At 38.3% G+C, this 72,089-nt stretch overlaps 1 protein-coding gene across 3 annotated transcripts; it reads left to right on the top strand.

The window, feature by feature from the left end:
- Positions 1-48,799: 48,799 nt before the first annotated feature.
- Positions 48,800-67,691, top strand: LOC148039456 (pentatricopeptide repeat-containing protein At2g33680-like). 3 transcript variants are annotated; one of them, XM_087690931.1, is made up of 4 exons: positions 48,800-49,156; positions 49,268-49,355; positions 62,385-62,523; positions 62,687-67,691. In XM_087690931.1, the coding sequence occupies exons 1-4, from the start codon at positions 49,016-49,018 to the stop codon at positions 65,172-65,174; spliced, it is 2,856 nt and encodes a 951-aa protein (XP_087547057.1). In that variant the 5' UTR covers positions 48,800-49,015; the 3' UTR covers positions 65,175-67,691. The 3 variants fall into 3 exon arrangements, with proteins under 3 accessions (XP_087547057.1, XP_087547048.1, XP_087547066.1); XM_087690922.1 differs by having other exon boundaries at positions 62,382-62,523; XM_087690940.1 differs by lacking the exons at positions 48,800-49,156; positions 49,268-49,355 and having other exon boundaries at positions 62,385-62,500; positions 62,687-67,689.
- The last annotated feature ends 4,398 nt before the right edge of the window (positions 67,692-72,089 follow it).

The following is a 72,089-nucleotide window of genomic DNA, read 5'->3' as shown; positions in this document are numbered from 1 at the left end:
TCCTCTAATCCATCATCCTATATATTTTTATTTTCTCTCAGTAGAGTCAAATTAGATAATAGGTTTAAATCATGAACTTGGGTCCATTTCAATCTTGTTCCTTCTAGGAGATCCCTCAGAGGCTTTAGGTTAGATACAAGGTTGTATGTTGATTCTCTCATTAGATACTTAAGGATTTTGTGGAGCTCTATTTTGTTCCATGGAATATAATAAGTCATGGATGATGGTTTCATGTTTGAGGTTTCGTGCCAACATGCACAGAGGTACCATATGCAAGGTGTCATCCTTTGGTACATGAGCTTTAGCTTGAGTAGTAAAGGTGCTTGCCTTTTCCACATCCCTTTTATAGTCATCCTTGTCATCAAAGAATAGCAAGTCGATGGTTGTGAGCATGCGCATCCAATCCTGCTCATCCTCTAGACATGATACATACTTTGTTAATGTACCGTAGTTGGGGTTGCTCTAGGATCCTCCTTTGAGCTTGGCTGAGATGGCATCAAGGTCAATGGGTGAGGTCTTCTAGGTGTCCATCTCCACTCACACTATTTCCTTTCTATTTCCAAATAATATTAGTTTGTCACCCCAATCCTCTATTACATGGGTATTTCTCATCCAAGGTCTTCCCAACAAGATATCATAGTAGTCCACAACTATCATCACAATGAAATTCAAAGAAAACTACACTTTGGCTATCGTTATTGGCCAATCCTTAAGCACTTCAAATGGGTGAACTTTCATACCATTAGCAAGAGTCACATTGAGTCTAACAGCTTCCATCACTGGACTTCTCCAAGCTTGTAGTAATGTGTCTAAGAACTCTCACTCCTACTCTTATGTCTACTATGCCTTTTTGAGTTATATCCCCCAATGCCATCATGGGTAGGATGGCATGCATCTTGATCCATTCCTAGAAGGCATTTATTTGTATTGACCTTGCCACTGGAGATGGTGTCACACTAGGTATGTGGCTATCACTATCAGCTCCATATGGTGGCTTAGTTTTCTCTTGTCTCTCAATCCACACCTTAAAGGTGTTCCACAACTCCCAATTTCGCCTCATTTGTTGCCCCAAGGGCAACAACACTAGTGTTGACACAAGGATTGATAGCAGTCCTACATCAATCTTGTTAGTTGTTCATTGTCTATAGGAGATTAAGTTCCTATGCCTAGGTTAGGTTCCTGCAAGGTGGCTTCCTTGAGTTGAGGGTTAGGTCCTTGCCCATGGCTAGTCACTTCTCTCAAGTAGGTTGGCAAGGAGGGCAGCTCTATGCTAGATATCTTATGTCCTCATGATCTGGTAAGGCTTCTCCCATGTGTGCCTGAGCCTCTTCTACCCATCCTCTCACTTTATAATTTCTATCTAATGCCTAGGGTGTTGAGGTACTCTCCTACTTTAGCACTCCCCTCTTCTCAGTCTTTGGTGTATATGTCTTTATAATTTCTATCTGATGCCTAGGGTCGAGGTACTCTCGTGCTTTAGCACTCCCCTTCTTCTCAGTCTTTGTTGCAGATGTCTTGAGTTTTGCATCGGGCACTTGCCTACTTGATGTCAACATTGTTACACTATCACTTTTTTAATTGATTTTTCATTTCACTCACTTATTATTATTATTGCCTATGGAAGACACATCTATGTTACTAGGTCCAGGCATTGTTACTCCAGCTTGCTTCGCTTGTACCCGGGTCATCACATTAAGTGGTATGGGCATCGCATCATTATCAAGAGTCTCTATCCCAAATAATCCTAGGGGAACTGATGGAATGTTAGAGCCACTTGTTGATGCCTTTCTTCTTGGGCAATCAATGTATAATAGTGGGTTTTTCAAATTTCTACAAATAGTTCATCATGCTATATGTGACACTCAAAGATAGCCAATACATCACTTTACTATATGGATGCTCCCAATTCTTCTTAGTCTTTATTTGTTTTGCAGCAGCATTTTGTCGAGGGACTTTAGATGCCACTAACATGTCTCCTTCATTGTAGTTCCAAACACCTTTGCCCTTCAATATATTAGTCATTCTAAACTTCCATGTAAGGTAATTATTCTTGAAAAGTTTCTTAGTGACAACTTGGTCAAATTGTCAGGCATTTTGATAAGATGAGCAACCTTGCAAGACCTACAATCTACAACCAAGCTGTACCATGAATCCTTATTCACAAATTTGTTAGAAATCAAGCTCATCGTCGGTGTGTCTTCATCTATGACCGACATCTATGACAGCTAGTGTGTACAGCTGTCTACATGTGACTACATTAAATAAGTCGGGTTAGTAGTCAGTTAGTGACCTGACTAGAGTTAGTCCGTCTAGTCTACATTTACACTAGGTCACTTTATCTTTTAGAGTGTGTGCTTTTCAGTTTAGTGTGTGGAACATGAAGGAATGAGCTTGAGAGCCTAAAGGCTCATGGATATGGTATTTTCCCTGTCTCTCTCTCCTCTTTGAACATGGTATCAAAGCCTTACTTGGTGGACCTCTTGGAGCAAGAGGGAGTGAAGATGATCTACAGCTGAAGACTTGTGTCATTTTCTCAAACAGGCTGAATGCCATTGTAAGCTGAAGGTATGCATTGAGTGATTACCTACTCTATGGGTCAAGCTACAGGTTGTGGCTTGTTCAGAGCCTTGTGAAGGGTGTATTGAGCACTAGTGTGTGCTCCATCAGCATCAAACTCAGCAAATAGAGTTGTTGGAGCAGAGGACAGATCTGCGTGAACTGCACATGTTTCCTGCTCTCAGTTGTTGGGCTGCACTTCATCAAATACTGGTGCATTTGGTCATCAAATGCTTGGTTATGACATGTATGAAGTGTTTTAAGATGGCAAGAGGCAAATGCTTGACCTTAAGCTCTGACATGAGCTGAGATCAGATTTGAAAAAAAAAGGGCAACACTGCTATATACACAATATACATGGTATATGCAACACATTGAAGAGCTTTGGAAGCTCTCTAACAAGCCCAGAAGCACTCTTGGAGCATAAATATATGCTGGAGATCATATGTACTTGTTGTGATCCATTGCAAGCTTATTTTTGTAATTGAAATACTTAGATGTGGAGCATTTCAGACACGCTGAAAACTGTCATTTAATATGGACAGCAAGCATTTCTTCCTTACTGAAGCATAGTGTGATATTTGGCGACATCTATGAGATGTATGTACTGACATGTGTATGTCAGAATGTTTATGGGTTGAGAAAAGCATTAAGTGCTACTGAATGCTGAAATTTTTGGAGCTAAAGCAAATGCAATCTTGTCTTGTTGGCTGAGTACAAATTGCAGAAGTAATGTATGACTTTGCTCATTAGAGACAGACAGTCTATGGTCACTACGTAGTCATGCATTGACCTTCCCATACTGGAGCAAATGTATGATTTGGTTTGAAGACACTTTGAAGTGGTTTGGAGCTTGTTATGCTGAATTTTGGTTGACTGCAACCTGCAACTGAATTTGTTGACACTTGTATGTGCTGGTTATGCACTGTTCTGTGCCTTTATGCTCATGTCTTGACTGCCAAATGTACTAGCAGCTATCTAGGAGATTTTGGAACATGTATGACATGATTACCACTCAGTTTTGGACTTGAAATTGCTGCTGGTTACTCATAGTTTATAGTTTTCAGACTGCATGTATGTACCCTTGCAGTGAGGTTACATAAGCTTAAGCTGAAGCAAACACATAGCTTATGTATTGACAGTTATATCTACAGTTGAGACCACTTGTTTGTGGGTTGTTTTGGGGTGTCAGTGGGCTGAAATACCCTGGGTTTTTTCTGCAATTTAGTGCAGAAAACTGTCATAAACTGTTACGGACTGAACTTAGTCAGTCATACTTATTGGTCTGTAGGGAGTCAGGCACTTGATAGACAGTCTATTGCATCATGGCTAATGCACATGGGACTGACAATATCACTCAGATAGTTGGAGAGAAGTTGGATAATAAGAACTTTGCATTATGGAAATTCAAAATGAAAAACTTTCTGGTTGGCAAAGGTTATTGGGATTTATGTACAGGAGATGAAGTTGCTCCTGAGTTGCCTGCACACAATCCAACAAATGAACATAAAAGAGCCTACAGGCTATGGAATGAAAGAGCATGCAAGGTGCTGCATTGGTTTTCCTTATGTATATCTGATGCTATGGTAATTCAAATCACTAGATGTGAGACTCCGAAGGATGCTTGAGACATACTGATGAAAAATTATGGAACCATGACACATGCAAGGAAGATCCAGTTGAAACAGCAGTTCAACAACATGTCTAGGAATGGCAAGAGCATCCAGACGTATACCACGGAGATTAAGACCATAGCTGATCAACTTGCTACCATTGGCTCAAGTGTATCAGAAGATGATATGATTGTTGTTGCCTTGAATGGCTTAGGCAAAGAGTACAAAGCTTTTGACACTTCCATTTCTGTCAGAGAAGAGCCCCCTAGCTGGGAAGAGCTAGTTGCTTTGTTGCTGCATGAGGAAGTCAAACTTGGTTTGAATACAGGTTCTAGTGCATCTCAGAGTAGAGACACTGTGTTATACTCTAGCCAGCGTGGCAAAGGATCTAGAGGTCGTGGTTCATTTCGAGGTCGTGGTGACACTCGTAATACTTATGGACAGCAGCAACAGCAGAGTAATTAGCATGGTGCAAATACACAAGGCTAGCGTGGATCTGGTGGGTTTAGAGGCAGGGGGAGATCACCTCGAGGTAGAGGTGGTGGATCTGGTTCATGGCAGTCGTCTGATCAGTCCAACAGGGACAAGGACTGCCATTATTGTGGCCGGTATGGGCATATTGCAAAGGATTGTTACAAGAAGCAGGGAGATATGAAGGCAAAGGGCAGACAGCATGGGCACTATGCATCTTCCAATGGTGCTCATGATGAGCCAATTGATAGACTCTTTGCCATGCAGCATGTATCTAAAAATGCATCGAGACATGATAGAGATGATAGATGGTACATTGAGTCTGGAGCGTCAAACCACATGACACCGCATGGAGAGTGGTTTGATGAGATGGTTGCAGGTACACATGGTCATGTATGTACTGGGCATGACACCCAACATGACATAAAGCATAAAGGGATTATTCCTCTTATGATGCCTGATGGCAAGAAGAAAGGCCTGCATGATGTATTACATGTACTGTCAAGATTGTGGGAGAGAAGGAAGGAGTCTCACTTGTAGCTTTCTTGCTTGCACAATGGGGGAATACACACAGAGGTGGAGGCTGAAAACAGTTTTCCTCTTCTTAGTTGTGTAAGCCAAAAGAACTCAAGTACAAAGAAATAGAAGAACTCTATATATGGGTCTCAAACCAAACTCAACTAACTAAGGTGGCATACTAACTGAGCCACGAACTAGAGTAGATAAGGATAGCTATCATGTAGCTATTATTCATGGGCGGTGTACCAACCGCGTCTGCAACTAACAAGTCGGTGACATAAATACACAACGGTCACCCTAGCGTATCACGAGTGGAGCTCGATATCTCAACACTCCCCCTCGAGCTCAATCCCAATTCCTGCACACCAAGTAAGTCTCTGAACTTGCGCAGCTTCTCTGCACCCAATGCCTTCGTGAATATGTCAGCTATCTGATCCTCTGTGCTGACATAAACTAGATCAATAAGACCTAGTAAAACCCTCTCTCGCACATAGTGATAATGCACCTCAATGTGCTTTTTTCTAGCATGATAGACTGGGTTATTTGCCAAGTGTATACTACTCATGTTGTCACAATAAATGACAACTGGCCCATCTGTAGACTGATGCATATCATAAAGTAGCTTATGCAACCAAGTTACCTCACATGCAGCCATTGCTGCACCCCTTTACTCAGCCTCTGTGCTCGACAAGGCAACTATAGGCTGTTTCTTGCTGCTCCAAGTGACTGCAACACTCCCAAAAGAGAACACATATCCACTGGTAGATCGTCTATCAGAAGTATTACCAGCCCAATCAGCATCAGTGTATCCATGCAACTGTATCTGAACCCCAGCCTCATAAAATAGTCCATACTACAATGTGGACTTCACATACCTGAGTATGTGCCTAGCCGCATCCAAATGTGGTTTCCTTGGAGCCTACATAAACTGACTTACCAATCCAACAACATAGCTCAAATCTGGCCTGGTAATAGTCATATAAATCAAACTTCCTACTATGTGTCTGTACATAGTAGGGTCTTCTAGAAGCTCACCTGCATCTGTGCTCAGCTTCACATTTTGCTCCAAAGGAACTGAAATAGGCTTATAGCCTGTCATCCCATATTTGGACAGCATGTCCAATCCATACTGTCTCTGCAAGAGCTGTATCCCACTTGGTGATCTAATCACCTCAATGCCCAAGAAATAACGCAGCTCTCCCAAATCCTTCATCTCAAACTTCTGCTTCAATAGCATTTTCACATGAAGGATATCTTCATCACTGTCACCTGTCATAATCAAATCATCAACATAAATGACAAGTAGCATAATACCTTTCTCTGTTTTTCTCACATAAAGTGAGAAATCTGCCTTGGAAATCTGAAAGCCAATAGTGACAAGATACTATCCTATCTTGTCAGACCGTGCTCTAGGTGCTTGCTTCAAGCCATACAAGGCTTTCTTCAACCTGCAAACAAACTCAGGATGAACAGCATGCACATAACCTGGTGGCTGCTCCATATAGACCTCTTCTTGCAAATCACCATGCAAGAAGGCATTCTTTACATCCATCTGATGTAAAGACCATCCCTTTGATGCAGCCATAGCAATGACTGCTCTTACGGTTGCCATCCTTGCAACCGGACTGAATGTTTCTTCATAGTCAATGCCATATGTTTGTGCATACCCCTTGACTACTAATCTTGCCTTGTATCTGTTCACAGAACCATCTGCATTGTGCTTCACCTTATAAACCCACTTACAACCAATTGCATTTTTACCTTCAGGCAAAGGTACCAATTCCCACGTAGCATTTGCTTCCAAGGCAACCATTTCTTCATCCATGGCTTTCTCCCATTTTTCTTTTCCCATGGCTTCCTCAAAAGAAGTGGGCTCTGGTTCATGTATCACTTTGACCATATATGCATAGTGAATGGCTGTAAATCCATCATATTTAAGCCTATCCACAGGATACCTAGCTCTCGTAGACCTGCGCAAAGTAGGTTCACTCCCAGGTGCTCTCAAAACATCCCTGGTCTTCCTTACTCCAGGTGTAACAATAGAAGGAATACCCAACTCATCATCAATGCTCTGTTCTGAGCCACTGGATTCACCATCCACATAAGAGTAACCTGCATTCACATCAAACATGGGCTAATCAACCTTCTCTTTTCCTTTTCGTGATATCTTCATACCACTATCTGCATTACTTTGAGAAGATTCTCCTAATCTCAGTCTGCCTGTCCATGGCGAAGAATGTGAACCACTGCTAGAGGACGCTCCATGTCCACTAATATTTTGTGACTGCTGCTGTGAATTCTGTGCAGCATTACCATTTTGTGCATCTACATCATCAATCACATTTACTGGTTTATACCAACTACTCATCTCATCAAAAACAACATCTCTGCTCACTGTAAACTTACGAGTAGAAGGGTTATAGCATCTATACCCTTTTTGCTGCAGAGAGTAACCAATAAAGATGCACTTCTCAGCTTTTGGATCCAACTTGGATCTCAACTCATCTGGCACATGTACATAGGCAATGCAACCAAAAATTTTCAAATGAGAAATATCTGGTTTCCTACCAGTATACCTCTCCTCTAGAGTCATTCCATGTATTGTTGCAGTGGGAGTCCTGTTCATTATGTAGACTGCTGTAGCAACTGCTTCAGCCCAATAAAGATCTGGCAAGTCTTTTTCATTGAGCATGGCACGAGATACCTCTCCAATATGCCTGTTTTTCCTTTCTGCAATTCCATTTTGTTGTGGGGTATGACTGCATGAATATTGCTGCTTTATGCCATGCTCCTGCAAGAACTTTGCAAACTCATTTCAGAGGTACTCTCCCCCTCCATCTGACCTTAGGCATTTTATCTGCAGGCCTGTTTCTTTTTCAACCATAGCTTTAAGAGTTTTGAAATGCCCAAAAACTTCACTTTTCTTTTTCATAAAATACACCCAAACTTTTCTGCTATAGTCATCAATAAAAGTGACAAAATAATGACAGCCTCCAAGAGATGCAGCTTTAGTAGTCCACACATCAGAGTGGATTAATTCCAATGGCTTCTCACTCTCTTGAACATGTCTAGGAAATGGTTTCCTTGCCTGTTTTCCAAACTGACAGGCTTCACATACCTTATGCATTTCTGCAACCTTGAATCTAGGAAATCCTGCAACAATATTTTGGGCCTGCATTGATTTAAGTCGCTGTACATTAACATGACCAATGCGTTTATGCCAGATATCAATATCTACAACTACACCGGTCCCATGTGCAAACATTGCTGCACTCAATTCAGACATGTCTACATCCAACGTAAACATTCTGCCCTTCTTCTTTCCTTTTGCTATCAAGCGACCTTTATTTTTCATATCCTCAACAAAGCATCCATGAGGATTAAATCTGACCTGCAAGCCCTGCTCAACCATTTGACCAACTGAAACCAGATTCTTGGTGATATTTGGGACATGAAATACATCGGACAGGTATTTCTTTTTCCCATCCTGCATAGACAAAGGAATTTTTCCAATCTGCACAATAGGATGTGCAGTATCATCACCAGTCTCCACAAATCCTGGTTTTTCCATTTTTCTTGCATCCTCCATCCATTCTGCATGACCTGTCATGTGGTTTGATGCACCTGAGTCAACATACCATACATCATTGCTTTCTTCTGCACTTGTCACAGAATTGTTCATGTGCTGCACCATAAACAAGTGCTCATTTCTGTCATCACCTGTCTACTAGAAGATGCATAATTCCCTTGTTGCAGTTTTCCATTCATGATGTCATTCTGCTTTTTATAGCAGTCTTTAGCCATATGACCCATTTTACCACAGTAGTAGCATTCAACATTACTGTTTGCATTTTGGCCTCTTTGCCATCCACCACGACCTCTTTGGCTCCCCCTGCGTCTAGAGTTACCACGTCTTCCTCCATAGGACTGGTTTTCTTGAGTCTGCTGCATATGCTGATTTCTACCACGGCCTCCATATCGGCCTCCTCTACCTCTGCCTCTACCTCTTCCAGCATTTGAGTAGAAGACAGCTTCTTTTAAAGTTCCTCCTGAAGAAGATGCACCACCATTTCTTTGTTCCTCAGAAATTAGAAGAGCAATCAGCTCCTCAAAATCAGGAAATCTTTCACGAACTGAAATGGATGTCCGAAACTATGCATAATCCTTTCCTAGACCATTCAAGGTCACAGAAACTAAATCATCATCTTCCACTGGCGACCCAATGAAAGCAAGTGCATCTGCAATCTTCTTCACCTTCATGTGGTAGTCATTGATGCTCATATTTTCTCTTTGCACATTATGCAACTCTTGCTTGAGCTGCATTTTCCTGGCTTGCGTATTTGTGCTATACATTTTTGACAAAGTATCCCATGCCTCCTTTGGCGTACTTGCATCCTGAATATGCACAATCATAGAGTCTGAAATGCTAATAGACAGCCAATGCATAACTTTCCTGGCTCTCTCATGCCATGCTTTAAATGCCTGCATTTGCTGTTGATTGGGAACATCATGAAGAACTGGTTCTTCTTCATTTCCTGCAACAAATTCCCAATATCCTTTTCCCATGAGGAAATTCGTCATTCTAAACTTCCATGCTTGGAAGTTGTTCTTGTCAAGCTTTTCAGTGACAATCTGTGAAAGAGAATCAGACGCCATTACAGAACACTGCAAAAAATTCTGTCACTGCAAAAAACACAGCTTCACCCTCACAAGGGCAAATCTGCAAAACTGGCGAAAGTGGTATTTGACCACACAGTCACTTCCTAGTGACAATTTTGCATAAACAGGAACCAAGGATGATTCTGTAACTCCCAATATCTCTACGCACAAGCATACGATGCAATTTCTACATTAACTTTTCACCGACCTGTAGAACAGTGGCTGCACAGCATAAAACTGGGCCTTTTCCTGAGTGCGTGTAGAAAACTTCCGCCTCCAAAACAGGCCCCGAAATGGCCTCAAATCAAAAAAACAAGGTCGCCAAAGGCTAAAGCCATCTCCCGCAGCATATACTGCCCTCTTGCTTCACCGCGAAGGGCGTCTCAACCTTAGACAATGCACTCTTGCAATTTCCGGCTGTGCTACCTGCAGATATCTGCTCCCAAAATAGAAAATGAAAGCAACACTGCTCCTCTTACCAGAACACCGCAAGCTTGGCTTGCTTTCTTGAGCTCCTTACCACGAACAAGGCTCTGATACCATGTCAAGATTGTGGGAGAGAAGGAAGGAGTCTCACTTGTAGCTTTCTTGCTTGCACAATGGGGGAATACACACAGAGATGGAGGCTGAAAACAGTTTTCCTCTTCTTAGTTGTGTAAGCCAAAAGAACTCAAGTACAAAGAAATAGAAGAACCCTATATATGGGTCTCAAACCAAACTCAACTAACTAAGGTGGCATACTAACTGAGCCACAAACTAGAGTAGATAAGGATAGCTATCATGTAGCTATTATTCATGGGCGGTGTACCAACCGCGTCTGCAAAACTGACAAGTCGGTGACATAAATACACAACGGTCACCCTGGCGTATCACGAGTGGAGCTCGATATCTCAATATATACCAACCATAACAAAGAATCTGTTGTCTGTTGGTCAAATGGCAGAACAGAATTTGCAAGTGAGGTTCAACAAAGATGGGTGTTTCATTGAGGAGTATGGAAATGGCTGCAAGTTAATTGCCAAGGGCAGACGGGATGGCAGGATGTTTACATTGGATGCGACCATTCTGGGACTCAAGGCAGCCATGTTTGCACATGATGAGAGTGCCATTCGGGATGTAGAGATTTGGCACAAGCGAATTGGACATGTCAATATACAAAAGCTGAAATCTATGCAGCAGAAAGAAGTAGTACTTGGATTACCTAAATTCAAGTATAATGATTTTGGTCATGTATGCCCTGCATGTCAGTTTGGGAAGCAAGTACGGTTTCCTTTCATGAGACATGTAAAAAACAGCACTAGGCCTTTATAGTTGGTGCACTCTGATGTCCGGAGTCCTTCACATAATGCTTCTTTTGGCGGTGCACGGTATTATGTCTCATTTATTGATGATTTCAACAGGTACACTTGGCTTTATATTTTGAAGCAAAGGATGATGTGTTTGATTCATTCAAAGACTTCAAGAAACATGTTGAAAATGAATTGGGCTGTTACATATCATGCTTGAGATCAGATGGAGGAGGTGAATATGTCTCAAACTACTTTAACAAGTATCTAGCTAAACATGGGATCAGAAGACAGCTCACATGCAGTTACACACCGCAACAAAATGGTGTTGCAGAGAGGAAAAACAGGGTTTTGATGGAGTCAGCTAGAGCTATGCTAAATGAAAAATGTCTGCCAAATGGTTATTGGGCTGAAGCAGTGGTGAGTGCTGTCTATGTGCTGAATCGAACCTCTACAGCAGGGATTCATGATGTCACTCTGTATGAACGGTTGTATGGTCATAAACCTGACATTTCACACTTGAAGGTATTTGGCAGCATTGAATATGTGCATATACCGGATGAGAAGAGGAAGAAATTGGATCCTAAGGTAGTGAAAAGTGTGTTTATAGGATATGCACAGGAACAGAAAGCTTATAAGTATTATGTACCTTCTACGCATGAGACACTCATAAGCAGAGATGTGGTATTTGATGAGTTAGCATCCTGGTATGGGAATCCTGTTGCAGTGCCTACTAATGGCTCACCCAGTATGAGTCATGCTGAAAATACTCCTGCAGAGAGTACTTCCCTGAGTGGTCAGAAAGGTGATGTATCATCTACAGTGAGTCCTTGGACAGGACGATTACGGAGTCGCACTACTGCATCCACTGACACGGATATGTCAGTGAGGGGGAGAACAAATAAGGGAAAAGAAAAGGTTTTTGAAGATGTAACAGGTCCACTCACTACAAGTTATGATTCATCTAGTAGTGACAGCTTAGACAGTGAATTGGGGATTCCGTCTGTTATGACGCCAGGTGCTAGGCAGAGCCATTATGTGCCGCCTCATGAGAGGCAAGCTCACAGTGAGCCACAGCTCATGAGATCAAAGAGGGTCAAACGACCTGTTGACAGGTATACTTACACTGGATATTTAGCCCATCATTATGCTTATATGACGAAAGTAACAGGTTTTAGAGAACCAAGTAAGTTTGATGAGGCAGTTGCAGATGAGAATTGGCGTGCTGCTATGGATGAGAAATATTCAGCTTTGGCTGAAAATGGTACATGGGATTTGGTACAGTTGCCTAAGGGCAAAACACTTATTGGATGCAAGTGGGTGTATAAGGTAAAATGTAAATCAGATGGATCATTGGAAAGATATAAGGCCAGGCTCGTTGCAAAAGGGTATGCGCAGCAGTATGGTCTTGATTATGAGGAGACTTTCAGCCCTGTAGTAAAGATGGCTACAGTTAGAACTGTGATTGCTTTGGCAGCAGCTAGAGGCTGGAAACTATGGCAGATGGATGTAAAGAATACATTTCTCAATGGAGAATTACATGAAGAGGTTTACATGGAACAGCCTGAAGGCTATGTACATCCAGAATTTCCAGCACATGTATGTCGGCTAAAAAAGGCATTATATGGGCTGAAACAGGCACCCAGAGTATGGAATGCTCGCATCAGCAGTTATTTACAGCAACATGGTTTCCGATTGGGAGATGCTGATCATAGTCTATTTGTGAAGAAGACAGATAGTGGCTATGTTTTCCTAGTTGTCTATGTTGATGACTTAATCATTACAGGAGATGATGAAAATGGGATTGCAGAAATAAAGACATATTTACAGGTTGAGTTTAAGGTCAAGGATCTTGGAGAGCTAAAATATTTTTTGGGGATTGAGGTTGTCTCTACACCTCAAGGCATATGGCCGCTACTACAGAAGCAGTATGCTCATGACATGTTACAAAAATATGGTATGGCTGATTGCAAGCCTATGGATACGCCTTTGGAGCAGAATGTCAAGCTGCAGATTGATGTTGGGACAGAGATTGAGAATGTTACTATGTACAAACAGATGGTAGGCAGCTTGATCTATCTCATGATCACTAGACCTGACTTGAGTTATGCTGTGGGGCTAATTAGTCAGTTCATGCAGAAGCCTTGCAAACCACACTTGGATGCAGTCAGAAGAATTATGAGATATGTAAAGAGTACCACAGATCATGGGCTGTTTTATGCATATGGGAAACCCCTTGACTTGATGGGGTACACTAATGCTGACTGGGCTGGTTGCACGTATGACAGGAGGTCAACCAGCGGCTATGCATTTGGATTGGGTAGTAGCATGATCAGTTGGCAGAGTAAGAAACAGCCTACAGTTGCATTATCTAGTACGGAAGCAAAGTATCGTGGTGTAGCCTTAGCGGCCTATGAAGCTAAGTGGTTACAGAAGTTGTTGAATGACTTGGGAGTACACTTGGCAAAGTCAAGCTGTACTGTGACAATTTGAGCAGTGTTATGTTAGCAAGCAATCCTGTTTATCATGCAAGATCAAAACACATTGAGGTTCACTACCATTTCATCAGGGAAATGGTTTTAGCATATCAGATTGACTTGGAGCATGTGAAGACTGAAGACCAGGTAGCAGACATCTTTACCAAATCACTTGGTAAAGATAAGTTCATTCACTTTAGACAGCTACTTGGAGTGATGCAGATGATTTGAGTTTTGTTTTTGAGCTTAAGGGGGAGTGTTAGAAATCAAGCTCACCGTCAGTGTGTCTTCATCTATGACTGACATCTATGACAGCTAGTGTGTACAGCTGTCTACATGTGACTACATTAAATAAGTCGGGTTAGTAGTCAGATAGTGACCTGACTAGAGTTAGTCTGTCTAGTCTACATTTACACTAGGTCACTTTATCTTGTAGAGTGTGTGCTTTTCAGTTTAGTGTGTGGAACATGAATGAATGAGCTTGAGAGCTTGAAGACTCATGGATATGGTGTTTTCCCTGTCTCTCTCTCCTCTTTGAACAAAATTTCACAACAATAGTTGCAATCTACAATCTGTATGTAGATGCCCTCTATGTGTCTCTCTCTCCTCTTTGAACAAAATTTCACAACAATAGTTGCAATCTACAATCTGTATGTAGATGCCCTGTATGTTTGCAACCTAGCAAATATCTAAAACCTTACAAATTTGCAATATGTAACCTCTGCACATATAAATAGCAAATCTGTTGAACACTAAGAAACTGCTTCCAACCAACCTACAGGACTAGAATTGTTGACCTTTTAGCAAAGAAGCCACAAGAAGCAGGAAACAACAAGCTATTGGGGTACACCGAGAGAAGCCAAATATTAAAAAAGCAAGAGGTACAAAATCTGATGAGCATTCAAGAGTGGCAGCCTAAAGGAATAATGTATGCATCTAGTTGGCAAAAATTCCAAGCTTGGAGGAAAAGCGCTCATCAAGGTGGGAAAAAAGGACAAAAATAACATAAAAGCATTTAGGCACTCTAAAAAAATAGAAATTAAGAAAGAGGACCAAATAAATTCTGCAAAATAATTTTCAAGCATTAGGCTCACTCCCATGCAAATTGTAGTTAATGTGCATTTAATAGCACACAAGTAAGAGAGTTTGGACAATTAGACAGGACACTAAGCTTGAAGAGCGAGCATCAAGAGATTACAGGTAGTGAGCACCTTGAGATAAGAGGTCCAACCCAAGTTTATATTCAAAGGCCACATATACATGATGAAATACCTTATTGTAAATCATTCTTATGACTAATGCAAAGCAGGCTTATCTCTTTCTTCTCCACTATCTTTGCTTCCATCTCTCTGTAGCCATCTCATGCTTGCAGAAGTTTTGAGAGATAGAAGAGCTTGTGAGTTTGCTCTTATTCTTTGCTACATTACTCCATTTCTTTCCCTCACCTTCTTGGGATCTTTCCAAAATTTTGCGAGGTGGAAAGGTAGAGATTGTGTTGGATGGAGAGCGAGAGAGAGAGAGAGAAAGAGAGAGAGAGAGAGAAGGAGAGAGGGGGGGGAGGCGTAAGAGCTTGGAGGAACAGGTTATAAAGGCTATATCCTTGCTTGCAAAGGATGAAGGGCGAGAAGTGTGGAGCTTGTCACAATGTGCGTCAGTGGAGTTGTCGAAGCTTGGGAGCTTGCGTGGATTTCTAGACTACACAAGGTGAGTTCTCTTGCACTAACTATTATTTTCTAGTTTTCTTCTTTCTTGACGGGCTGCAAATCTATATTCCTAGCAAGTTGAGAGAGTGAGATGAGATGGTAGGAAACCTTGTTGGGTGAGAGACCGTGAGCAAACTTGACTTGAAGGAGCACATGATTGATATGCATCATTCCGTCTAGATCCGACATATAGGCGAAGTGGTCCTACATTTCGATTATGTTATGCCAAGATCTGACAAAATCCCTCTTGATAAGTTTTTGACCATAGATAGCAAGCGGAATACGTCTAGATGGGCTTTCTCGCCATGATGGGTTCAATGCGAAAACCTCACATGTCATAGTTAGGAAGGACGGGTTGGAAGAGAACCAATCCATGGGGTTTTTTTTTGTGGATAGAATAGGCATGGATTTTTTAGGATTTCTAGATTAGGACAAAAAGCATTTTTTTGGGAAAAAGTTTCAAAAAAAGAAGAAGAACAAAACTACTCTTGCTTGCCAATAGTAACCGATATAGTTTGCATCATAGGAAACAATGAGAACTCTATAATTTGAGCATGCTTAAGGGGCTAATAAGTCATTAAAAAATGTAAAAAATTACTAAGATTTTTCTGATTTTTATGAGCTTTTATTATGAGATGCATTATCATTTCATGGGCTGGGAGTTTGATGGCAACTAGCTAGTTGCACCCGACTAACTAAAAAAGCCATTGACTACTGTGTCAATACTAGCAATGAATGGGGCTAAAAGACTCATCCCAAGAGCAAAAAAATATGGATGGCTTGCTATAGCTAAGTTGAAATTTCTCAATGGAGAGCTTGGCAAAGGGAACTCATAAAAGTGATCATGATTGTTACAATTAAATGTACACTTATTGTGAATGAAATTTTGACATGAATGAGAAAGATTGAAGCACATGATTAATGTTAAAAATTTACTAATTTTTTTTGCTATTCATCATTGAAATGTTAGATATGCTCAATGCCCCACCCTCATAAGGTGCCACCAATGATCCATGGTGCTCAAAGTTGTAAGGCCCCCATTATGAGGAGAAGCCAAATGTGAGCCCAGACATTGGTTGAGTCCTGACTTGTATATCAGATGAGGTCTATGTGACTGGATGGCAAAAAGGTGACCATTGTGGGTCTAATCTTTGGGTTGGACTGAGTAGTTAAGCTGCTAGCAACTCGAGGCACATTGCATTGAGTTGCGGGGTAAGAGAGTTAAAAGGGGCCCCTATTTTGGGGTTTGGGGGCCACGGAAGCAGCCCCTGGCAGGCATCCAAGGGCAGCGCCCCCAGTCTGATGGTAAAGGGAATATTCCATGGCCGACTAGTGAAGGCTCATATGGTAGGTTGGTCATGCCGGCCTAACCACCTTCACGGGCTATAAAAGCTAAACCCCTTCACAGCCATCGATTATCTATCTTTCACCCAGTCAGAGTTGTTCCAGCTAGCCTTAAGCTCTTCACCTATCTTCTATCTAGATCGCCATCTAAGCTTCACTGTGGAAGCACACGGGTGGACAAAGCCATCTCTGTATCAGTTGTTTGCAGCTAAAGAAATTTTCTAATTCTCCTCTTATCTATTGTGTACTCTCTATCTCTATCTCTTTCTCAGATTCTATTCGCTGCGCCGTGTAATTTTTACATGAAATTCATGTGGGTTAAGGGTGAGAGAAAGAATTCATGACAGGTTAGTACAACACCACAAAACAATCTAGTTACGAGTGCTATGGGTAGTCTGAGGAGACTAGGATATGTATGCATAACAAGAGAATGATGGGGATGAATGTTGACTTTGGTTAATTCAGTAAAATTTTCAGTTTTTGAATGTCAAAACATCATAAATGAACACTTGCCAGTGCTTGATTAATGTGAAAATGGTGTGATTATCAAGATTGTGATTGAAAGTGTTTGACCCAAGTTACTGGATGAGTTGATTACTGAAAATTATTGTTTAAAATCTTGGAAAACATTGAAAATATCTAACAATTCATTGATTGTATGAAGTATAAGCACAAGAGCTAGATAGGGTTTAACTAGCTAGTTTACGTGGCCTATAGGGAACTTGTTCTTGGTCATATTATTGATTGAAAGATCAAGTAGGGCATTGATGTAATTTATTGTGTGAGAGTAGCAAAAGAATTACTAAAATTTGATTGGAACTTGAGGCATGTTTTGGGAACTAGTTACAATGGTGCCACCATCATTGGCTAGTCGAGACTAGTGAAAGTCTAAGTCAAACTATGTGAGCCATCAAAAATCTCCTAGTATCCAACCAATGCATGCCACAAACCTGAAACTTATTTGATAATCATTGAGCATTGATCATGGGTATCATATACACCACCTATTGCAGTGAGTTAGTTCTCCGTAGTGTCGATTGTCTCCTCTCTTAATGAGACCCGAGGGGGTGCATAGTTTGGAGAGGTATGAACTAAGGTAAGAAAGGACTTCACACCCATATTTGGCTCAAAAAATTTATTTTTATTACCATCCCAAGAGGTACATTGAGTCATTTTTCTAGCAGAAAAGGTTGTTGCTAGATCTTAGCAAGGTGTTTGGGGGATGAAAAGCTAGTTTGGGGACTCTCAAGGACATAGTTTCAACCAAATTGTAATTGTGGGATCTTGTACCATTCCCCATCATGGAATTGTAGGTTTACAAGCTGAATTGCAGATTTTGCACTGGCATGAGCCTTATGCACTCAATCATTTGTTATGGATAGGTTGATTGATAGGAAGCGGTCAATTAGTCGCTTTGCAGTGAGCTTACCTTTTCGGGATTAGGGGGATATTTGCTCATGGTTTGGTGGTCTACCTCCTTGTGTTGAAGATCACTAGGTCATTGGCAAGGAATCCACTTTAAAGTTGAAGGAGGTAGCTTATGACCTTGCAGAATCACAAGCAGACTACGACATCTAACAACACATCGTGGACCACTGTGGGTGATTGGGAGACCTGCTTGAGGACCAACCGATTGCATGAAATAGGTTAAGCATCTTGTGAGCAAGATTCAAGTGCCTTCAATATTCACTTATCCCATTTGATTGAGTCATATAAAAGTTGTGATCTTTTGATCTCAAGACTAAAGTTGGCAAGCAGAGACTATCAGTCACCTCCTGACTTCATCAAAACAAGGAACTTGAGTGATGAGAGTGTTGAAAGAGAGAAGGTCAGTGTACACATCCAAACCTTGAAGAGAACTACCATATTTTTTTAAAAAAAGAGACTCAAAGTGCCATCCTAGCCATCAAGGGCTGGAAGGCAACAAGGTGAAAAGCTCTTGCAGGTGCTAACGCTACACCTCATTGATGATCGGAAGAAAAGAGTATTCCAAGTTTGCAAAGAATCCCCATAGGAACCCTTAGCACCTTATCTAGGCTCATTAACCTCATTGAAATACTTGGCACACAAGAACACTTGGAAACCATGGTAGGAACAAGCTCAAACAACAACTCCTTGGAGTTCAATGCAATGGAGTTTCCAGTCGATATTCAACAGTCATCCTCACTCTATGACCAACACATTTGTGTCGAACATAGAGGAAGAGAGGTAGAAGAAATCATAGCAGACATAGAGGCAGAAAGGAAACTTGAAAGAGACCTCATTAGGAAATCTGCAAGATTCACACGCAACCAAGGGGTAAACAAGCAAAGGAAGGAGACCAAACTAGAACAAATGTAGTGAATCTTAGATCTAGCAGGAGAAATCACCACAAGAGAAGAGGCAGGAGAAGTAGGAACACTTGATGCAAACCTTAGCACATCTGAGATCTTGCTCTAGATTGCATGTTAGTAGAAAAGGGTAATGTTGCACTAGCCATGACACTTCTGACTGGCTTGGGGCAGCACCTTGGACTAGGAGCGAGACAAAAATACCAATAGTCACAAAACAAGGGGACAAGTACAGGGTAGGAGATGACCCTTGTAGCTTCGTTGGGCAGTTTGAACATGTGATGCAAACAACCTCGTGGATGCAAATAAGAGAGCACAAGCTTTTGGGTTGTGTCTTGGGGAAAAAGGTCGGACTTGGTTCGCAAGCCTCAATGACATTGGGAATAACAACTTTAATACGCTCAATAACTTCTTCATCAAGTGCTGCTCAAAGGCAGGGTACTCTGATAACCTAATTGTCAAGCTCATGAATGTGAGCCAGAAAGATAAGGAGGAGATTTGAGACAACATCATCACCAATGTGAGAGTCTTTATAAAAGAATCCTTGAACCTGAGAGACCTACAGCTAGGGCAATGTCAACAGTATTTATCAATGAGATAAAGGACAAAAAGCTGCATAAGGCCTTGGCAAGAAATCTAAGTCTGCAATGAGATGGCTTGGCTAACATGTTTGATGAGGCCATAAGGGTGGACAATCTACTAAAGGAAAGAAGTAGTGAAGCCTCACAAACGACGTGAATCATTTCTATCCATAGCAAAAGATCCACCATTCATAGCAAGCAAACAACCTCTAAAGCTCAAGAGAAAGGCAAGAGTGTGGATTTCTCCCAAAAGATGTTTAATCTCAAGCTCAAAGTGGTGAAGCTTCAAGATGCTTTGTGGAGACCTATAAGGACAAACATTCAATGTGTGCACTACGGGAATAATCACCTACTAGTAGAATGTCCAAAGCCAAGACCTAGGATTTGTGCCAATTGCAACAAGTATGGGCATGAAGCTATGCATTGCAAATTGCCTCGATACTTGCCATACCAGCAATCCTATTAGCCACAATATCCATTGAATTTCCCCTTCCAGTTTGGTCAAGGAGCTCCATTAGCTCTACCAAATCCCAACGAGCAAAGGCCATCTGCACCAAGGGCACAGACATCAATCCAAGAGGAATACCTAGACCCCTAGCACCAATCATCACCTTGCCTTAGGGCGACACTCCCATGCATTATATAGAGGAAGCCCCCGATGAGGAAACGTATGTCAATCCCTATATCTCATATGATGAAGAGGGAAACCTGGTCCCTATGGACTACATACCCATCCCGATGATGACATTGGATAGAGAAAGAGGACATAGATTTAGAGGAATGCAATCATAGGAACCAATGACATGCTAGAATTGTGGTCACCCTAGACACATCTCCTCCCGATGCTTGGAAAAGGAAAATATGAACAAAGATAAGGCTAAGTTGCCATGCCTTGAGTGTGGCACAACAATGTGTATAACAACAACGGAAAGATCTATAGGAGTTTGAATAGTGCAGCAAAAGAGAAGTGTGGCAGCAATTTGTAAAGTAGGAAGTACAATAGCAACATGAAAATCAACAAGTACAGGAGCATCTTGAAGATGATAAATTACAAGAACTTTAAAATCAACAGTTACAGGTTTTATCAATTTGGATAGATGTTGATACAGATTTTGCAAATGATATGATGCAGATTGGAGATGTGGAAGATTATGATCTAGATGTTGATGCAATTTTTTATTGTTTTCTTTTGCAGGTTTTTGTAGATTTTCTTGTAGATTTCTTTGGTGCATCCTATACCTGAATCTTGCCGAAAGCTCCAACACACTCCGATCGATATGAAGTAGACTCGTGACTTGCAAACTCTCTGGTGCACAGATCGGATGCCGTAAGCACGCATAGTGAGCGTCGGAAGGTCCCCAAGAACAAAAGAACTCTACTTTTTGCACAAAACTCAAGGTAGAAAGCATGCATGACATGAACAAGAGACCAATTGGGTGCAATCTCCCCCCATGCCTTGTGTGAGCACTCCACAAAGCATGTATTTTATGTATTAATCAACTTCAAGCTCAAATAATAGCCCAAATTACAAAATAGCACGCTTTTGGCTTTTGAGTTTGCTTTAGTGCTAAATAGAAATAAAGCTATTGGGTGGGCGCCTAAGGAGTCAGGCATACCCAATACAATGTCCAAATACAAATATCATAATCGTGCGCTCATGCACATACAAAAATAATAAATAAATATCCAACACCTTAATAAATAGGCGCAACAAAATATAGGCGCCATGCCTAAGGTATGCGCCCATCAAAATATAGGTGATAACTCAAATACACGCTATCCTCCAATGCTTTTCTCTGCCCCACTGCTGCTATCTCTACACATCAACTGAAGCATTCACAATCGTTAGTAAAATAATACAATTAAACCGACAAAAGTGAATACCTAGCAGTCTGCAACTACATAAATAAATAAATTGGTTAGAAATCAATCCTAACCTTAATTTATCATGAGTGCGCACTCTAAACCCATAAACGTTTATTAATTTAATATGTATTTTGCGGAATCACCCATGTACACACTAAATTAACAAAACGCCTGAAAAGAATAGGCATCCCTATCGACTTCTCGCACAAAGAATCCACTTTGTGTATGAGCCTCGGTAAACAAAGTTTACGGAATCCACCGTAAAACCTCACGGAATCCACCGTGAATTATGCCTCCTGGCATCACTCTCAAACCGCTTTTCAGCTACCTTTCAAAATATGCAAACTACCCGATGCGAGGCATGACTTTATTTCTAATAATGCCTATGCTTAAATATTCGATTTCAATTTTCTAACATGGTAGCGGTACCTGGTTTTGGAGAGTCGAGTTAGTGTTTCCGCCTGATAAACTGTTCATGTTAATAGTGGCGTCTTTTCCCGACCCTTCCTCTGTAGTCGCAGCTTTTCCAGTCTCTTGGGAGAGCTTACACTTTGGGGCCATTGTGGAGTTGGAGGCGGTCTTCGCTTCCTTTGAAGGACTCCTTGGTCTTGGAGTTACCTATACCTTGTCTTGCATTTCGCGGTCTCCTTGTCAATTTGAGGCAATCAATGGAGAGGTTACGAGGCTCACGATGGGGGAAAGACAGTACTTGAGCCTTTGCCCAATGAAGGGGTTTGTTCTTGAGCCTCTTCTCCCTCTCTCTCTTACTCTCCTTCACTACCTCTCCCTCTTTTCTCTTTCTTACAAGATGGTCGCAAAGGAAGGGGAAAAGTAGTGTATTCATGGTAGGGAAGGGGGAGATTTACAAGGAAGGAAGGGCAATAGGTAGGGAGGAAAGGAAGAGAGGCAATTATCCGCCCTCTCAGGGAGGGGGGTTTTATAAGGGTGAGGTGGGTAAAGATGGGGGGGTTCTTGTTAATATTGTTGGCCTCCTCTGCTACCGCGTCACTTATTGTGATCTCCTCCTCTACCCCCGTCAAATGCAAGTCACCTCTACTTTCACCTTCGTTATTTCCAAGTTCATCCCCTCCCTCCCATTATCATTAATACAGCCTCCTCAACCTCAGATCAACTCCCCTTTTCCTCTTGTAGTTTAACTCCCCTTCCTTTCACCCATTGACAGCGGTGACAGGGGAGGAAGAAAGGTTAGTAAAAAAATTATTCGTTTTTATTTAGTAATTAAATGGGGGGGAGGGGAAATGACAGCGATGATGATGGAATCCAAAAGGGAGGGTGACATCATTATGGCGGCGAGACAGCGGCGTGTTACACAGGTGAACTAGAGGGTTCCATAATTGCAAATTTATAAATTGGTTTTTAATAATATTTTAACATCAACATTTACAGAAGCATTTCTAAATTTATAATGTTATTTTATTATGTTGGCCTACTTTTGGATGCCAAAATAATACGATTTTTAAAAATGATGATAATCCTTCATTAAGTTACATAAAGCACACTACATATGTTGAAATGTGGGAGTATAGTATATTAATACACATCTTTTGATGTTATAACTTTGAGTATTTGGGATGGTACTACTACTACACTTGTAGTTAGTCCACACACTTTGGCTCATCTAAAATAAGTTGAGAGTGACATTAAAAACAACACTACTTTGTAAAAGGTAAGTTTAACTCAATTTTACATCTTATGTAAATATTAATAATTTAAGTTTTTATTGAAGTTCATTAACATGATGAGATTATTTCAAATACTTTTGATGCTTTACATGTGATAGAAATCTAAAAGTTGATTGAAGTTGATGGTACAACTTATGGGAGAGTTTATTCCAATTTTGAAAGTGATGAGTACTTAGAGAAATAACATTCCACAACTTGATTACGACGTGATCAAAAAATGGCATTTGTTTTTGGATGAAGCTAAAAGGGATTATAAAAAAAGAAAACAATTATAGAAACCTCACATTTAATGGAACACTCATAGATGAGTTGCTGGGTTTTAATGTTGTTGGGAGAAATTGTACAAGTTTTACACATTTGGTACATTTGAAATCATAGATGGAAAACTGAGAACATTTTTGAAAGAATAATAATCTACAAAAAAAAAAGGCTCCCGTGTAATTTACTTAACTTACTTTAGCTTTGAAATAAAGATAGTGTCGAGAACACTTAGTATAGACATGTATATTTTTTTCAAATTATAGTTTAAGTTTACATTTTTGAAACACAAAAGAACATCCTGCATTTTATAGTTTTTAAATCAAAGTACCTTAATTTTATTGTGGTTTTATGATATGGCATTTAATTGTGTATTTGATTGTATACCATATGTATTAGAAAATCATTTGATTGTATATCACATGTATTAGAAAATCATATAACATTAGTTTATGAAGATATCTTATAACACATTTTTTACATGATTTAGATCAAAATAATAAAATAAAATTAATTATGCGTTAAAAATTTGTATAGATAATCAAGAAAAAATATTATATTTTCAAACCTATATTGAAAAATGAGAAATGATCTTCATTAAAAATACTTACGAAATGATTTTATACTATATAATCTAGCAAAGATCTTTATTTGATGTATGACTATAATGACATTGCAAAATAATAAAAGATCTATTCAACAATATGGGTCTTATAAAAAATAATCAATATATTTTATGATAAGAGATAAGATACTTTAAAATTATTAATTGATAATAAAAAGATAAAAATTAAATATAGATATCCCTAAAATAATTCCTTAAAGAATTATCTACAAAATATTATAAGGAGATTAACATACACACATAAAATTATATACACTTATATTATAGCTACATTAGGCTTATATATTTGTACAATAAGCCAAATAAAGCAAATGACAATAGCATCTAGAAAGAAGTTAAAAATACATAAAAACAAAATATTGATGAATATAAAAGTACATCATTAGAGTGACTTATTAAAAAATGCGAAGAATAATTTTTAAATCTACACAATATAATCAAATTATATTTTAAGAAAATAAATCATATTTCAAATGTGCGATGTATAAGTTGTGACACTATAAAATTTATAAAATTTTTGAAATAGTAAATAATTTAAATGAAATTTGAGGAAAGATTAAATGCACCATGAATAGGGTTTTTGCAAATTCATGAACTTGGTTTTAATTAGCAAAGTGATATCCATATATTAATAATCAATGTACTAGTAAATATAAATATAATGTACTATATTTTACCAATATTTTTGAAAGATGAATCAAGTTTGTATATAGGAATAAAATAAAAAATGGAATATAAAAGTACTTATGTATTAGTCAAAGTTTGACATAAAAAAGTAATGCGTGGTTTGAAGGATGTTTTATTTACAAATTTATATAAAGAAAATAAAAATATATTAATGATGATTGATTAAAATATATTTTTTCAAAATTAAAAACTCAAAAAATAGAGAATAATTTAACTTTAATAAATATCAATAATATCATTAGAGAATATCAAGATATCGCTATCATTGAAACAAATAGTTTATTATCATGTTCTAACAACTAAAGGAACATAGATTATGAAACTAAATGTCGATTTGTTGCACCATGTGAAGATAATAGTCTTGTAGGTATATTATAAGAGTTAAATTGTGAAGACTTACAAATTTAATCTCTTTTTTATGATGAGCAAAGTTTCAAGTTTGAAATAATTTATAAATATCATGAACAAGCTAAATGGGAAGTTTTGCATTACGAACATTAATTTGGACAACATATACCAAATCTTTTTTAAAATCATTAATGATATTAACAAAAAGAGCAGTTGATTTAATATTTGAAAGAATGTGAAAATGTACTTTTAATGGTAAACAACTTACAACTAAAGATGTTCAAAACAATACAAATATTGAATGAATACCAAAATCCAATATCGCATTTAGAGATTTTGAAAAACTTTGAATGTCACCAAATTATAGGATCTCATTAGATTTTTTCTTTTCCATGATAGACATTTAGGACAATCAACTTTTTTTGTTACCTTTTCTTGTGCTAAGTGGACGTGGGAACCTTTAATCCATAGCTTAGTTGAACAAAATAAACAATTCTTGAAGTACAACACAAAAAACATATTAATAAACTTATACAATAAGATCCTTCATTGAGTGCAAGATATTTTAATCATAATTTTGGTATTTTATAAATTTAAGTAAAAAAATAAAACAATAATTAGACAATTACAATCTTTTTTTTTTGTTTTAGAGTTTTAAAATACAGGTAGTCGAAATAGTCACGAATTGTTATGGATTGAAATATGCCAATATATAATGAAAACAATGATGAAGATATTTTAACTTAAACATTAGTTGCAACTCAAAATTATCACCTTTTGATATCAAATTAATAAAGACTTATAGGCATAGTTATACTTGTAATTTCAGAAAAACAAATAAATGTTCAAATTTCCTTTTTTGTCTATGGAAAAAACTATGATATTGAAACAACTTCCTAATAGAAATCAAACTACAATATGTTGATACAAAATAAAATATCAAAAAGTAGACAAAAAATAAAAACATTAAGTACAAATGTTGTAATAACTTTTGAAAGATGTTTGCAACTTATAGAATGTGATAAAAAAGATTACATACTTATAATTGGAGCTTCCATAAAACAAGAGTACTGTATTATTAAAAAGATGGCATACTTGCAATTAGAGCTTCCTTAAAACAAGATACTATATTTTAAGAACGATCAACAAAACATATATATACAAATTTAGTTAATCCAAAAATAAGTTTACTATGGTACGCAAATATCGATATACAACACATATTAAATCCTTATGGAGCTGCTTGTTATTACTTTTTTACTTAACAAAAAATGATAATACATTAAACATTATATTAAAAAACATACAAATCACGAAAGTAATATTTATGGAAGACTTAAAGGTCTAAGAAATTGTTTTCTCAATACACAAGAAATCGGTTTCCAATTAATTGGATATATAATTTTGAGTTTCCCTTTGTCTCAAGTAAGCAAAAATTTTGTATTTATACATACATCTCCTCCTAAATAATGAATATATGTTTTGAAATGCAAAAAACATTTGCAAATATAAGCACATAATTCCACAAAGACAACATATCCATCTATTATAGATAAATACATTCAATGTTCTAAAAAACTACAACAAATATGCCTTAAATAATTTGTAGCTCTATATAAAGTGACCAACAATCAATATATAAAAGTATAAAGAGAAAAAATAATAAGATTTGTAAAATATAAGAGGCATAAATAATTTTAAAAGTTTTGTTAAAAGAAATATTATTATATGGTTTTTAAAATCATGAGTTTGAATAATTAAAAAATTCCAAACCTTGTAAAATGCTTATATGTTTAATGAATAATAGAGATAAATATTTAAAAGTTACAAAATAATATCTTAAAATGAAAAAAATCATGATTATGGAAATGAGAAAATCAACAAAATATATTTTCATCCAAAAAATGAATAAACGTCATAAAACATTGAGAAATATGATATTCCAGTAGATTTTAAAACCTTACTATTAAGTAAATCTAATTTAAAAATACAATTAGAAATTCACATACCTTTTATTGTTTAATAATTATTATTATTTTGAGAAATTAAGATCATTAGAGGATGAATAACAAATTATCTTAGATGATATAGTTTATGAAAAACAATAAGAATCTAATAAACCAATATGCATACTTTTAATTGGTGTAGCAAGAACAACAAAAACATATCTACTATTATTATTGGTCAAAGCTTTAACACATTTTTTTATGAACCCATTCAAACAAGACTATGATATTGAACTATCGTTTAGTTTGCTAATGGCTTATACTAGAAGAGATGCTTTTAACATTGGTGGAACTACACTATGTTCTGCTTCACGTATTCCAATACACAGTAAAGATATGACCTCTTTAAATTAAGAAAGTTTAAAAATTTTATCTAAATGATATAGACAAATTAGACTGCTTGTATTTGATAAAATTTCATTAATTGGAAAATGAAATGTTGAATATGCTAATAATAGAATGAGATGTGTTAAACATGATTATCAACAACATTTTGGAGGTACTCAAATATTGCTATGTAGTGATTTATATCAAATAGGGCCTATCAATGATAACTGAATATTTGAACAAAATGATAGTGATATCTTTAATGCAAATCTTTAGATAGATGAAATAAAATATAATAAGTTAATTGAAATTATATGTAAAAAAGGCATATTATTTTTTTAATATTTTAAATCAAGTAAAAACAAAGACACATACAGAAGATGGTATTAAAACCTTAAATAACAAACTTTTATCTTGACATTCACATACCTACATTATTTTTCACAAATCTTGCTACTGATAAATATAATAAAAAGGTTTATGACTTGTTAAAGACATAAGAATTCATTTAAGAAGTCAAAGATACTTTATATTTTGATATATCTCAAGAAATTACTCTCATAGAATAAAGTTGCAAAATTGACAACAGACAAAAAATACTTATACAGAGATGAAATATATAAAATTAGATTTCAATTTTTGGAATTTATAAAGATATCCAAATCAATAATAACCCTCAACATATATTAACTAGAAAGCAATTTCCAATTAAACCATATGCATGAAGAACAATACACTGATCACAAGGTCTTACATTAAACAAACTTTCATTTGATCTTCCTATTATTAAAGGATATCGTTTATACACAACACCATAAAGAATTCAAGATTTGAAACATTTAATTTTAGTATCTGAAATTAAAATAAACAACATCAAACCTAATATCTTTATTACTAATAAACTAAATAGACTATGCACAGTAAGAAAATAGGATCTTGGAATTCCAAATTTCAATATACAAAATATAGATTTAAAATTATGCTCTTTAGATACACACCCATTGAATAAACACACACAAGATATTAACAATTATTCTTATTTAAAAATATGATTTTATTTTTCTTAAAGAAATAAAATATAAAATATAAATTACATAGATAATAGTTTTTAAAAATTAATATAGAATAATATTGTTATATTATTATTTTATAAAAATATAATTATAAGTTTTTAAAATTGTATAATTAATATAATATAAATAAGTATAAAGAATAATAATAATATGTATACAATAATCAACATATACGAAAAACTAAATATAAATCCATTAATTTTATATCAAGTTATTGAATATATTCTTTCAAAAAAATTAAATATAAATGTTATCTTATCAGGAGATTTAAAAATTTATTCAAAGAAATAAACAATAATAAAATATTAAATAAAATAATTAAAATATAACTTAGTTATCTATTTACATTAAAAACAACTATTTATTTGACATATAGATTATTTTTGGACAACTCTAAATAAAAATTATATTAAGTATGTTCAATCTCGACATAATGGTTAGATCATTCAATAATATATGTAATAACTTGTAAAATTATAGTAATATAACATACTTTTTTTAATTTTAAAACTTTGAATATTAAATTTGTATATAAATATACAAGATATATTCTATTAACTCATACAAAAGAGTATGTATTTAAGAAATGTACCATCTTTGGCAACCAAAGCTAATTGTAAAGACCAGTGATGGAAGGTGTAGCATTCATTGAAGAACTACCAGATAACATCAAATGGGACATAGTAAAGAAAGTTCAAGAATCTTGGGTAATAGAACTTTGAACAAACTATAAAAGTTGGGATCTCTATGTGGATGGTCTACAACAAAGTGCTTGGGACAATTGGTGGACCAATAATCTACTATTCATCTAGTTAGCAACTCATTGGAAGCTCATAGATCATATCATATTTACAATTTTTACTACTAAATCTTTCAACAGTTTGTACTATGATCAAAATAGGGTAATGGGAATTTTGAAAGAATGGATTTTGAAGAGTTCCAAATTTCTTTCTCTCTATAGTAATATAAAATCTAGGCTTAACAACTTAGATAAATAAGAAGTACAAAAACTATTATAGCATAGTCATCTTAGTACTAGTGAAAACACCAAAACATCCTTCATTTGTTTCTATACAGGACATGCATATTCTAAATAAAAAAATGTTATTGAAAAATACATAATCATAGTGCACAAATTTGTATTTTTATTTCGTAAGTTAGAGCAATTTTTTTTAAATCCACATAAATCAGAACCATATTCATTACATGATGAACTTATTAATATATAACTTTTTTTGTTGTGGATAAAAACCCTTCAACTCATAATTTTGAAAATTCATGTAAGAGAGGGGGAAATAATGAGGAAATACTAGCTACATTGGCTGGTATATAAGGTGTTAAGGACTTGATTTTTGACCATCAGATTATAATACAAGTCTCCTTTCATCTTCATCTCCTTCTCCAAGCTCTCATGGCTTCTTTCTTTCTCTTTCTGTCTTTCTCTCTCTTTTTCTAGTCTTTCTCTCTACTCGCCACTCTCTTTCTCTCTCTTCATGTAGTCTTTCTCTCTCTTCTACACCCTCTCTCTCTCCTCTTCTTCTCTCTCTTCTGTCCTCTTCATGACAAGTGGTATCAGAGCTCTAGTTCTGATCCATTTAGTTACCTTACATGCTCAGTTACCATCCTTTTCAGTTTAAAAATCCAAGAAGATTCAGGTACACAGTGACAAGCACAAAAATGGAGGAGCACTGAAGAGCCACAGGTCAAGGACCAAAAGGACAGTAGTCAGGAGCATTAATGGAGTCCTTGGACCAAGTTTGGGGGCTAGAACACCACATTTAGCAGGTCATGGGTCATTCTGGGCCAAATTTAAAGGTAAATTTTTAGAAACAGTGGTCACAAGAAGTAGGGAAGAGTTAATCTTGGTTGCTTTTCATATGCAGTCTTCTTTTTCTTCATTCACAAACTCTTGTCAAGCTTCCATGGAGGAGAAACAATAGCATAGATCTTCTTCCTCCCATCTCCAGAGATCAAATGCCTTCTACCACAGCTTCCAGGAGGCCCTGTGCTTCATTTCAAGTACCTATCTGAGTGATTGAGCTGCCTTCTTCCTTCCTGTGCATAGCCCGCAATTTGCGGCACAGATTTCGGGCAACATCTTGAGCATAAACAGTAGCATGCCATGCCTCTCCTTCATCTTAGCCTTCTTTCCCATCATCTGGCAGTTCATTCTTGCAAGTTTGAAGCCACATTTTCATCCTCATCCTTCAATCTCTGAAATCCTAATAGGTGCAGGCCATGGACAACCATGGATTCTCCTTCACCACTCACTAATTCTTAAGGGCTTTTGCCTTCCTTGGTCCCAAGAACTTGTGCCGACAAGAATCTTTGAAGAAGCAAGCATCAAGAGGCCTGTACTTGAACATGGAGGCAAGAATGCAAGCTGGACATTTGGGGCAGCCATAGCCATAGACCACAACCTTCAATTTCTTCAAGTTCTCTTCAAGATTGGGTCATGGGGCTTTAGGATTAGACTCCTTGCCATCAATGGAGCTTGTTTACCCAATTGGAAGAGCTCTGGAGCACGAGAAGGCATTATGGGTTGAGATTTTGGGGCATTCTTCTTCTATGACCTTCAAGGCATGCTGAGAACTACTGAAGTTCAACCCTTCATTCTCCCATTGAAGAATCAAGCTTGAAGACTCAATTCTTGGCTGAAGTTGTCATCATGGAGCTAATGGGAGCATCGGAGAGCAATCATGGGACATTGGCCATTGATTCTCAGCCCGTCTTCACCAATCAAAGAGGTAATTGACTCTTGAGCTTTCTTCTAATTTCATCCTCTTTCTGAGCCTAAAAAGCCTATTGTTGGAAGAGATTCAAGTAGTCAATCATGCATTTTCTTCAAGATTTCAATGCTTACATGCTGCTAATTTAATTTCAGTCCTCTCTTAGGCTTCCTTGCATTCAGAATGATCCACTCTATGCTGAAAATTCTCACTATTATTTACTGATTGCCTCACCCTAACATCTTGACTTGTGATGATTGCTTGAGTAAATATTAATCTCTAAAATCCATTGTAAATGAGGTGAGTTAGTAGTGAGTCACTGCTCGGTAAGCCTCTCCTTATTCCCAACTCAATTCCATGCACTTCATGAAGAGAATTACTTCCAAGCCACCCTACATAGCATGTTGATTGCTTATTTAATAAATGTCTGCCATGTATACTCCAGGTGAGGAAAAAGCCCGATGCCAGGCGAGGTGGCAAGACAAAAGAGGGGTGACCCCCCCTTGCCATGAAAGACCCTGAAGGGGTGCACAACTCGGCTCGAGGGGAACTTTGCCCACCTCCCGGTGATCCGGAGCCTAAAGTTGCTTGCAGGTGCAGGTACCCACTTGAAGAATTGAGATATTGACTTGGCACTAATGTATGGATGTATTATTGGTTGCAAATGTATGGAAATTTCCATTGAGGATGTATTTGCAGACATGAGAATACATATGCAATCAATGGCAATGAATACAATGCTTGGGATGTATGAGAGATGCCTATGCATGGGGAATTGTGCTAAGAGATGCTTATGATATGCTCAGTTCTGGAATAAGGATACAAACAGTGAATTTGGATGATTGGGCAATGTATCATGCCACGTGGGATGACCCTTCCGTCATGCATTGACAAGTTGATCCATTGCAACCCCTTTCTTAACCCTCACAGGGTGTTATAAGCAATTTGCTTGCATTTACAGAGGTATACCTACTCCTAGGAACTGAGGTGTAGGTCTGGCAGAGTGTCCATAGGTCCTAATAAAGGGCTTTGATCAGTTTTGGAACTCTATTTGGACTCCACAAGATACTTACATGTCAAAACATGTCTCCTGCAAGTGTAGATAGGATGCTAGACTACATAGTATAACAATACTTTTCTTGTTACAGAATTTTTTATATAAAATCTGGGAGCTCATGCTTATGCTCAATTCGAAGAGGGCATCCTTGGCTCCAATTTGAATAAAAAATTAGGTCAATCAGAGCTTCCTGGCTCAAGTTAAGGGCAAAACAGTGACAGGTGGTCTAACGGGACTACACCTAACCATAGCAGGGAATAATGGAAAAACTAAGGCAAATGATGACCTTCAGCAACAAATAAGGGATGCACGCATCCAAAGGGATGAAACTGACCCTTAGGTGGAAGATGAATATTATTCATGACATGGACAACCTCAGTGCACTCACTAACACCCTCAGGTCGCATGAGACAAGGCATGTAGAGAGGCATAGAGAATTGATGGAAGGCATTGGTCAAATAAAGACTACTGTGGACACCCTTGCTGCCCAGCTCACTAAGTGGATGGAATTCCAAATGAAAGGAAAGGAACATAAGGATAAATTGGGTATGCATGCTGAACGAGTGACTGGGCCCACCAGTGAATGTAGCAAATATGAACTCTCAAGGCATTTTGGGGAGAGTGGGCATCCCTAACAGCACTTTTGAACAAGGAGAGCCTTCACATGGATAGGAGGAGCCCATGAACAATGCAATGAGGGGCAATTTTCAGTCATCATAAGGGCCCGTGCCATCTATGCGAGTTCAATCATCTTTTGGTAGAAATTTCTCTAACAATGGTTCATTTTTGGGTAGCAACATGGGTCAACCTCAGTTTGGATACGTGGAACAGCCATCTAATCATGAAAGAGAGCCGAGAGACAAGATTATCTTCTCAAAATTCAATGGTCAGTCATCATCCCTAGTTGAACTTGAAGAGTGGCTCTCTAAGCTTGAGGATTATTTTGACATCTTGCCCCATAATGATGACCAAAATATCCATTTTGCAACAATCCACTTGGAAGGATTTGCACACACATGGTGGAGGTACATTAAAAGAGAAAATCAGCAAGTGAACTCATGGGAAGCATTCAAGGCACTCATGGTGCAAGTATTTGTCTTATAGGTGAAGAAAGAAAAGCTTGCCCGCCGACGGTATAGCCTTGAACAACATGGTCTTGCTGCTAAAGAATACACAAATCAGTTCCTCAACCTTACCATGTATGTTGAGTCGATTGGTGATGATGCCAAGTTACACAAGTATGTGTACGGGCTAGATCCCCAACTCTCTGCTGATGTTTCAGTTCAAAACCCATCGGATTTGTTCAAATCTATTGAATTGGCTGAGAGGTTCTCTCACAAGTATCGCCAGGATGCTTCATTTCAGTATGGACAGCAAAGAGGGGCATCTCAACCAGTGTTTGGGCAGCAAAGAGGACACATGTAGTCATATTTTGGACAGCAAAGAGGTGCTATAAGGCCGGGGTAGTTTGGGGCTAGTTATGTTGGTGGTAACATGCCATTTAGCACTCCAAAAATCCCCACATATCCCACTTTTAATGCCTCAAGACCACAAGGCAGTGTAAGGACAGCAAACAATCCAAGAATGGATAATAGGCAAGGGGACAACAGAAATAAAAATGCTTCAGCCCTTGGTAGTCCAAAGTCCATTTCCATGGATTTGTATAAAGAAAGAAAGGAAAAATGACTTTATTTCAAGTGTGGTGAGAAGTATACAGCTGATCATGCCTCAAAATGTACTTTTAGAAATGCTAAGGCATGAGTTCACAACATGTTGGTATTTGAGGACTCAAATGAGGACCCTGAGGATACACATGCTTTTATGATGTCTGCTGAAACAAATGATGCTGATGAAGAGTTTGGTCAAGAAGAGTTCTTTGACCTTGCTGACTCTTTACCTTTTGACCCTGATGGCCATTTATCACGAGGTATGGGTAGAAAGATCGAACCACATGCTGAAATACATGCTGCCACTGCGTATACCATATCAATGGATGCTTGGACAAGATCCAGAAGCCCTAATACGTTGTGTATTAAGGGCCAAAATCATGGGAAGGATGTGTTTATACTCGTGGATAGTGGTAGCACTCATAGTTTCATTAACAGAGCAGTCATGGACAGGCTGAAGTGTTTTTCCACTGATTTACATCAGCCATTGAAGGTGCAAGTTGCCAATGGGGATGAAGAAATTAGCACACAAGTATGCCCTACTGTTCAGCTTCAGCTTGCTGAAAATTTTGGACAGTAATTGGATTTAATTGCATTGGAAATGGGGCCTATAGATGTTTTGGGTTGTGATTGGCTGAAAACTTTGGGCACTGTAACCATGGAATTTTCCTTGCTATATATGGAGTTTGTCAGTGCAGGACAGCTCATTCACTTGCAGGGAATTCAAAATGATAGTGAATTTTAGCTCATTACTAGCAAACAACTCAAGAAAGAGTTCAAGAAACGGTCCCAAATCTTTGTATTGCAGTTAAATAAAGAAAATTCAGATTAGTCCACTAAAACAATAAAGAATTCAGCATTGAAAACTCTTTTAGAAGAGTACAAGGACCTCTTCCAAGTACCTACAGCACTATCCCCTAATAGGGCGGTTGATCATCCCATAGATTTGGAGCCTCAGTCAAAGCATGTGAACAAGCCACCTTACAAATTGTATAGGTGTGAAAGAGAAGAAGTTGCCAAACAAGTCAAAGAATTACTGGACATGGGACTCATTGAGCCCAATTCTTCACCATATGATTTCCCTGTGTTATTGGTCAAAAAGAAGGATGGATCTTTCAGGATGTGCATAGACTACAAGGATCTTAATAAGATCATTGTGAAGAACAGGTACCCTATTTCGCACATAGATGACTTGCTGGATGAACTCAAGGGGGCTAAGTAGTTTACGAAGATAGATTTGAGGTCAGGCTATCACCAGATCCGCATGAGGGTAGGGGATGAGGTCAAAACAACATTTTGGACTGATCGGGGGATTTATCATTTCTTGGTCATGCCTTTTGAGTTAACTAATGCACCGGCTACCTTTCAGAGCTTAATGAACAAAATACTTCAGCCCTTTGTTTTCAGATTTGTGTTGATATTCTTTGATGACATCCTCATCTATAGTAGATCACTGAAGGATCACTTTTGGCACATGAGGCAGGTGTTTGATGTATTGAGGCAGCATAGACTCTTTACCAAGGAGACAAAATGTTCTTTCATACAGACGGAGGTGGAATACTTGGGGCACATTGTTAATGAAGATGGAATTAGGGCTGATCCTAAGAAAGTGTAGTGTGTAAAAGACTAGCCTACACCTGCAAATACCACTTCACTTAGAGGATTTCTTGGTCTCTCATCATTCTATCGCAGATTCATTAGGCATTATGCCACTATTGTAGCTCCTTGACGGATAGGCTTAAGAAAGAGGCCTTTTTCTGGGATGCCATAGCTGATAAGAGCTTTAATCAGCTCAAAGAATTGCTTATCTTGACGCCCATCTTGGTTTGCCCAAAATTTTTGAAAGAATTCACCATTCAGTGTGATGCCAGTGGCAGAGGCATATTGTTATAGGAGCATGGGGTTATAGCATTTGAGAGCCGCAAACTTGCTGAAAATGAGATGACCATGAATGTATAAGCCAAGAAATGTTGGCCATCCTTCATGCCATTAAGAAATGGCACCACTACTTGTATGGCAGCAGATTTACGGTCAAGAGCGACCATAGGGTCCTCAAATACTTCCTCTCTCAGTCTAATCTTACCCCCAAACAACGCAGATGGGTAGCTACATTACAGAACTATGACTTTGATATTACACATACAAGGGGAAAAGACAATGTAGTTGCTGATTCATTATCTAGAATGTGGGCTTGTAAAGTTTCAACCATCATGGAACTTCATAGTGATTGGATAGAAGAGCTTTAGGATGCCTATTTGTTAGATGCTGATGTCAACCACATTTTCCAGAAATTACAGCAAGGGCATGTAGAAGAAAACTCTCCATATCAGCTTAAGAACGGTCTCTTATGGTTTCAGGGCAAAATTGCCATCCCATACACTTCTCCATTCAAGCAAAAGATCATGCAAGAGATGCATTCTTCACCTACAGCTGGTCACTTGGGCATATTTAAAACTTATGACAAAATTGCTAAAAGCTTTCATTGGAAGGGCCTATGGAAGGATGTAAAAGATTTTGTCTTGAGCTACGTGCCATGTCAACAAAACAAGGACAGCACCTTAAAACCAGCTGGTTTACTGCAGCCATTGCCTATGCCCGAAGGCAAATGGACACACATTACTATGGACTTCATAACTGGCCTACCAGTGACCAAAAAGGGGCCCACCCCGATCGGAGTCTCCTATAGAAAGTTATGACATATTTACTACAACAGGGCCCTATAGTAAACAGCTTGTTGTCCCACTGTCTACAACTCACATTTACTCAAGATACTTGGGTCAAAATTCATTTTTATGATTCCCCAATAAGGCCCATGTAACGTACATACCCCAATGACCCATCATACGCAATAATACCTCTTCATTCATTTGTATACCCCTGTAATAATGCATCAGAGTAGTACTCTGATCTGCTCCTGCCCAGTTATCATAAGTGCCCAAATTATTTTTGAGGGCAAAAACCTTCGGGTGGGGATGGAATGTAAGAGAGGGGGATTTAATAATGGGGAAATACTAGCTACACTGGCTGGTATATAAGGTGTTAGGGACTTGATTTTTGACCATCAGATTATAATACAAGTCTCCTTTCATCTTCATCTCCTTCTCCAAGCTCTCATGGCTTCTTTCTCTCTCTTTTTGTATTTCTCTCTCTTTTTCTAGTCTTTCTCTCTCCTCATCACTCTCTTTCTCTCTCTTCCTGCAGTCTTTCTCTCTCTTATGCACCATATCTCTCTCTCCTCTTCTTCTCTCTCTTCTATCCTCTTCATGACAATTCGGAGGGATTTTTGGTTTGCCTTTTGCCATACCAATATGTTTTAGGCACATTTTTTCAAGATGCCTCCCTTCTAGCTTCTAATATCTCATTACTACAGACCTCTTTGTTCCTAGCATCTTATCTAAGGCTATTCTCAACCTATTCAAAGGCTTCAATAGCTTGGCCTCATCCAAAGCATGTCCAAACAAATGTATAAATGATGAAGGACAAGCATACATATGTGAAGATGGAACTCTATCTATCGAAGATGGGCATTTTATTGCTATTCCCGCAACATCCAAATAGGTTGCTCTAGGAGAGAAAACACCAAAGTCAATTCAACCAAACAAGAAGACAATCAATCATGTTTGGTTCCTCCTCTTATTCAATGTGCAAACTATCAATTCAAAGCAACCCATGTAAGGACAAATGGAATACATGCCCTAGAAAAAACAATTATCTAGGAAAAAGGAACAAAAAATGAAGGCCCGAAGCATGTTATTCATCCTACATTCAAACATGAAGGTAAGTTCAATATCAACAAGCATCTTGCTTGCATGCATTGGCTCTATTGGTCCAGATGTCCACACGCATGCTGATGTTACTAAAACCCTTCATGGACCAAATGAGGATGACCTTGCTACTACAATCTAAGGCCCACGTGAAGCATATGTAAAAGTTGTTTTTGCTTTTGATCACAAAAAAGCACTAGTCAAGGAGTTGAAATACCAGGTGAAGTGATTATTCCAAAGGTCTCATGACCATATCACCTCTATTGCACAAAAAATTAGTAGCCCCTATAAGCCCATGACAAATTAGCCTATGCTTTCCTCAACAACATGCATCAAACACATCAATTACTAGTGCTCATAGTGACCAACAAGGCACACATAAATACATTTTTACCAAGAGAGTATCCTACTCTCTGTACAAAGTCTTTAGATGCTCAACATGCAACCCAATTTATTCTTGGATTCAAGATGAAACACTATACAAACTTGCCAATGGATTCTTGAAATCTTATGCACAAGTGGTCTTCATTCTCTCTACCATATCCTTATTGTACAAGCCTTGGTCAAGGATGCAGTAAGCCAAGCAAACAACTCATTTATGACAACCAATACTCTTGCTTAAGCTAATACAAAATTTCTACATGTTATGTATGTAGTCTTCTAGCATTTATCACATACTTCTCAAGTGTGGAGCCCCCATTTCATGATGGAAGAAGATCTCTTTCAAAAGAAAATTACATTGCAACAAGGTTCACTACTTACACTTGAGGAGTTAGGTGAGTAGAGTAATGACTCCCCAATCAACTCCTTCTTTTTTATCTACTCTAAAATGGGGATGTGGGTTTACCTTCTCTTAGCAATTTCTTCTAGCCTTGGCTCATACACCCTATTTGAACATCTTTCTTAGCAATATCCATGCCCTCTATATTTGCATACCACATTGCAATCACGATGTAGCTCATGTTGACCACATACCATTTATGCATGAATTTGAGAGAGAGAGAGAGAGAGAGAGAGAGAGAGAGAGAGAGAGAGAGAGAGAGAGAGAGAGAGAGAGAGAGAGAGAGAGAGAGAGAGAGAGAGAGAGAGAGAGAGAGAGAGAGAGAGAGAGGTTGCTTGTGCACTTAGATCAAGCAATATTAATCTCTCATAATTGAACATACCATTTGGTGACCCCTTGTAGATAGACTAATGATAGCAAAAGATGAACTCCTTCATTGAGCTATTTTCACAATCGACTTGTGCACCTCCTTCTACCCACCACATCTTTGACCTCATGTACTACTTTTAGCAAATGCAACACTACCATTCCTTTTTTTGTTGTGCATTATAACTTTGACCATGACCCACCACTTTGACCTCATCCATGACCTCTACCTTTGCTAGTAGAGTAAAACACATGTTCAGACTTGCTCTTACTTTGAGAAGAGGGGGAATCCAGGTTTTTCTCCTCAAGTATCATCATAGAAATTAGATCCACAATGTTAGGGATATCATCCCAAGTATTCATAAATGACCTTATACTCATCTCCAAGTCCATCGAAACATATTTGCACAACAACATCATCATCAACTACTACACTATAGATCCAAGAGCTTCTACGATACTCTTAACTTTTAATTCATCATTATTTATAGATAGATTCCCTCTTCTAACTTGATTTAGCTCTAACTTGAGCTCCACCTTTTTGGCCTTTGTGTTTATTTGAAATAATCTTTGCCAATTTCTTCCAAGATAAATTGGGTATCTACAGGTGTAGTGAAAACAAGTCAAGAAATAAGATCTAACTTTAGCAAATGCATCATAGATGGTTAGGGTACATAAATATTCCATCTAGGTCAATTGTGCTCCATAGACCATCGTAGAGAATTAACTTGCATTTTCAATGAATGCATGTACACTCGCATTTGGGTAATTAAGTCATGCCTTTTGAGTTGCATAAATGTACTAGAAGGGATTTCTACAAATAGGGACCTCACATTGCATTGACAACTTAGGGGAGACTTGCATTGGGACTTGCATGGCATCATGAATAGCTTCAATTGCACCACATAATGGGGCATGCATCTAAAAAGGTAGATTAGGATGCGCACATGAATTGTTGAGCTTGTTTGAAAGGAATAGTTTGGTAAATAAGGTCATGGCCGATAAGCGAAGCCAAGGTTTAGCTCAACCCACCTAGGACCTTAGTCGCAAGATAAATCGGTTTGTCCTTACGACCATATTTTGACTTGAAGTCAACACGCTCATTGGTCTCTACCCCAATAGCCAACCATGATGAGCCCAAAATACGCTTAGATATATCATTTCCAAAATATGAAACATCCCGAAACTAACACAAGGAAGCTCTAATGTAGTACCCACAAGGAGAATGACTACTCGCCAAGCTATATTCAATGCTCGTAGCTGTCTCGGAATGGTAAGTAGACTTGGTTTACGTTGTCTTGCAAAAAGAGTAAATATAAGTATCCATTATCTCGAAGACTTGGGAGACCCTAAGCAACAAACCCCGGAACATTCCATGGGAGTGCCGGCTGACGAGGCTTGTATTTGTTTCTCAACAAACCGCTAAAGTGTGCTTAGGTAGCCGAAGACGGGCATGTTACAACTTGCATTAGCAACATTGATCAAGCTATAAGTACTTATTCTTTTTTGTAAATATAATTTGACCATAACAAGTGTTCTAATTAGGCATTTTTTACTTTCATTATTTAAAAAAAACATTGTGCAACACTATTTTTATAGTTTCTAATTTACTGTATGTTCAAGGTCTTTAAAGTAAGGCTACATAATTGAAAATGTAATTGAATCCTCTCCATGTACATCTATGAGATCAAATTTTAGTTATTTTAGATAATCTATTGGAATTGGAATTGTATATTTATTATGCTTTGCTAAAACTGTCCCTAAAAAGCATCAATTTTGAATTTAGATATATTTAGAATACTCTCATTTAGGAAATCTTACGTTACAATGTTATTATCATTTGATATAATACAAGCATTAGCATTACCACTACAATCAAGTATAAAAAGGCACAAATTTTACAAATAGGGTCCCATCCGTAATGCAGGTCACATAACAAGATGTGGCTTAGTTTTTTCCAATATTTAAAGACTTTCTTTGATGTCCATAAGTACACAATGACTATTGATGTTTGAAGCAAGCATCTCATTCTCTACCAATGATTTGAACCTTTTTATTGTTGCATCATCTTCATGATTATTTGGACTTGTATATAGATAAGTATACATGCATTCTTCCTAGTAACTTATATATTTGCAATATTATCCATCCTACAGCATAAACATTTGATGCTTTTGAAAATGCATTTTTGCATATAGGATCCAAAATGTTTGGTGCAAGCCATGTTTTATATTTCATAGATAAGATAACATCTCATGTCTTTGTATATCAATTTGTTTTCATTTCATTTGTCCCTCTTTCCAAATAGGCATAAGAAGCTCTCTTTTCTCCCACTTGCATAGACGATCCCCAATTGATAATTCCTATGCAAACATTTTATGATTGTGTAAAATCTAATACTAAGTTGTTGCTATGTAAATCTCCATGTATCCAATGAAATTCATTAGCTACAAACATCATGTATTATATTTGGTATAGATTTTACAAATGCAAGTAACATGTATTGTTTTGCATCATTCAAAATAGGATCAAAACCTAGATTTCGAATTGAGCTTCATCGTTTTTCCCAAAATAACAATCTAATAGTATGTCTTCTGTATGAATCCCCTATATAAGGTCAACACATTAGCCTATTATGAAGTGTACCTCCATTATAAACAGGAAAAAATCTTACAAATGGTCAATATTTGGTAAATCCTATACATCTTACTAAACATCCATGAATTAATTGCATATTTTACTCATGAAAAAAAGAGCATATACTATCAGATATGATTTCTTTGTATATTTTTGCACAACATGTTTCACTGCTCTTAAAAAGAGTATATACTATCATATATGCTTTCTTTGTATATTTTTGCACAACATGTTTCACTGCTCATAAAATTGGGGAAACTTTCAATGCTCGTAGTGTTGCATTCTCCAAAACTTCCAACTATTATTTTTTCTTTAAACTTAATCACATTATATGACACATTTGTTAATAATATAGTTTCTATCATCCTCACAATGTTTTCTAGATTACTATTCCCAATGTTACTATATGTAGAGTCAATCTCATTTTTATAAAAAAGTATCACTCACTTCTTAAATTGTGTCTCTTGTTAGTGATATCAACTACAATCACGCTTTTCTTGCTTTCCATCTATAATTATTTCATATACAATCCCATTGTTTTAGCTTTGCCATGTCAACATTTTTTGGAATATTACTACCAATATCTATGCGTGTTTTTTGTATATTCTCTATAATTATTTCCAACATTTGTCTGACCATTTGAGCATGTGAGCAAAACATCAATTTTATTTCTTCATGCTTTTCTAACTCCAATCTTTTAAAGGTTTTTTAAAATATGGATTCTTTAAAATTATGTATATGCACATTATCATTAATTACTTTCACCATCTCATCACTACTCTGTCTATTCAAATTAGATAGTATTACATAAGTTACTTTCACCATCTCATCACTAGTATGCCTATTCAAATTAGATAGTATTACATATCTAATAACATTGATAACAATAATTTTTTTATAACAAACTATATTTTGATTCCATTTATCATGGACAAATTTCCTAAAAAAGATAAGAGAAAACTAGAATACATTGTTATTAAATTATATGCATTTTTTGTTTTTATTTATTGAATATATTTAAACTTACTATATATATGTATATTTTATGCATACTTAGATACATACATACGTATGTACATACACATATACATATATCTATGTATCCTATATACATATATATGCAAACATGCATAGATATGTATGCACACACACACACACACACACACACACACACACACACAATGAGAACAAGTTACAAGTTTTGAAATATCGTTTATTTTTAATGGTAATTAGATATTTTACTAATAGTAGTTAAATTTTTTAATAATATTAATAATAACCTAGTCACCTAATAGATTTCCTACATATAAAGTATTGATAACTTCTTAATCTTTAAAAACCTATTGTATTATTAAAATTATGCTTTATTATAAAAATTTTAACTTTCATTTTATATGTATTAATGTGCTATTTATTTATAGATAGTTTCACGATGATTCATTCAATATAAATAATGATTTTATTATATTAGATTAGGTTTTTAGATACACAAATATATATAAATAATATATACACAAATAAAATGTATATCAATATATAAGAAGATAATATATTACACATTCAAAAAGTTGGAGTTATTACACAATTCAAAGAATTGTAGAAAAGCTTTAATATACATTTACTTAAGTAATCAATATACTTTCATATTCAAATATGTTGGCTATTAACCATATGTATATAACCTATTACTCAAGCTACATACATAATGATAGTAGCAATATATAAATAACATATATATGTATATAATAACATAATATTTTATATATAAATAGTCAAATATATTTTTTTTGAAAAAAATATTAAGAGTTAATCATATAAATAACTTTTTATGATATAATGGGATGACCAAATTCAAATATAATATTTACATCCTTCTAAAGTATAAACATATGTCATTTAGTGAGGTAATCAAATTCATATACAATAATCACATGCTTACAACATATAAACACATTTCATCTTAACATATCATTTCAATAAATTGTTAATAAGCAACATTGTATAACTTTAAGGTGCTTAAATATAACTACAAGTTCTTTAGGAGTTAAATTAGCATTCATGTAATTGCAAATGCATTTTTTAGTAGAGACAAGAGGCTACTATCTATGCACATCCCTCATATGCGAGAAATGTGAATTTATATTTGGGTAGTTTAGGATCATAATTTTTAATAAAATCATTAAATAGCTTATCAAGCTCATATTTTATGAGGAGTATTATATGACTTCAAGCTACCAAAGCATAACTACAAGATTTTCAAGAGTTGAGATGTCATTCATAGAATCTCAAAATAATATTTTACTAGACATAAAATGCTACTATTTGTGTACATGCCTCATAAGTGCAATACATTTAAAAAACAAATGTAAATTTTTGTTTGAGTAATTTAAGGGCATAATCTACAATGATGTTATTAGATAGCTTGTTAAGCTAGTCTGTAAAAAAGAGTAGAGGTGCTCAAGAAATAAGATTTACACTGTTTAAAGAATCTCTCCCTTATATCATATATTGATAAAGATCATGTCCTTTATTTTATCAATGTACCAATCTTTTGCTTGTATTACATGGTGAAAAAGCTTAGTTATTGATTCTCTTAGTAAAAAAAACTTTATATTGAGAGATGAAGTAGATAATTAAGCATTATTGTAAAAGATATTTAACATACTTCTCTTGATTGGGATTATAAAATATTAATTTATTTAAAAATAAATATTCTCCATTACTGATTGAAACTCATCATACTATGAATACAATCTCCCAAAGAGTAAATTACTCTAACTGTAAATACCTTAGCAAACTCATCAATTACAAGACTTATCTCAACTTTTCTAATTGTCACTTTATTAACTGGCTGCATGTCTTGGATGAATCTCAATGCACAATTATTATTGGATATAGTAAACTATCTATTTGAGTACGACGTTGATGATGATTCTGAAATCTTCATTCATATCTTTTCATTTAGCAACTTCATTAATTTACTAAATAAGTTTACAGCATAGGAATTGACCCTGAGTTTAGCTCCATTTTTTAGCTATTTCACTATTGGAGCAATAAATTTATGTCCATTGCCCTTTCGATCTCTCAAATTTAACTGTCTAGACATGAACTTATATATGCCCAATCTTTAAGGAAGAAACAAAAATATATCTTAGCAAACATAAGAGGCTACTATTTGTGTACATTTCTCATAAGTACGGTACATTTTTCTAAAAATGTGAATCTTGTTTCAATAATTTAAAAGCATTATCTATAATGAAGTTATTAGGTTGCTCATCAAGTTAGTCTTTCAAAAAGAGTAGAGGTGCTAAAGAAATAAGATTTACACTATTTAAAGAATCTCTTCAACATATCATATATTCACAAATATCATCAAAAGTTGTGCACATGTGTCAAGGCAATCTAATAAGTTATATTGTACCATCTTTGTGATCCTTGCACTCAAAATTAAATTCCATTATTGTCTCATCCACATCCTGATTATATATCTATTAAAATTTATTAAGTAAGTATTAATATCATTTAAACCAAAAAATCCAATTTTGCAACATATTTCCACTCTTCGATAATCTTGTATAATGATTGTTGTTTTTATTATAAGTTATTACTTTAACATGGGTTACTTTTTTTAATATATGGACAATAAATACACCTTCAAATTATGTGCATAATTGTCACATCCTTTGTTTTATTAATGTATGAACCTTTCACCTGTATGAGATAGTAAAAAAGATTCGCTATTAATTCTCTTAATAAAAAAAGATTTGTAATGAGGGATGAAGTGGGCATCAAATAGGTAAACATTTTTATAAACAATATTTAACATACTTCTTTTAATTGAGATTACACAAAATAAATTTATTGAAAAATAATTTTATATTCTTATTTGTACTTTTGACGCTAATTATTTCAAAATCTTTCTCTTATTTTGGTTGAAAAAAAGAGATTTCATAAGCACTACTCATTTCTCAAAGTGATAAAGCTTACAAGAAGTTTTGACAACAAAAAATAATGTGTAAGACCAAAGTAAAATTTTAGCAAAATATAATAATTAAATGATATACTTATTTAATTACAAAAGTAAGAAAGCCACGTGTATAAGCAAGAAAAAGCTTAATTGTTTGCTTTCTTATTAAAAATGATTTATCTATATTAAAAGACAAAGCATATATTATTAAGTTGGATTTCAATTGGATTGATCATCTAGTAACTATCTTAATAAGGCTACATCCAAATGCCCCAAAGCATTATCTGATAGTGATAACAAGATCTTTTGGAGTTAACATGACATTTATACAATTACAAACTCATATCCTAAGAAAGATAAGAGGCTACTACTTATATACATCACTTATAGGCCTAATGGATTTAAAAAAGAAAGGTGAGATCACATTAGAGTATTTTGGAATGATGATTTGCAATAAAGTTATTAGATATATCATAAAGTTGGTTGTTACAAAAAAATACAAATGCTTTAAAAAAGAAATTTAATCAATAAACCACTATAGGCATAATAGATTTCAAGAAATAAAGTTGACATTGTGTTTAGGCAATTTAAAAGCATCATTTGCAATGAAGTTATTGCATAGCTCATCAGCCTAGTCTTTTAAAAGGAATAGATGCATTAAAAAAAGGAGATTTAATCAATGATACTGACGTGTGACACAACTTAATAAAGATACAAAATGTCTATTACTATCTTCAATGAGATTGCATACAAATCTATACATTACTTTTAGGTATTGATCCCATTATTTAAACAATCTCTAACTATCTTTAATGAGATTGCTTGTGAATTTATATATTAACATATATTGCCTTTTTTTAATGTAAGCAACATTGTGTCACTTTTAGCTAATTAAGTAATTACAAGATCTTCGGAAGTTAAAATAGCATTCATACAATTAGAAAACTATATGGCAGCAAAGATAAGAGGCTATTATTTGTGCACATCACTTATAGGCCCAATAATTTTAAAAAAGAGATGTAAGATTATACTTGGGTACTTTGGAATCATAATTTGCACTAAAGTTGTTGGATAACTTATAAAGTTGGTCTTTTAGAAAAAATATAGGAGCTAAATAAAATTTTTTATATTTATATATCACTCATAAGCACAACAGCTTTATTTAAAAAAAACCCGAGCTTATGTTTGGCTACCATCATCTGCAATGAAGCTATTAGATAGATCATTAAGCTAGTGTTTTAAAAGGAATAATAGTACTAAAGAAATGAGATTTAATCAATTAATTGACACAAGACACGGCCTATTAAAGATGCAATATATATATTACCTCAACAAGATTGCTTATAAATCTATACATTACTCTTAGTTATTATCCCCACAATTACTCTCTCTCTCTCTCTCTTCCCCCTCTCTCCTCTCTCCCTTCCTCTCTCTCTCAAAAAAGATTTAAATTTTAAAAATAAATTTTTCTTTTCTCTTTTTCCCCATCTCTCTTCCTCTGTTCCTCTTTATTATTATTATTGTTGTTATTATTATTCTCTCTCTCTTCCCTCCCCTCTCCTTCTCTCTCCTCTTTTTTCCTTTTTTTCTTCTCCCTTTAATTTTTTTTCTCTTTCTTTTAAATTCTCTTTCCTCTCTCTATAATTCTCTCTATGTTCAAATTCTCTCTCTTATTTTTCTTATTTTCTCTATCATTTTCTTCTCTCTGTCTTTGTTTCCCCTCTCTCTTCTCTTTTCCTTTTTTCTTTTTCTCTCTCTCCCTCTCTTAAATTTTATATTTTCTCTCTCTTTGTTCCCCCTCTCTCTCCCTCCCTCTCCTCTTCTTTATTTTTTGCTCTTTGTATATAAGTTTTTTCTTTCTCTCTCTCTCTCTCTCTCCTTATTTTAATTAAAAAAATTCTCTTTTTTTTTCTTTTCTCTTTCTTTTACATTTTATCTTTCATTTCTTTATAATTCTCTCTATATAATTCTTCTTATTTTTTCTCTCTCATTTTCTTCTCTATGTCTCTCTCCCCCCTCTCTCATCTCTTTTCCTTTTTTCTTATATTCTCTCTCTCTTCCTTAAATCTTATATTTTCTCTCTCTATAATTCTCTTTCTTTCTTTTAAATTTTATCTTTCCTCTCTCTATAATTCTCTCATAGTGTTCAAATTCTTTCTCTTCTTCTTATTTTCTCTATCTAATTTTCTTCTCTCTCTCTCTCCTCTCTTTTCCTTTTTTCTTTTCCTCTCTCTATAATTCTCTTTCTCTTTGTTTCCCCTCTCCCTTTCCTCTTTTTTTTTTGCTTTCTCTTTTTTTTTCTCTCTCTCTCTCTCTCTCCTTATTTTAACTAAACAAAATGTTTATATTAAAAAGTTTAATCTAACACATAGAGAGAGAGAGAGAGAGAGAGAGAGAGAGAGAGAGAGAGAGAGAGAGAGAACCTAGGCCCTACGCATGAGAGAGAGGGGGGGAGGGGGAGAAGAAAATTTTTTAATTAAAAAAGACAATTCTCTTTCCTCTTTCTTCCCCTTCTCTCTCTGTCTTCTTCTTTTTATCCTTCTTCTTCTTCTTCTTCTCTCTCTCTCTCTCTCTCTCTCTCTCTCTTTTATTTTATTTCCTTCTCAAAGTGTGTGAAAAACTATGTTCGAAAAATTTTAAATTAAAATTTTATTTCCTTCTCAAAGTGTGTGAAAAACTATGTTCGAAAAATTTTAAATTAAAAAGTTTTAAAATATTTAATTAAAAAAGTTTAAATTAAAAAGTTTAATCTAAGAGAGAGAGAGAGAGAGAGAGAGAGAGAGAGAGAGAGAGAGAGACCCTAAGCCCTACACATGAGAGAGAGAGGGGGAGGAGAAAAAAATAATTGAAAAATTTTAAATTAAAAAAGCTTTAAAATGTTTAATTAAAGAAAAGTGTAAATTAAAAAGTTTAATCTATGAGAGAGAAAGAGAGAGAGAGAGAGGGAGAGAAAGAGAGAGAACCTAAGCCCTACACATGAGAAAGAGAGGAGGGAGGAGGAAATAATTTAATTAAAAAGGAAAAGGAGAAAAGAGAGAGAGAGAGAGAGAGAGAGAGAGAGAGAGAGAGAGAGAGAGAGAAAGGAATGGATTTTAATTTAAAAAAAGGAGATAGGGAAGGGAAAGCTTTAATGAAAAAAAAGAAGAGGAAGAGAAAATAAGATATTGTAAGTGAGAAAGAGGAGGAGAAAGGGTTTTGATTGAAAAAGGGAGGTTTTAACACAAGAAAGAGAGAGAGAGAGAGAGAGAGAGAGAGAAATAAAAAAGGAAAAGAGAAGAGAAAAGGGAAACAAAGACAGAGAGAAAAAAATGATAGAGAAAATAAAAAAAAGAAAAGAGAGAATTTGAACATAGAGAAGAAAAAGTCTTACACCGGACGATCGACCCAAAACACTCCCATCAATAACGGTTCAAATTGAATCGGTTACCGAGCTGATAAGGGTCTGCATTTCTTTGATACGAAGAGGTCAAAGGGATGCGAGAGATAAAAAAGCATTAATGGAGAAGGAAAGCTGTCTGTCGACTGGCGACTCGATCGTCCAAGGGGGCGGGCAGTGTCGACATGACCTGAGCACATGCACTGAAGACGTGGAACGACCTCTTCGACGCATGTAGGATGGAGAATCTGCACGCGATGACCTCTGACTATCTGTCCATGGGTGCGCGCGATGATGCCTGGGGGATCCGCCAGACAGCCGCAATAATGGATTCCAGGCACGGGGCAGCAGGCGACGAGTCTACCGATTGCAACGGGATGGTGACGGCCTTGCCTGTTAGCTGTTTTTCTTCTCCTTCCCCATTCGCACCTATTCTCACTTCTTTTGCTTCTCCTCTCTCTCCAAAAATTTTCTGCTTCTCTGTGCTACAGGTTGCGTGTCAAAGGCGACGGGATGCTTTGAAAGCTGCGATGATGCAAAAAATGAGGGCACAACGACGGCACACGACAAGGCAATCAAGTAGGCCCTCTGATACCACTTTTGGGTTTGGTGCAAAGCTGACACACACAGTCTTCAAAGAGAGAGCGTGTGATGAAATGTTATCAATAATATACTGAATGGAAATTCCCACCAAAATAACCAAGAGGAATACTATTATCGTAATTGTGTTTAGTTCCAACATAACAATATCCTCAACAAGACAATGTAAAGCATAAACAATATCATGCACTTACTAACAAGACATGGTAAATCTTAAACAAGGCCTATCAGAAAAAATGGTTATCCTCTTGCTCTCTTCTTGGTTTTTTTATGATAGTAGAGGTTATGAGTTCTTTTTTGAGAGATATATCAACAAGCATTTCAGGGATTAGGCTGTTAGCAGTCAGCTCCCTGCCATGTCAGCAGCGCCACGTGGCAGTAGGCGGACTGTCCGACTGCAGTCTGCAGCCGACCTGCCTATATTGGCATTTTACGAGGCATTCTTTTCAGCCTTTTAAAGGCTGAGTTTCCAGCAGTTTTGATCACTTGTAACTGATAGATTTGAGCTTGCTTGCTGGTGATGGAGACAGCGCTCAGGCTGATGGAGATCAAGGTCCTCAAGGCAGAGACATACGTAGATATTCTCTTTGCACCTATGTATAATTTTGCATTCTTATGCAGCATTCTTTACTGTAGATTTTCTGTGTTTCACTGTCTCTTTCTCTCTTCTCTTTCTCTTCACTCTTTGTCATGGTCATTCGCTTCTGCATTGCTTCACTCTGACATGGTATCAAAGCACTAAAGGACTAACCTAGGGTAGACCTTTCTTAGCGGGAGTTTTCAGAACGACACAAGATTGTGTTTTAGCGTTCAAGTGTGAGCAGGTGGACTGCGCATCAGATCAAGGTTGAGGTGAGCGTGGGCGTGCGAGAAAAGAGAAGATTTGCTAAAGCTGTTGTCGTTTTTTTGCTATTAGAGAAGAAAGAATGCTGTATTTTGGCCTTCAAGTGTAGATTTTACATTTTTATCGCCTCCGGCGGCTGAAGAAGGTTCGAGAATCGGAGATAAAAGCCCTAGTAAGCTGCATTTTTATAGTGAGAGGGGGTTTCTTTTGCGTTTGTGCAGGCATTGCAGGTGAAGATGTCTACAGAGACTAACGTGGAGTTCCAGGTGATCATGGACCAGAAAGTGCTTGTCTTACTAGCTCTTCCATCAGATCAAAAGCTTGACGGTGACAATTACTGCATCTGGCGTGTGGTGATGTTGGCTATATTGGAGTCTTATAATTTGGCGGAGCTTGTGATGGAGGAGATCAACCGGCCCTCGGTGAGAGATGAGTCTAAACTCTCTTTCATTGCTTGTGCAGAGTTGACCAAAGCCCAGTCTCATTGGGATAAACTGAATGCCAGGATTTGTTTTTTCCTTTTTTTGTCTTGTACAACAGCCGCGATAGCTCATATAGAGCACCTGATAGTGGCTCGGGTGATATGGCTAAAACTTGATCAGATGTACAACTGGATGACCCTTATGAAGAGGGTTTCTTTGGAGGTGCAGATGCGGACCTTGTCTGTGAATAAGTATTCTTCGCTTCGGGAACACATCAACAAGCTTTGACAGCTTCAGATGCAGGTTCAAAATGCGGAGAAGCCCATTTCCTCCGAAGACATAGCGATCACTCTATTGTCCCAGTTGCCGCGACAATTCGGTACCTTTTATCTCGCTCTTATTGCATCAAGGCGAGAGTTGACTCTTCGATGGGAAGAGTTGGTTCCTATGGTCTTGAATCAAGAGGAACAATTGAAGGGACAAAATGCTTCCAAATTGGAGGCATTGATTAGTCAAGCCTCTCAGAAGAAGAGGAAGGACCAAAAGAAGAAAAATGAGGACAACAAATCCAAGAAGGATAAAGAGAAAGAATCGACTTGTCATATTTGTGGTAAAGCCGGCCATTGGAAGAAGAAGAAGAAGAAGGACACGAAGGATTCTGGAGTGGTAGCTGCACCCTCATGAGCTGCTTTTCTACACTTAGCGGTCATTGAGGACCTTTCACATAAGACTTCTAATGCTGCGATAAGAGCTCCCCAGGTTCGAGAGTGGATCGTGGACAATGGTGCCTCATGGCACATGACTCCTTCGACAGTTGGTGTTGCCCATTTGCGACCCTTACGTGGCCAGATACTCATTGGAGATAGCTATTCTATGTCTATTGCTACATGGGGTGAGATGCAGTTGATTCGAGATGGACGTGGTGGTACCCACATTTCTAAGTTGTTGCATGTGCCAAGTTTAGGGTATCATTTGCTTTCAGTCCATAAGATTTGTTCTCTTGGTCTCTCCGTGGAGTTTGATAGTGATACTGTTCGAGTTCTTGATCGTGGATCGAGGAAGGTTCTCTCTTCAGGGTATGAGGAGAATGGCATCTACAAATTGAAGTCTTCTTTTGCTTTTCTCTCTCTTCTTCTTACCTCTTAGACACACTCCGAGCTATGGCATACTCGGTTTGGCCACCTAAACTATGAGTATCTTTGGAAGGTGTTGCGCAGATCGCTTGTTCGAGGTTTACCGGACATTGTGTTGAGCCAACAACCATGTGTCTCCTGCATTCGTGAGAAACAACATAGGGATGTGATTTCTACCAAAGCTTTGAGAGGCGGTCTACTTCATCTATGGAGCTTGTACTGGAATGCCACTTCACACGCAGATTCTTCTTTGGCGGATGCTACTCGCTATCGTTAGCTGATTGGCTCCTCAACACACGGATTGATCTATGTTTTGCTGTAGGTCTCTTGGCTGGGTTCATGAGTGCACCTAAGCAGGTGCATTGGTAGGCTGCTCAAAGGATACTACGGTATCTGAGGGGGACCTCTGACTTAGGGATTCATTATCCAGCAGGGACAGGTGCTTCTGATCTTGTTCTTGCAGGTTGGAGTGATTGGGCTGGTGATGTGGATCACAGGCGGTCTTATACAGGTTATTGTTTTACCTTGGGTGCTGGTGCTATCTCTTGGAGTAGCAAGAAGTAGCCCACGATAGCCCTATCTTCAACTGAGGTAGAGTATGGGGGCTGCACCTTCTACCACATGTGAGGTTGTGTGGCTTTGGTGGTTGTTGGAGAAGCTTGGTTGCCCCTAGACCCATCCTACTATCTTGCGATGAGACAATGAGAGTTTCTTTGCCTTGGCATGGAATCCCGTATTCCACACTCGAACGAAGCACATTGAGATCCAATATCACTTCATCAGGGAGAAGCTTCTGAATGTGACCATTGATGTGGAGTATTGTAAGATTGAAGACAATCTTGTAGATTTGTTCACGAAGGCACTTCCCCAAGCTTTGCTTCATCGACATTCCAGATCCCTATATCTGCTGCCTTCTCCAGGATTTGAGAGGGGGTGTTAGTAGTCAGCTCCTTGCCACATCAGTAGTGCCACGTGGCAGTAGTCGGACTGTTCGACTGACTGCAGTCGGCTGCATTTAATGCAGCCGACCTGCCTATTTTGGCATTTTACGAGGCATTCTTTTCAGCCTTTTGAGTTTCTAGCAGTTTTGATCACTTGTATCTAACAGATTTCAGCCTACTGGTAACGGAGACAACACTCGGGTTGATGGAGATCGAGGTCCTCAAGGTGGAGACTTATGCAGATATTCTCTCTGCACCTGTGTATAATTCTGCATTCTTATACAGCATTCTTCATTGCAGATTTTTTGCGTTTCACTCACTCACTCTCTCTCTATTCACTCTTTGTCATGGTCATTCGCTTCCACATTGCTTCACTTTGACATAGGCTACCCATCCTAGATCTTTATGAGCTTCTACATGTGGACTCCATTGGACATGGATGACGGTAGTATACTTGGAAAAAGATGAGAGAGTAATTTTAGGGCCTTTGTGATAATGATGGTGAACTTTTGCAGAGCATCAAGTGCTCTCATCAAGTGGCATGTCTTTGGAGTATCTTTGGAATGTCATGCATCTTCTCTATATCGATTTTGTCCATCCATATACACTTATAAAGGAGAATAAGACACAGGTACGAGAGAAGTTACAAGTTATAATTAAAGTGCTTATGGTCAATACATCCAAACAATCTAAGATTTAATAAGTTGTAATTCATCACCTTATGAAGACTTAGGGGACAAAGCTGCCTTTTGAAGAAGTTGAAGGTTGCAACGACAAAACACTAGTCACTCCATCACGTTGTTTTGAGCTTGTTTCTCTTCTTTGTGTGGAAGAGAGCCCATGCGCTCCAATTCATCTCGATATGTCTTGAACTACAACCTTCGGAGAGAATACGAATGGCAATGCGTGTTTGTTCAAATTCAAGGGATTGAGGTCAGGTAAAAATGAACATTTAACTAGATAGTAGATTGCATTAGATTGCCACAAGTCACATTCCAAAGTTGGAGTTGTGAGGAGTTTAGTAAGCTCATGAGTGAGTTTGGCCATGTGCAATTGTGGGTTGGGCATATTAGTTTATTTTAGGTATTTTTAATTGTTATTTTATGATGGTTTGGGCCATTTATTGTTGGCCGACTGGTGCATGATGCTGGTTGACCTGATCTTTTTGTGGCATTATTTTATGCCTATTTATTTGGGGCTCCCTCCTCTTGAGGTCATTCAACTATTCTTGGTGCATATCGACCTGATTCTTTGCCCTTGAAGCCTGCCTTTTGATCTTGGCTGCCCGTGTTTTTGATTTTATGCATTATTTTAATGTTGACGTTTGCATTCAATGCTTCTTTGTTTTTGTTTGGATCTGCAGTGTTTGCATTTTCAGCATTTGATGCTTATGTAGGCTCGAGAACAGTATTTTCAGCTCTCTAACAGTGTTTTTTGACTATTTTCACCTTAATTTTCTAAGATTTTGCAATCATTTTCTAATAAGCTCCTCAACACTATGTGTGAACTCGTCCTCCATGTAGTTTGTGTTGTGTTTGGTTGTACTCTCTCTCTATTCTTTATCTGCTCTTCCTATCCTCTTCAAATGACTCCTCCTTGTTGTTTTACTCACATTAAACTTTACGTCCTTGGTTACTTAATATGGAGTGTTGTTATGAAAGCATGGTTTATGTAGAAGCAATTATGGTACATGGTTTCTGGAGCTATTGAGCGCCCTCAGCCTCCCACTCTTCCAAATGATTGGGACCAAGACACCCATGAGGAAGCTATGCTAACATGGGATTTTGATGATGCTCATGTATATTTTGCTATTCTTTGATGTATCTCTAAAGAGGTTCTATCGGTAGTCACCTTCTGTAGGATAGCTCCAATAGATGAAGTTTGAGTCTAAGGATACTATCCAATCATTTTTAGTTCGTGTTACACAAATACAAGATGAGCTCTAGCACATGCAGTCCGCTCTTCTAGAGGCTCATCTTGTGTGGGGAGTGTGCTTTACAAGCTCACATCAGAGTTTAATGGAGTAGTCAATGGTTTGTAAGCTCAAACATCATTGATGCCAATGAGCTTTATATGTATGTCCTTGATACTGCTTAAGCATGAGGTGTCTTTACGCTTACAAGGAAGGCTTCCATCTTAGTATGGTGGTTCCAATGATGCATTTGCAGTTTTAGAAGGGTGACATGAAGAAGTTGAAGGCTGAGTGCCATCGTTGTAGTAAGAAGAGACATTTATGCAAGGATTGTAAGAAGTTAGCGGCTTTAAGAAAGGAGAAGAAAAAGAAGAAGCAAGATATGGACTCTCCGCTGCGGAGTCATCCTCGTTCTCTAACTCCGACTTAGATCCTTTGATCAAGGTGTGGAAAGGGTCATCTTCTTATGGCTGAGGGAAGGGCTTAATAGCCTCTTCTGCTACTTTCTAGTATACGTGATGCAGTCATCTCTCATGATACTCCAGTTCTAGTGGAACTATGGGAGGGTGGTGAGGTGGGTTAGGTGAGCCTTATCTATATAGGTATATAGATGCAAAGGATCTTGTCACGAGGACGTGAAAATTTTGAGATGCTTTATCTTGCCGATGATATTTGATTAAGTTATAAATCAAATGTGCAAGGTTGTTTGGAACTTGTTAGTTATGCACATGGCAGTTATTTCATAGTAATAGGTCAAAAACCTCGAGGATGTAGTGGGTATCAAAGGCAAAAGCTGTATTTAGTTATGCCAATTGAGTTTTGGTGGTTAGTTGGTGTCGATTTTTATCCCAAGACAGTTGTTTGGCCAATAAGTATTGGTGGTGACACTAGGGACTAGCATTAATTAAGTCTAAGGGTCAACAAAGGTTGGCGATCTCTCTAGGTTGCAAATGGCCTAGCCAATTTAATCATGGATGGGCACATTTAATTTTTGTCAAGGTTGAAATTAATTGTTAAAATTATTTAAATTTGAAATTAATTTAATTGGTAGATAATGCTGAAAAATGGATTTAGAAGGTTGCCGCTTGATAAAAATGCCCATGCAAACTATAAAAACGTTTTTGGGGGTTGGAGAGATGGATTCAACTCATTTAGGTTGAGGGGGAGAGAGAACAAACTGTTGTTGATCAATTTGTGCAACTGTGGGGACCCATCTAGGGTAGGAGACATCAGCCAACACCTTCTAGAAGGCAAGTGATAGCAAGATCGACCTCTCTTGAGGCTAGTGATAGTGTATTGGGGTTGGCGAGTGCATTTTTGGGGCTCCTAAGTAGCAAACAATTGCATTAGTTGTATAATATAGGCATCAATCGAATTTTAGACATTTTCCTCGTGGAAATCAGAATTTTCTCTCTTTTGGCATTCTCTCACTTTCTCTAGCTTGTGCTTAGCCATTCTCAGCATTTCCCAGCCATTTGGAGCAGATCTTAGTTAAAGTTGGTGGACAATAGGAGGATTTTTGTTGTAAATCCTAAATTTTTGCAGAAATTAGGGTTCAGCAAGCTGCCTTGGGATTTGGGCCAATAGAAAAAGGCATTGTACACTAAAATCAGCACTTGCAATTGGTTGTATTGTCAAGGATTTCAGATGCACGGCCTTCCATTCTAAATTTGGGGCAGCATTTGGCCAATTGAGGTCCAATTAGAGCAAGTCATGGGTGAAATTCAAGGGAAAAATTGCCCAATTTGTTTGTTGATTGTTGGACCAGCAAGGGGCTTTTGGATTAGCCACGGAAATGAGAAATCTCGGCATGTGATATATCCATTGGCAATTAAAGTTAAAGAAATACCAAAAGAGGTGCCTGTTTTGGGGCCAATAGGGTAAATTGTGCATTTTATTTATTTGCTAATTGTTGTAATTAAGTGCTTGATTAGGGAATTACCACCCTATCCGAGAAGGAAGGTTGGTTTCATGGCTCCATTGCCAAGATATCACTCAATCCTTTGATTTGGTGGGCTTGAGGCACGTGATTATAAGCCAAAGATTTGTGCTATTGATTTTTGCTCTCAGTTGAGAAATTACAGCAATATGTCTTCATACAGTGAGATGGAATCAAGTAGTGATGATGCTTCTTAGTATAGACACCCACATGGAGAAGAAGGAAATGCAATGCTTGATCTTGGACAAGGCTCAAACCATGGACAGCAAGCTGAAAATGTTGTTGTTGGACAAGTTGCAAGGCCTTCAAGCATAATGAGGTTGATTATTCGCAAAGTGAAGAGGAATTTGATGACTAGTTCAAGAATCGCTTGAGGATAGTAGCAAATCTCTTTGCTAAATTGGCAAAGGATTCTCAATTTACCCTCCGAAGAAGTATAGCAAAGGCAAGAAGAAGTCATCTTCTACACCTTCGGGATAGCAAGGTGCACCGAAGATAATGCCAAAGCCTTCATACTTGAATCTCCCAAAGATGCTAATGAAGCAAAACAATTGGTATCTATGGGGCAAGGAATGCAAATACAAGGTCATTATGGAAGTGCTAATGCAATGGATTTTGGATAGTCGGGCATGCATGCTATGATGGGGCGACTATGATACTTTGGTGGAAGCACGATCTTTCATGCCATGGGTGGATAGGCACCGCATACAAGAATGTATGGCATGAATCTCTATTGTATGTAGCAACCAATGCATGGTGTGCAAGGCCTAATGTATCTGGGTATGGCTAGAAATGTTCCAAACCCTATGTATGGCAACATTAGCTTGATGCTTGGGACACAAAGTAGCATGTTTAGTAATGCATTTGCACCCTGGAATGTTTATGGGGCTAAAGGAGTGAGTGCTAGTCATGCAAATGCTCCGTTTGGTGTTGGATTTGATGTGAATTCGGTAACTGCAACCGTTTTGCACTAGCTAGTATATGACAACTTGACACCCAAAGGGGCAGTAAAAGACTATGATGAGGGTGGAAAAATAGTCAAGTTCGAGTCCTTCAATGGTGCACAAGATAGGCTGAAATCAGACTTTCATTCAACAATTTGATGTAGCCTATTTAGGGAGAAACTGTGAGAGTGCACAATGGAAAAAGGAACTCAAACATAGAGAAAGAGAGAGAGACAATCTGCAAGAGAAGAAGAAAAGAAAGCTACACTGAACAAAGAACAAATACTGAATTTAGCAGGACTGATCAGTCCCTACATGCAGCCCACAATGTCAGTGAGGGCACCAGATCAGGTTGATGATGATGGCAACACCGCAGACGGAGGAAGATGATGGAGTTGGAGTGTGTACTTGCTATAGAGGAAGAGAATTGAATTAGATCATTGATTGCCAAGTATGAAATGACTATAAATAGCCAAATATCCCAAAAATTGGCTGACCTAAAATTTGGGGCCAAAATATGGCCGACAATCATTTAATGCTAGTAAAAATGCGAGAAATACTTAGAAAAATCTCGAAAAGGGTGGACAATGTCCGGTAGGTGAGGAGGTTGAAGGATGCAAAATTTACCTCGAGAAATGCACATAAAATCTCGACTGGAGGAGAAAATGCATTGAAATCCAATAAATTGAGTTTTCTAGAATGAGCTACCTCCTTCGTCAAAACAAGTGATCGACAAGTCAAAGCTCTTAAAGTCCTCGTCTGACTTAGATTGAGGCTCACAAGCAAGAGATGACAAAGCATGATTGCTAACACCCCCTCTCAGATCTTGGATGTGGCGGAAGGCTAAGAGAGGAATGGATCTTGGGGTGGCAAGAGGAATGCCAATGTCGATGAAGTTTATCGAGGAAGATTGCCGATGAAGAGGATACTCACGATCCTGGGAAGCCCCCCTTTGAAGCACTAAGGGCTAGGAAATCCACAATCACATCACCGAGATCGTCCCCCTTTGAAAGGGATGGGGGGTATGAGGGAACCACCAAAGGAGAGAGCGGGGTATGGGAAAGAGCATGTGGAAAAGATGGTGCACAAGTGGGAATGGGGGTAGCAATAGACAATTGCCTTGAAGGACCTTGCATAAGAGAAGGGGAATGGAGCTTGTAAAGCTCACTCTCTTGCGAATCTCTCGCAATAATAGCCCCTGTAGAAGAATCCTCAATACAAACGGCGTGCTCGATGAAGACGACCCAAATACCAAGCCTAGTAAGGCCATAAATTGAGAGAAGTGGAAAGCCCAAGTTTGAAATATAAAGGGCGTGTGAAAGAGAGCTCGACGTGTAGTCGAAAAATAAAAAAAGTGTCAACATCACAATTAGGCACCGAAACAATGTCACCAACAGTGACTGAACCCTCACAAGGGCATAGATCCTGTAACAAATCACCTTGTGGAGTTATATGAGCAGAAGCTCCACTATCAACTAGCCAAGGCCTTTGAGAAAATGAGGCAACCACTGAAGAAGGTTTCTCCAAGCCAACAATATGAAGGAACATTAACTCATGGGTAATTGTTGGAGTAGAGTAGAAGGCGCAGATGTTTTGGCTCCATCCTTCGCTCTCGGATGAAGATGAGGGTACTTCTTTCAACATTTCTCCTTAGGATGTGTCCCCTTCCCACGTATAGGCATTTAGGCTTCTCCAAGTTAGAGTCAGAGCTTGAAGAACTCTCTTGTCATTTAGCCTTTGACTTCCCTTTCTTCTTTTTCCCTCCTCCCAAATCTGCAACAAAAGCTTTGGTGGAGGTGGATCCACTAGCTACCTCTATGGCATGCTCATCATGCTTTAAAACAAGTGGGGCAAGCTCCTCCCACAGAAGCTTCTCACGGATCCTTGATGTAAGAAGGCTGGTGTGGAAGACATTAAACCGGGGAGATGGTAGCTGAGTCAAAAGAATTATAGCCATATCCTTTCAAGAGATCATTATGCCAAGGGATACAAGCTCATCCCTCGTATCCTCCAACATGTTAATATGATCCTTCATGGAAGGAGAATCATCAATAGTGAGCATCCGTAATTTCTTCTCTAGAGTAATCCGGTGGGCAAATGTCTTCTGATGGTACAAAGAAGCAAGCTTTGTCCACAGTTCTGCTGCTTTGCGTAACTTGCGCACATGCACTAAGAAAGAATCTTATAAGCTTATAAAGAGGAAAGATTGAGCTTTAGAGTTGAGCAATCCCATGAAGCCGCATGATCCAATAGTGGGATCCTCCATTGGATGGGGAATAGGGTGGGTAACAAACTCCCAAAGATTGAAGGTATCAAGGATACACTCCACCTTACATGACCAAAGATTGAAGGTATCAAGGATACACTCCACCTTGCATGACCAAAGCGAGTAGTTGGAATCATCAAGTTGGTCTTCTTTGGGTAGAGAAGGGAGTATGGGCACTTGTATCGAGGGTGCCATGAATGGTATATGAAGTCCAGTAGAACGGGCCTTTTGTGAAACATGGAGAGAATGGGAAGGAGAGGGATCCTGTACAAATGGGCTAGGTGACCTCCAGTCGTCGCGTGAACTAGCACGAAAATCTCTCCATCTCTCATAGGGAGGAACAGAGACATCCTCAGAGTCAGCAAAGAATTGGTGATAAGATATCTTCGATATCCTGCAAGCTACAACCACAAGAAATCTGTGTATTGGTAGTAGATAGCCCTGAAACATGAGGAAATGGCTAGAGGGTCACAAGTGAGTTGATGTAGAGGGTCCGCTTGGGGGGAGATAGATTGTCGCCTGCACAAGGACTATGTGTGTTTGCTAAGGAGAGTTGTCACTTGATCAAGGAATAATGCGTTTGCAACAAAAGATTGTCACCTAATTGAGGAAGCTTGTCGCCTCCAGCAAGAGAGGAAGTGGGCAGCAAAACAGGTACATAGCACAAGAAAAGCAGATGTCTCCATGCAGAAAGCTGTGTTTTCAGCAAAATGCTAATGTCGTAAGGCAGCCTGGCAGTCTGGGGTGGTCTCCTTTGTGAGAAGTCAGTTTTGTGTCTCTCTTAGGCGATGATACCATGTGAGTGCACAATGGAAGAAGGAACTCAAACACAGAGGAAGAGAGAGACAATCTGCAAGAGAAGAAGAAAAGAAACCTGCATTGAATGAGGAATAAATGCTGAATATAGAAGGATCTAGCTGCCCATATTTTGGGTCTAGATAGTGTGCTTGTTGTGGCATCAGTTTTGGCTACTTATAGCCTGCCTTGCTCACTCCACTCAATCATCTTTCGTTAATTATTCCTCCTCATTCTTGTCTTGTCCCCTTGAAAACTTTTGGTGCCCATATTGACACTCTGAACTGTGTATTGGGGCTGACTGTTGCAGCCTTGTATCATTCAGTCTCTTGTCAGCTTATTCCTTATTTCTTCTATGTTTCTTTCAGTCTCCCTCTTCTCTATTCACTTCATATTCATTTTTCTCTCCACTGTGCACTCTCACAAATGTTTTCAGCCCCATTGGCAAGCTCCTTTGCGGATTTTCTGGTACTTGTGGGGTAACCTTGCACTATGGGATTTTGTATGGAGAGGGGGTTTCACTGACAAGTTTGACAAATTCAGATTGGGCCGGTGACATAGATTCAAGGAGATCTGATAGGTTTTTGTCTTGCATTGGGATCAGGTGCCATTTCTTGGGTTAGTAAGTGACAACTTACTGTTGCTCTTCTTCCATAGAGACCAAGTATCGAGCCACTTGTGTGGCTGCTCAAGATGCTGTTTGGTTGAGTAGGGTAATGATTGAGATTGGATTTGTGCAGCCACAACCCACAGTGATTCATAGGTATGGTCAGAGCTGCCTCGCCATATCCAGGAATTTGTTGTTTCATGCATGCATAAACCACATCGAGTGTTGTATCACAATGTTTTGGAGTGCAGCTTGGAGGGGGAGATGGAGCTGGTTTACTGTCCCATAGCGGAAAATGTAGTTGACATTTTCACAAAGGTTCTTCCATTGCCTTCAATTTGTCATTTTGCATACCATGGAAGTTAAGGCACACCCATGATCCAAGAGGGGGTTGTTACTGGTGATGGTCATCGCTGGTTGTGAGCCCTACAGTAAGTTATTATTTAGGGACATTAGGAGCTCTCTCCGGGTCCTCTCATGTTGGTCACTTTTGGTTTTTTTGTCCTTTGTCCCTATTTTTGGGCCCAATACATTTTTTTTGGTAGAGAATGCAACCTGAGAATATTTTAGGTTTTCTTTCCTAGATGCTTTAGCTGCCCAACCCAATCCCAAAATCCCCCCCAACACCTCCCAAAGAGGAGCTCTCTCCTCCTCAAGGCCTCCTCTCTGAAAACAGAGGTGATCTCTTGAAGGCCCTCGTCTGAATCTTTGGCTGCTTGATCATCTGCGAAAGATCTGCCTCTCCAAATCTGTCTCATGCTTTCTAAGATCATCACCAAAATATAGATGGTTGGGGATCCTAATACTGCAAGATGGCCCTTAGGGCCTTTCAAGAAAACCAGTTGAACTTGTGCTTGATCAGAAAGATTAGTGCCAGGAATCTGACCTAGCTCTCTGTCACAGGCCCAATCATCTAGATAGAATCTGTCTATCCTTGAAAAATGCTTGGCTCCTATGCCCCATCTCTCCTGGCGAACTGCAAGGAACCTGTCGTAGATCTATTAGCTAAATGTTCTGCTAGTTGAAAAAGGTTAATACAGATGGTATTAAGTTCCTGCTAACAATATAGTTGGTCTTCTTTGTTGGTATATTGGGTAATTAACAGGTAAGTGTAAACTGTGTAACAAGTTCTCCTAGCTAAAAATTCAGGTCTGTATGGAAGTTTGTTGCCTCTGATTTTTAAACATATTTTAATCTGTTAGTAGGTCCAAGCTATCTGGAAGCTGTGCCATGGACTGATGCAAATGACTCATGGATTGCAAGTTCAAAAAGGGACCTTTTTTTAGAGGTGGAACCTCATGCAATCCAATATAATGGGAAGGCAAGGACACATTACATTATTAGGTTTGGGCCTGCTAAGTTATTCATAAAAAGTTTTTCTTCTTTAGCTGTGTAGGGACAAATATAAGCCATGTGTTTTTCATTTTTTGGTCATAGCTTTAGTGAATCTTTTCTTAGGGCAGCTAGGAACTTGTCAGGTTTTCTGTATAATAATTTATGAATGCAGGAACTCTTCCAAAAGTCCTGATCGCAGGTCTTTTGCAACATTGAGAAACTTGCTCAATGAAGCAAACTCAAATCACTCAGCGATTGATGTGAACCACATGTTCAAAGAGTCAATCCATCTCACAACTGGCAGTTTCTTCCATCTTTTGCAGCAATGCATTGATAACAATGACCTGATAGCAGGTCAAAATGTGCATTATCTTATAACAGTATATGGGTTGGAGAAGGATAACTTTGTTGGAAGCCACCTAATACGCATGTATGGATGTTTTGGGAAGTTGTTGGAAGCATTTCAAGTACTAAAAACCCTATCAGAACCAAATGTCTTTTCATGGGGTGCAATTATTTTAGCCTCTGTAAATACCTCGCAGTATGAGCTTGCCATTAGACTTTATCACAAAATGCAAATATCAGGGATGCAACCTGATGGGCACATCTTTGTCGCTGTATTGAAAGCATGTTCAGAAATGGGAGATTTGGAGAAAGGGCAGCAGGTTCACACAAACATAATTGATGGTGGCTTTGAATCTGAGTTATATGTAGGTAGCACTCTTATAGACATGTATGCCAAGTGTGGATGCATAGACAAAGCACATTTGGTTTTTGACAAGTTGCCTAGAAGAAATATTGTAGCCTGGAGTGTCTTGATTGCAGGGTACTCTGAGCATGGTTATGCAAAGAAAGCTCTTGATTTGTTTGACCAAATGCAAGAAGAGAGCTTGAAACCAAACATAGTAACCTGTGTTTGGGCTCTGAAAGCATGTGCAAATGTAGCTGCTGTGGTTGAGGGCAGACAAATACACACCTACATCATAGCTTGTGGGTTTGAGTCCAATGTACTCGTGGGCAGCTCAATTATTGGAATGTATGCGGACTGTGATGACAGCCTTGCCGATGCGCACAGAATGTTTAACAGATCACATCATCAAGACATCATTACTTGGAGCACATTAATCGCAGGCTATGCAGAACACGGGTATAGCCATGAAGCGATCAAACTTTTTGAGCAAATGCAGTGGAAAGGCATTCAAGCAGACCTGGTTACATATATTTCTGCCTTAAAGGCATGCTCCAGTGTGGGATTTTTGAAACAGGGTAGGCAAATCCATTCTTGGATTATTGAAAGTAACCATGACTTGAATGTTTGTATTGGAAGTAGCTTAATCAACATGTACATGAAGTGGGGACATACGGATGATGCCGGATCAGTGTTTGACAGGTTACCCACACAAAATGTAGTGACATGGAGTGCTTTTATTTCAGGGTTAGGTGAGAATGGGTATTGGCAGGAAGCTTTCTGTTGCTTTGAGCAGATGAAAAAAGATGGTGTAAAGCCCAATGCTATCACATTTATCTCCATGCTGAAAGCATGCACAAACTCAAGAGCTGGAGGATGGGGGAAACAGATTCATGCTAGTCTGATTGAAGTTGGCCTTGAACTGGAGACATGTGTTGGTAATGCCCTAATAGATATGTACACCAAGTGCAATAGCTCTAATTATGCATACAGAATCTTTGAGAAACTAGAAAAACGAGATGTTGTGACCTGGAGTGCATTGATGACTGCATGTGCCCAGCAACGGGGATGCCAAGAAGCATTTAGTTGTCTTTCTAGGATGCAACATGAGGGTATTGAACCTAATACTGTAACATTTATCACAATACTGGGAATATGTTCTGATTCAGCTGCCTTGGAACATGGCCAACATGTTCATGCTGATATTATCTCAAGAGGATTAAGTACAGATGTATTTGTTGGCAGTGCTCTTATTGACATGTATACAAAATGTGGGAGTCTTGAGGATGCAGGCATAGTCTTTCATCAATTTTCTAAACCTGATAGTGTGTTATGGACTGCAATGATCACGGGGTATGCACAGCATAGTGACTACAACATGGCATATAAATTTTTCAGAAATATGGAAGCTGCAAACTGGAAGCCAGATGATGTGGCATTTCTTTGCATTCTTTCAGCATGTAGCCTTAATCATTTGGTGGAAGAAGGGTGTCAACATTTCAAGTCAATGAGAGAGAAGTATGGCATTATGCCTGGATGTGAACACTATAACTGTATTGTTGATCTTTTAGGAAGTTCACACTACTTGTATGAAGCTCAAGATTTACTAGAAAGTATGCCTTTTGGAGCTAACATAGTGGGCTGGATCTCCTTGCTCTCTTCTTGCAGAAAACATTTTAACTTGATACTAGGAAGGCATTGTTTTGATCTGATAATCAAACAGGATCGAGGAAATGCAACTGCTTTTGTGCTGATGTCGAACTTATATGCTCTGGCTGGCAGAAAAGAGAGTGTACATGAAATAGATGAGCTAAGACTTCTAGCTAATGGTTGGAAGAAGCCGGGAGAGGCATTGATTGAAGTTGACAAGCAAGTTCATAGTTTTGTGGTGGGAGAAAGAGATCATCAGCGAAGTGACAAAATATATGCAAAGCTGAAGGCACTAAGCATGCAAATGGAGATGCATCTGTAAGGTATACCTGGATCTCTCTATGGATCTAGTCGCACATGAGTGAATGCAAGATGCTGTGTGGAACTGAAAGCTTCACTTACACCAATTTTTGTAGATGCTTATGGGTGCAAATAAACTGCAGTAGAGTGAGCCCACTCTACTGATGGAGGCAATCTTTCATCATCAACACAGAGGATACAGAATACTCGCCTAATTGGGGACCCTGGAAAATTCAACTACTGCATTGAATTAAAAACAGACCTCCAGATCTAAGCATGTTACAAAGGCACCATTCCATCAAGGCGTTGATTCTAGCATTTATTATAGGTCCAACAATGGATACAGTTGTAGGGCCTCTTTTCATAAGTGTGCTTATTGGCCTGTTCTTCCCTTGAGAAAAAGGCAAGTCCTGTGGGCTGTGGCTTAAAACCATGATATGCTTGCAGTTCATAGAGGGTTCATACAGGCTGGAGCTTTTAATAAAGTCAAGCTTACATGATGGTGATCATTTCAAAGGAATGCTGTATCATCTTCTTCTCAAAATGAGGATCATAGCAAATGTTGCAAATATAGTTTCTCACTGTATATTTTGCAATGCATTCAGAGCTAAGATATCAATGGAACCATGAGCAGATTCTATATCTTGCAAATCTGAATCTCTTAAGGTCTCATGTAAACTGTATTTGCAACTCTCAGATCATTTCCTGTCAGACTTTTGGAGGAGGCTAGATGACAGCTTTAGGCCTAGGAAGATATCCCTCTTCCTATGGCGATTAACTCACAGTTAGGCTTTGATACATGGCTGTTGGTTATGGCAGGCATGTGTGTGATGTGGAGAGCCAGAAGGCATGCAGAGACACTGCCTATGGGACTATCCGAGAGCCTTGGAGGTATCAAGGAGAGCCCTCAGGGTGGGGTTTCACGACATAGCAGAGACAATGGTTGCAACATGGGGTGCCGTAGCTCAGGTCACAGACATCCCAGCTTGTGGATATGAGGATTTTTGGGGGAAGGAGCCACTCCTTTCTCCTCATTGGTCAGCACCTGCCCAGGATATCCACTCTACATTACTTGCAGGCATAGTGGATCAAGGGATACTGGTATAGATGGGTGCTGATTGCTAGTATTATTGATTAGCACATTTGGACGGCGAGGTGCAGCCATGCTATAGACCGCCAGGATGTCTCCATTGCAGACTCTTTGAAGGATTTGGATATAGATCGTTCACACTCTCTGGAGGAGATGGGAGAGGCTGCAGGGTGGCTTTGAGAGGATGAGGAGAGATGCCTTTTTGCAGACTTGGGATTCTGGTACCTTTTTTCGTACAGTTGCTCGGATGGTCTAGCATTATAACCCACCAAATTGGTTGTTCACACAACATTGTATTTATGATACCGTTCGCTACTCTTGATAGGGCTCTTTGGGGATTTTCTCCAAGGTGTTAATAGAATTTTCTTTTCTTTGAAACAAAAAACAATATTTGCAATACCCCATTATGCAGGGAAATTGTACTTTGAAGTAAGACTTAGAGAAAAGTTGAGACTGTTATGAAATGGGATAGCGAACACACAGAAAATGCAAAGTGTATGATAACACATAGAACACAATTGGTAGAATGTTGAATGATAATGAGGATGATACAATCAAGGGGCCTTGAACCTTGCATGTCTCTAGGATCAGTGACAGCTTTAAGGTGCCTGATGATGTTTGAGTGATATAGAAGTAATGTAGGCAGCTGTCCAGGCTGAAAATGCAGATGCTGAACGTATGTATGATGACATTGTGGAGATACCCTAGGGTTTCCAAATGAAAACACTAAGTGTGCAACCATAATTGAAACTCGGTGAACTCAAACACTAACCCAACGACTCAGGACTCAAGAATGAAGATACAGCTGTCCAGGCTGAAAATGCAGATGCTGAAGGTGTGTATGATGACATTGTGGAGATACCCTAGGGTTTCCAAATGAAAACACTAAGTGTGCAACCATAATTGAAACAAGGTGAACTCAAACACTAACCCAACGACTCAAGACTCAAGAATGAAGATAACTGAATGAATGAAAAATACCTTATCATGTATGCATGTATACAAAATGCTCATAGGCAGAGCTAACCAACAGCCGATGGCTCTCATGAGATCAGAGATGGAACTTGAGTCCAGAAACCACTAGCTATAGCTGAATTTAATACAAGATGAGCAAATATAAAAAACACACTATGTAGAAGTGTAGTTGAAGTAGGATGTTACACCAGAGCAAGCCCACAACAATGTGTGAAGAAAATACCCTAACACAGAAACACAAATAGCATCGTACGACAAAGCACAGACTGATAGAAGAACACAGTTAGGGTTAGGGTAACTTAGAGACAATGAACACAGAGAATGAATGAAATGATATGACTATTGAATATACAATGCTCATGTAGCAAACACACTATGCTGTGAATGAATATTGTACCTCAAACTCTTGTATCTCAAGGATTAGAGCAAGGGTAATGAGCTGGAGAGTATGTCGTACTTTGAACGGATCCCAAATCGTAGCGAGGTAGCCTTCGGATGTCGAATACCAGCAAACATAGCCAAGGAAGGTTGGATTTGATGTAAACGGTAGTCTAGAGAGGGGGTGTGCTGTAAACGCAAGGTGAGGTGAGAGAAAATTTGCAAACATAGTAGAGAGGATAGAGAAAACAACAGCAACAGGTTGAGGAGATAATGGCGACAACTGGAGGAGAGAAAATTTGTAGGGCGGCAGCTAGGGCTTGCAAATGCATCAGTATATTGATGTGGCATGCTGTACGATAGCCAGATGATAGACAATAGTAGTTGCGTGGCTGGAAACGTCAGCAAACTGATGAGACAGAGGGCTGGAAATGGGTGCTAGATGAGTGAAGTGTTGGGAATAAAGGCTTTGCATACCTTTTACCATGTTCGGGTGTGAACATACCCTTTACTTGTTGTACTTTATATATATTTAAAACCTAAAAGTGGTAACTAGTTTTTTGTATCGAACATCAAATGTCATGCTCATTCTTCTCTCTACTACCCTCAACTCTTCGCGCATTCACTCTCAGCTCAGAAAACTATCCACCAAACTGGTATCAGAGCACAAGGAGTGTACGCTTCTCGAAGCTGGACAGGCAAGTCAAGCGACCTCAAGTGAGAGGTATCGGTAGCAATAGTCAACATTCAGTAGGTGCAAGAGAGACAATCGAACCAACAGGTGGTGTCGCAGGTGTCACAAGAGTTGTAGATGGGCTCGACAAGTAGCAGTCGACAGGTCGTAGGTGTCTTAGCTACAAGCGACACACTGTAGGTGACCAAGCTTAGGCGACATGCTGTAGACGACACGTGATAGCCAGACGGGTAGACGATAGGTACACTGGCAGACATCAGGTAGTTCGGCTAAAGTTCGTGGGCCAGGTGTCACATCTAATGGGTCTTGGTCAACGCCAGGAGAGATCCCTCACTTTTTTTTTGTTCAAAAATTTTCTTTAAATTCTACAATTACTTTACCAGGTGTTTACAGGCAAAGGCACAAAGTGAAATTTTGCCCAAGAAAATTGGGGCTTTTCTCGGATTTGGGGACTTTAATGCAGAATTGGACAATCGGACTTAGAAATTGCAAAATCGGTGCACATTTGCCCGTGAAATTTTGGGGCTTTTCACATTTCAGTGAAATTTTCTCAATTTCACTGAAATTTGTGCATTCTAGACTTGAGAAATTTGGGACTTTTGCAGAATTTCATCAATTTGTGCAAGAATTTCTTGGTATATGCACTTGGGTACATGTGTAGATGCAATTTGAACGGATTATCCTCTAAAATTTTGGGGCTTTTGATTGAAATTGTCAAATTTGTGCTCAGGAATGCCTTTGGAGCAGAAATTGCAGTGACATTTTGGGGATTTCACATGCAACTAGTGACTTGGTCTCTAAATGTGTCAGAAATTGCTTGAGGAGTGCAACAAAAGAAACACCTTTCAAATCTGAAATTCTTGCAATCTTGGGATTTTTCATTGCTGCTTGGTACTCTTGTGTATTGTGGTTACTTGTGTCACATTTGGGCTTGCCTTTGGTGATTGGTTAGTCAAATTTGGACTGCAAATTATGGCTGGAAACAGTGATAGTAGTAATCTTTTGCACATTAAGAAGCTTGAGGGTGCACATAATTTTGCAATTTGGCAAAAACAATGCTACAACGTCTTGGTGCAGAAGAAACATGTAAAGCCCATCAAAACAAAGGGCATCAAACCAATAGACATGGAACAAGACGAGTGGGATGACTTGGACGAGCTTGCTTACTCTACCATCAAGCTCTCAGTGTCAGATAACTTGCTCTTTAAGATTGAGAAGTTGAATTCAGCATATGCAATGTGGCAAAGGCTTGTAGAATTGTATGCTCAGAAAAGTGCAGCTAGCAAGGTTTATTGGCTGAAAAAACTGATGGACTTTTGCATGAAAGAAGGTACAGCCATGTTTGAATGAGTTTAACTCAATTTTCAGTCAGCTGATTGCTTTGGATTTCCATATTGATGAAGAGTTCAAAGCTACTTTCTTGCTATGTACTTTGCCTGAAAGTTGGGATACTTTCAGGACAGCTTTGAGTAATTCGAATGCTCAGTTGCTATACTCTGATGTGGAGAGTTCTTTGCTGATGGAAGAACTCAATAGGCAGAATAACTCAGCAAACAGGTCTTCAAATGCATTACACACTAGAGGCAGATTTCAGCATAAGAGCAGTTCTGAAAACAGAGCATGCAGTAAATCTCATGGAAAAAATGTGGAGTGCCATCATTGTGGCAAAAAAGGACACTACAAATGGGATTGCTTTCAATTGAAGAAAGAGAAGGGCAAAAACAAAAACAATAAAGCCAATAAGGCTGAAAATAAGGACAGCTAGCCTACCAAAAAGAGCAATGTGAAAATAGAAGCGGTTAATGTAGTCACTCATGATAATGACAGTGATGGTGATGTACTTCTTGCTTCTTCTTTGAGTGCACATGCATTGATTGCAGATTTTGAGGATGATATACGCACTTGGATACTTGATTTAGGTGCGTCCTTTCATGTCACACCACATCATGAGTGGTTCTCTGACCACAATGGTGGTTTATGTGGTGTTGTCCACTTGGGGGATAACTATGCATGTAAAATTGCAGGCATTGGCAGTGTGAAATTGAAAATTCAGCATGGCTCTGTGTTTGTTTTGCATAATGTGAGACATGTACCTTAGCTCAAGAAGAGCTTGATAAGCATAGAGGCAACTAGATGATGAAGGCTATCACACCACCTTTGGGGATAGCAAATGGAAAATCTGTAAGGGCTCCCGCATTGTTGCCAAGGGGTCCAAAAGTGATACATTGCATTCTTTGCATATATCCAAGTGTGTGTGACCATGTTGTCGCCATAACTGAGCAGCCAAGTGTTTCTTTGTGGCATAGCTAGTTGGGACACATGAGTCAATTTGGAATGAAAGTGCTCTCTCGTTTGGGTTAGTTATCGTCTTTGAGGTATGTTGATTTTAAACAGTACGATCATTGTATTTATGGTAAACATGCTCAAATGTCACACAAAAAATCTCTTTCTCTAAAGTCTTCACCCTTAGAGTTGGTACATTCAAATGTATGTTAAATGCCAGGATTATCCTTAGAGGGGAAGAAGTATCTCATTACCTTTGTCGATGAGGACACATGCAAAGTTTGGGTTTATCCCATCCGTAAAAAAGACGAGGCCTTGGAATATTTATAAAATTCATAGCACTTGTTGAAAATCAGACCAGCAAGATAGTAAAATGCTTTTGCTTTGACAATGGTGGGGAATATGTGTCCAAAGCCTTTCAAGACTTTTGTGATAGAAAGGGAGCTTACTGCCCCTCATAATCCCCCCCAAAATGGTGTTGCAGAGTGTATGAATAGGACCATTCAAGACAAGGTCCGTACAATGGTGTCACATGTTGCTTTACCCCATGGTTTTTGGGCAGAGGCTGTTATGACAGCCATACACTTGATTAATCTGTCACCAAACAGGTCTTTGGGAGGGGGGTGGAGTCACTCATGAAGAGTGGTTGGGCAAGCCACCTTCGTATGCTCACTTGAGAGTGTTTGACTGCGAGGCATTTGTGTATATTCGCAAGGAAGAACACAACAAACTTGAGCCTAAGTCTTGTAAATGTATTTTTCTAGGATATGGTGATGAAGTTGAGTTGGGGTATCGATTATGGGATCCCGAGAAAAGAAAAGTGGTACGAGGCAATGATGTCATCATCTGGGAAGATCGCATGCACAAACAACTTGAATGAACAGAGGAGGTCAAAAGAGTTGTATTCTGGGAGGATGTACCAATAGGACAGCAAAGAATACCTGTTAGACAACAGCAAATACGTATTGTAAATGTCCTTGAAAATGCAAGGAATGATGCTGAAAATGATCAACAAGATCTTTCCCATGACGTCCCACAAATTCAACAAGAACATGTGCCTCTAGAGCAACCTGAACCAGCTGTATAGAGGTGATGGTTATCGTCCCTCGAAGCTTGAAGGGCCACCCCAAAGAGGTCAAGGCATCGGACAAGGCGTGCTTGTTGGTTGCCTAGTTGCCTCTACTAGGACTTGCAAAGGTGATGTATGACCACTTTAAACTTGTTGTTTTGTTTTTGTTTTTTCCTCCTCTTTTTTTTGTGATGAAATAGTGCCCATCGGGGGAAAGGGATGGTTGGCTCATGAATCACAAAATAGAGCATATACAAAGTCACCGGAAGGGTGTTGATGATGAAGTGAATGATGTGTAGAGGTGTGTAGGGGTATGATGACAGAACCGCAAGTGGCGGGGGGTAGAGAAACTGCTCTATGCCCTAGGGAAAACCCTCTCTCAACCTCCATGGAGTGGCACTATCAGCGCTAATAAAAGGGGTTGAGATTGGTTTTGGGACATGTAATG

Source organism: Lygodium microphyllum, chromosome 2 (assembly GCF_053477565.2).
Source record: "Lygodium microphyllum isolate KBCC chromosome 2, Lygodium_microphyllum_v1.1.10, whole genome shotgun sequence".
NCBI lineage: Eukaryota > Viridiplantae > Streptophyta > Polypodiopsida > Schizaeales > Lygodiaceae > Lygodium > Lygodium microphyllum.
Note: the sequence above shows the minus strand (reverse complement) of the source record. Positions and strands in the feature narration are given on the sequence as shown.

Bases quoted from the DNA above. Each gene is read 5' to 3' on its own strand.
- LOC148039456 (XM_087690922.1), top strand. From the start codon at position 49,016: ATGGAGAATCTGCACGCGATGACCTCTGACTATCTGTCCATGGGTGCG. The intron at 49,157-49,267 runs GTGACGGCCTTG...TCTGTGCTACAG, and splicing joins CTACCGATTGCAACGGGATG to GTTGCGTGTCAAAGGCGACG. The intron at 62,524-62,686 runs GTTTGGGCCTGC...TTATGAATGCAG, and splicing joins AGGACACATTACATTATTAG to GAACTCTTCCAAAAGTCCTG.